Raw genomic sequence first — 63124 nt, forward strand, 5'->3', positions numbered from 1 at the left:
AAAAGCAAATAAAAAAATCGTTTTTTTATCCTAAGAATTCTTTATTTTACGTTTTTTAGTTTATAATTTTTTGATAAAAATTGTTGTTAAAATAATTGTTTAGAAAAATTAAATGGTATAAAATTATGTGCTAATGTATACTTCTTGCATATTCTAATGTTTGAAGTAATATGATTCGGTACTTACGTAATAACGCCACCGCAACTACAGATTTTGCGGTTTTTAAGTGCCACCAATCTACACCAAAATTTTTACAACAAATCATAAAATAAAACACTTTATTTGAAATCAAAGTAGTTTATCGGATTTCGGTGGACAATGGGCAAAATATTTCGCTCCTGAAGAAATAAAATTGCATCTTGTTCTATTTTTGGCAAATCCCAAAGACGCATTTTCATAACACTAAAAAATGGTAACAGGAATCGAAGAACAATTCATTTTGGAATTCTTCTGATTTATAAAGCAGGTAAGTGTTAATTTTTATAAAATAAAATTTTTTACTTTTAAGTAATTTTTTTCTGATTTGATTTAAATGATAGTTTTCTATAGAATGGTTTTCTGCGTTCGATTATAAATCAAAAAAGAAAAAACACGAAAGTTGTTTATTTTAATGTAAGGAATTTTTAGAATTGGGGTTCTCATCTTTGCTTTGTATCGTCTTTGTATCGTAATTTTTGATGGAATGTAAAGTTTAAATAGGCCTTTAATGTTATATCATTAAATTTAGTAAAACTATTTTTCGGGCATTAGGTTTTAACTCTTATAGGAATATAAATATTTTTCCGATGTGTTTAGGATGTTCCTTCTCTAAAAAAAAAAGAGATACCATTTTGTTTTCGTTTGCATAAGAAAGGATATTAAAAATTTTTCTTTTTTAAATTTAATTAGCCTCGATAAAAAAGGAACATTGCAATGCTACACGCTACATTAAAGACGTCTCTAGAGTAAATGAATGACTGTTCATATAGAAATCGCAGGTATTAGTCTCATGCAACAACGCCCCCTATAGTTCGTTGCGATCGCGAATAGTAAAAAATTCGATTCTGTGGTATAATCTTTGTCAAATTACGTGGTTATATATTAGATCTGCTATGATTTCTAAAAATTTTTTTAGCCTTCATATTAAAATTTTTACATTTTAATTTATTATTATAGGTTTATATCAGTGTCCCAATGTTTTCGGACAAGATGTTTTTCGATAATGGATGCAAGTGACCTAGTGTGGGTATTTCGAACCATATTGGTTGTTGAGACGTAACATTTGTTTACGTTATCAACTGTTCTTTCCATTCCATTTCGAGTAAGCTAAACCAACCAAGAATCAATTCTCTTAATTGACATATTCTTTATTCTCATACAAAGAATCTTTCACAAGGATTTTAATTTTTTCACTATATATTTCTCACTTAACACAAAGACAAGGAAGAAGCCACGTAGAACATAAATAAACTAATCATGCATCGAAGTTGCCAGGTACTCGAACAAAAATATATCATAGTTACAGTAAAATACATAAACAAATAAGAAATTTCAGTTAAGTAAAACATGCAGGTGAGAAATAATTATATTTCAACAAATTCGATGTGCGATACGGCGCTGTATTTAATTAATTTCGTTAATTAATGTTATTAACATTTTTAGTATGTTATTAACATTTTTAGCGTTCATTAATTAACATTCTAACTTGTGTTCAGCTCAACTTTAACATGCTATTTCGCTTATATGAAATCAACCAACGCCATGAGTCTTATGTGTAGGTATCTGTGATCTTCTTGATGCGCGAGTAACCAATTGATTTAATATCATTTAATATTTTTTTTTTAAAAACTATTTTCGAAGTAGTTTATTGTTCATATAGTCTATACTTGCTGTTATTTATATTGCTATCTATAATTAGAGTTGAATAATATCTTTAATTCATGAACAGTTTATATTTGCAAGACTTAACCATTCCAATCAAGATATTAAGATGTTTTTATGCGCATATTATTATAAATTAAGAAATATATATATATATATACATANGTTAGTGGCAAAGCCAAAACTAACAGTGCCCCGAGGCCCCTAATGAAAATACAAGCATAAAGAATAATAATAATTACCACATTAAATAAATATTTACCATTATAACATTCATATAAATTTGCAAAATAATCACCTTTACTGAAACAAATATACAAAACACTTAGATGACATCAAAAAAACCGCCCCCAAAGCACATATAAGTATTCAAAACAGTTACAGTTAGTAAAAATTAAATTAATTCTTAATGTAGAAATGTAGTTATGGTTATTTTTATTTTTCTACCTCCTGTTTAATTAATTTCACTTAAGAATTTGAATTAATAAGTGAATCTAAGTAATAAGCGAATAAGTTAAAATAAATCGAGGGAATCTTGTATCATTTGAATCAAATTTATAATGATAAGATATCAAACTTTAAATTATATATGAATGAAAAATTATGATTTATGAATGAAAATTATTTATGAATGAAAAATATATGAAAAGGAAAAGAAATATGACAAATTAATTTCCATGATTTTTTCGTTTTATTCAACTATTTTATTTATTATTTTAGTTCAAAAATTCGCTTTGATGTTTGTAGATGGTAATAAACTTAAGATTTAGTTCCTTTAGTTATAGTTACAGTAATAGTTCCTTTGTGAAACAACCGTTTTATCGATTATCTTAGTTCAAGAATTCGCTTTGTTGTTTATAGATGGTAATTAACTTTCGATTTAGTTCCTTTAGTTATACTTACAGTAATAGTTCCTTTGAGAAACAACCGTTTTATCGATTATCTTAGTTCAAGAATTCGCTTTGTTGTTTATAGATGGTAATTCACTTTTGATTTTGCTCCTTTAGTTTTAGTTACAGTAATAGTTCCTTTGTGAAACAACCGTTTTATCGATTATCTTAGTCATGAATTCACTTTGTTGCTTATAGATGGTAATTCACTTTTGATTTTGCTCCTTTAGTTATAGTTACAGTAATAGTTCCCTTGTGAAACAACCGTTTTATCGATTATCTTAGTTCAAGAATTCACTTCGTTGTTTATAGATGGTAATTCACTTTTGATTTAGTAAAAAACTCAATTAGTTTTCAAACAATCATGTTTCGCGTAAACGGTGCTTTTTTGCTAAATTTCACTATATTTTACGACCCAACTCCGAGAAAAAATGAATAATTACATAAATAATAAATAATTGCAATAGGGTTATCTTAAAATATCTTTTCTTACCTGCGGAAATGCAACTAATCACTTCAGTTGTTAATAATGATTCCGCACTTATAGCGGCTTCAATTATTGCTTCAAATGAAACTGTTTCTTCATTATAGTTCGACTTTAATGTTCTCAGTTGTTCAAATAATATAATTTAGAGTTGCCACTGTTCTCTCTATCTATTATTTGCGCAATGCTATTTATGTGTTTTAACTAGACCACGAGAATCGCAAAATATGATGTGTGGGACAGGTTCGATAAATAATGTATTTCTCTTTTATTTTAACTGTTGAATAGTTTTAAACTTAAGCATGAAATATAAATTATATTTAAATATAAAATTCTACATTAAAATTAAAGAGTCGATAGTAATGACGTGACTATAATAAGCTATTTTAATCAAGTTACATTGTCATCATTTTACTGATATTCGGAAAAATTAAAAAAGTATTCGAAGTATCATAAGCCAATGCGTCGTAACCCATAATCGTGTTGATCGTGAAATACTTCTTATTCATCATCATCGTCCTTTGTACAATAACCCGGGTTCTTCCTGTTTGATGTTTGAAAATCTTATGTGTTGAGCTAGTTGTAACTGAACGGCAAATTTACCCTAAAAAGAGTTTTGACTATATAAATTTTATTATAATTTTATATTTTTAATTCTTTTAAAATTTTATAAATTTCTGAATGTTTTTTGTTTTCTTTTGTCGAAATCGCCTTCTTTAATTTCGATTAAAACTGTTCATAAAGTCTCCACTTCACACATAGTAGTATTAGCTTCTTCTTCTTTTATTTTGGTAGAATTCAAGTTTCAAATTGCATAGTTCGGGACAAGACGTATAACAGTTTTTTGCAGTCGTAATTTTGTATCTCTTTTTATGTATGTTGATCTAAGGTCTTTTAAACTACTTTTTATTGATATGTCAAGGTTGATTGCAACAACATAACAACATAAAAATGATTGGTAACAACATAAAAATGAAAATTAAACGAAGCAAACAAACAAACGAAATTTTTCAAAATATTTTATCGTGTAAAAGGATCCTTTACAAAATATTTAATCTCGGATACTTATCCATAGCAAAGACTCGTTGCATTGCGAATGCTCCAAAACTCGTTGAAATGTTTGGTTTTGTGTGCTCTTTTTAGAAACTCTTTTTCTCATATTCATGAAGTTATGATGTGATTTTTTTCAGAATTTCTCTGAAGGGGACATTGGACCTTTAGAATGATGAAAATCATTTAAAAATCAATTATTTCGTCTTTGAAACATTAAAAACATTCATACCTTACTAAGTAATATGCAACCAACCGGGTTTAAATTGGAGTTTTCCTTACCAAATTATAATATAATGAATATGTAAAGCTCCATACATCAATATGTAGTTTTCGTTCCTTTTAGTCGTAATGAAAGTTTTCAATGTTTTTACATCTTCAAAACATTCCTTACGCACCATTTTTTGTTTTGCTGTTATAATTTTTTTTCCAAACACTCTTCGATGTGTCTTGTTTGAGTTTAAAAGTATTTAACTCAATACCTTAATTTAATTTCTTAAAAATTGAACAAACATGATTGAAGCGTGTTTTACGAAAAAATTTTTGGTGACGAAATAAAAATGTAATGTATATAGGTACGTTATATTTTTATGTAATTACCTAACCTAATTTTATTTAAATATTAATAAGCAACGCATTTTGGAAAAAATTAAATTAAAAGAAATTAAAGTTCGTTCGCAAGTGACATTTTAATTATCAACAATTAAAAACCATACTTTTAGCTTAAATTTTAAAACTTTTTCTGAAACATTGTACAGTGCGCTAGAAAAAGGACTACCCTGAATAATTTTTGATTTAATGATCGGATCTTCACGTTTTAGGACTCGGTTTAAGACTTTGCCATGTGAAATTATATATTTAAAAATAGCGTAAAAATTTTATGCATTTCAGTTCAAAATGTTTTCGATTTTTTATTTAATAAAGTAATTAAAAATAATAAATATAAACTAAAGTTTATTTTTTTTGCATTGGGTTATTTTTGGCTAAACGAGTTTTATAATTGTGTGCTAAAATTTTTCAATTCGCTTAAAAAGTTCTCAGGATATGGTGAAATACCAATTTTGGATCGTACTCCTGACCAAATTATTTGAACCATATTTCCCAGATTGGGGTTACCTTTTATATTTTGGAGACCAGGAAAAGGTATGTTTATTCAGAGAAAGTACGTTTTTGTGCTTGATTTCGTAACGTAAAATATCGTCTGCACTAAATAATTAGTATATTTGAGCTCAACCCCTGGAACCATTAAGTCCACATGAGTCCTAGAACGTGAAGATCCGATCATTAGATCAAAAGTTATTCGGGGTGTCCCGTTTTTTTTGGAGCACTGTGCACAGACTTCTATTAGTACTAACAATATTCTGCTAGAATTTGAAAATGATATTATAAAAATTGCACTTTTCTGTTATAAACGTTCATTGTCCCCTGAAACAGATCTTTCCCAAAGTCTGGAATAATTCCAACATGTGAAGCATTGGACTCAGGGCATGTGCCCTTTCGTTCAAGCGATAATCAGATCCTACAAGAATATTCTAAAAATACGTTTGGTTTTAGACAAAAACACTTCAACTATCATTTTATTAACTTGTATTTATTTAAAAATTTGTGCAAAATAATATTGTATAAATAAAAAAATCACATTATTATGTGCTAGATCTACAACCCAAACGTACAAAATGTTTCATTTTTAAAAGAAAAATAAATAGTGATATATATACAAAGAAAAATAAGATAAAAGAAAAATAATGCCATCAGATCATCATAAAAGTTTAGATTTTGCCATAGTTCATCAATTGAGGGATATTACAAAAGTACTTGAGACTTTCTGGATTCTTAATGTTTGAAACTTCTGGAATTTGATTTGTTGCCACTATCTTCCTCACCACATTCTCCATCCTTTTGTTGTTCAGGTTGTACTAATAATGATCAAATGTATAAAATATATTTTCAATCCATCATTTAACTATTGGGTTTGAAATATTTATTAAATAAATGTTAATTATCAACTTTTGCATTAAGAAAATTATGGGGGCTTTAAATATTAAGGAGTTTAATTTTCTATCATTTGTTTTAAAGATCGATTTTCATGAATTCCCTTGAAAGCTTAAAAGAAACAACAAGGTGAATTTTTGATAAGAGCATCTTAAAATAAAAAGCGCTTGCTGTAAATNCCCCTGACCTGAATCCTATAGAACATGCTTGGGATGCTCTTGGGAGAGCTATTGCGATGCGCCAACCTCCCCCCAGAACCATTCTGGGGTTAAAAATTGCTCTGGTGGAAGAATGGGAGGGTCTTCCACAAGTCCTCCTTAACTCCCTTATTAACAGCATGCATACTCGTTGTACATGCGGTCTGTCTGTCAGGGGTGACCATACACCGTACTAGAAGCGACACACACTGTACAAGCCTCACTTTTATTGTTATCTTTTATCCTTAAGTTCAGACTACATTGGATTTATTGGCAATAGGTCTCGCCAGTGAATAGCACTTTCATTTTTGTTTTGCATACTTTATTATCATGGAATAAGCTATATCCATAAACCAAATTTCATTTATTTATATTCAGTATTTTTTGAGATATTCGGGAAAATGTCTTCCATCCTTTAATTTTGTCCACCAGTGTATTAAGGAGTTTTATTTTTTTTTATCATTTGTTTTAAAGATCGACTTTCATGAATTCCTTTGAAAGCTTAAAAGAAACAACTAGGTGAATTTTTGATAAGAGTATTTTAAAATAAAAAGTGCTTGTTGTAAATGTTGAAATTTTTTAAAGCAAAATATGATGAATCAATAAGCAGCTATAAACTACTCTATAAGAACTTAGGCATTATTCATTATAAGGTTGCAATTATAGTATCCACTAGAAATTCCATTTATACTAAGTTAATATCTTTATCATCTTATTATTCAATATTTAAATAATAATTTTATGTAATTTGACTTCATTATACTGTAAAATTCTTTTGTTTATTTGAATGTTCATCATACTGTTAGATCACATTATTTTTATCTCATTTTTTTGAGAAAACAACCAGATGAAAATGATTATACTAAATAGAGCCTGTCAAGTATTTTTTGAAAAAAAAAAATCCCTTTTGGTTTTTAAATGTATTTTAAATTTTGCTTCAAAGATTTAACTCTTTAATGCAGATCCCCGGTGCCCCTTTTATATATATTTTTTTGATGCCCTAATTGCAAGTAAAAACACATTTTGGTGTATTTTTAATTATGAATTACAGCTGCTAAAATTTTTTTAGACTATCGGATTAATATTTCTACTAAAATGTAAAATTCAAAAAAAGTATTTCGAAAAATAATTTTTGTTTCATTCCTATTCAAAAATCTATCAATAATTGATTTTGTAGATTAAAGAAATTTCAATGATGAATAACTGTTTCTCTTAGATCTCAATAGCTGCAAATTTGAAAGAAAAATTATTGTTTAGAAGTAAATCGTGTTAGGAAGATTTTACCTTTAACGCGGAAAAAGACACTGGTGTCTCATGCTGTGTTTTGTTTCCATAAATTATCAAAGTGCTAAATATAATATTTTTTACTTATTTCGACCTAAATTAATACAAAATAATGAAACAGTATGAAAAAAATGTTTAATAAAAATTCTAGGTTAAAGGGTTTAATAGAACTTGTTTCAGGCATTAAACCATATAGAAACTGACTGAATAGTAGGAGAATATATTTTTTCTAATTTAAAAAAAACTCAGATTTGTTACCTAGTTTTGCAGGAAACTTTATTCATTTGCATAAAAGGAGATTTAGTCAATTAATTTCTTAAATTTTATCTTAAAAATTAAACTACACTCTCCAAAGTAATTTTTTTGACGATTCAGCAGTCCTTGAGCTGTACCTCATTATTTCTGACAATCAATTCGTCGCGAAAACATGTGATTTTTGACAAACCACGATTTCTTAAATATTTGACGAAATCGCAAACCGATTAGTGTGTCATCTCAGTCCAGTCTGATGTCTGTCCAGCAGTGTTTATTTGATCCTCAAACCTTTTATTCCATATGATAGGATGGTGCAGGGGTGGTTGCACTCACTTGATGAGCAGGCTTTCTTGGTTCAATTCCTGGCTATGGCTAAGTATTCATATTTTTTTGTTTATTTTATATTGCGTTTAATAATTAATTCTTACAGTTTTACAGCATTAAGCCAACTGATTCTGTCAAATTTGTCTGCCTAACAAGTGAAGATAGGTAAATCTTCAATCAATGTTGATTTCTTCAATGTTCTCCGTCAAATGTTTTTAATTTGACGAAATATTCAGTTATAAAATTTCTCAAAAAACAGTTTCACTAAAACCGATAAAAATTTCGTGACCCATCTTTTACAGAATAAAGTAAGACAGTGATTATTTAACTCATTTCTGAAATTGAGTACTTTAACTGATAAAAAATTCTAGTATACCTAAACTTTCTGCATTTCTTAAATTTTCTAAGAAGAAATGCTACTGGAAAATTATCGCTGTGAACATAAACTTACCGGAATATCCTGGATTTCCAAAATAACATCCGGAACACAATCCATCCATAACTCTTTCGTTATTCGTTGAGTTATTTTTTCTTTCATATCTGAATCGAACTTATAACCCTGTTTCATTTTGATGAAGAGAACAGCCCGCATTTCTCCGTCATATCTAGTTTGGCCCACGCAAATATAATCTTGAATCTCCTCCATATCATGAACTATAAAAATATGCATTAAAACAAAATTATTTCTGCAAAATTATGTGGTTTCATGCATGCGAATAAGTTAAAATAAATCGAGGGAATCTTGTATCATTTGAATCAAATTTATAATGGTAAGATATCCAACTTTAAATTATATTATTATTTCGATATTATTTTTCCTGTACTATTTAAATAGATATACCTTGCAATAGTTCTTATATTGCAATGCAATGATTCTCATAAAAATCTGCCTCATGAAGTTTTTATTTTATTTTTAAGATCGATATAATCTATTGTATAAAAATCAACGAACTGATCGAAATATCTCTCCAAGTCGTGGTGGCTCAGGGGCTAGAGTGCTCGACTACCAATGAGGTGATCCGGGTTCGAATCTCAGCGATTGCTGGACGCAACGAATTCCGCACCTGGAACGCACCAACCACTGTGATGACTTAAAATATCCGCAGTGGTATACGAATCATATGTTAACGGGGGATAATTTCGTGGTTTTCTTCTCCATGTAATGCAAATGCTGGTTAGTTCCTTCAAAAAGTCCTCCACGAAAGGTAAATTTCTGCCAATATTTGATCCAGGAGTTTTCTTGTCCTCTGGATTGGGTTCAAAATTACAAGGCTACGGATTTGAACATTGGTAGTCTTAAAATGGGGTCGGCTTTTCAACCACGGTCTTAAAAGAAAACAGTACTCCCTAAAAAAAATCTAAGAACAGCGTAAAGAAATAGTTCGTGATTAAGCTATTTCATGGCTCCCTAGTGATCCATGATGGCAGAAATTCTGATTTTCAAAATTATGACTCTTATTACCACACGTCTAGTTAAAAATACAAAACTGAGAAGTAAATTTATCAAGATCATTACTAAAGTGCTTCCTTAAAAATTACCGAGCTTTTTGGTGTTACCATAGAGCCAAAGACACAATAAGTGTTATTGCATTCTGATAATTTTCACCATACTTTTTTCCTCAGTGTATGATTCAACTTAGAAACACATAAACTCTGCAGTGAATTTGAGCTATAATTTGGTTCAACATGCTTCGCAATTTTGAGCAATGGCATAGTGTGTTGTTTGATGCTTCCAGCATCTGCACGATCTTTAAAATAGGTTTTGAATTTTAACATTATTGGACTAGTAAATATGTTCTGAAATTGTTTTTTGTTGAAAATATAATTAAGTTAAAATTAAAACTAAATTTTCATTTACTAGTTTATACTTACTAGCGAAATAAATATCTCCAGATCCAAAGCGATCACCATATTGAGTAATTGTATCATCACTGGAATAAAAAAAAAAAACCANGTTTCGGTGACAAAACAGAGTTAAATGACACATTTACCAATTTATATAAGTGTTAAATAAGTCGGGGTAATTTCTCACCTTCTGCCAATCACAACGATTCCCTTAGTAACAGGATTAACTAAACATACGTCATTTTGACACCAGACTCCTGAAATAATATATTTTATTATATACTGAGTATGCGGAAATTTTTTACATATTACTAGAGGGGAGAGTGGGGTAAGACCGGGTGGTGGGATATAGTCTAGTACTTCGATTGTGTGGAAAATATTTTTGTTTCCCAGCGGACAAGCTTTACTAGTCAGGAAGACTATATTGGCGCATTGTTGTTGATTGACGGCGTATTGTTTTACTATGTCAACTCTCTAATGGTCTCTAGTATTTAGTCATCATTTACTGGTTATTGCAATTATGGAAATTATTTTTAGTCCAGCCTATTATATGTTTGCTAAAGGTTTATACCCTAACAAACAATAAAGATTTAGCCCGCTGTTTAGTCTCATTTCGATAACTTCTGTTTGAGGGGTAAGACCGGGTACTACCTGCTCCAGTGCCATGATCTTCTCACTAAAGCTTAAGTGTATAGGAGTAAGAGGATAACTACATCTAAACGTGAACAAAGGTTTTATGGGCCACAGGACAAAGTTCATTGTGGGACCTTTTCTAAAGCACAAAAAGCCTTATTTTCATATTTTGTAGAATTTTTGAAGACCCTTTTATACAAAATTGCAATTATTAGATAGATATGAAGAAATTCTCAAAATTAAATAACTATAACAAATGGTAAAAATTGCTTTAAAATTTATACGCGTTTCGGTGACAAAACGGTACACCTTGAAGAAAGCGCATCATTGTGTCACCGACACGCATATAGATTTTAATAAACGTTTTACCATTTGTAATTTTAAACACTATTTTTAATGAAATTTAGTATTTTCATGAAGCAGCACTCTCGTAATAATATAACGATGTTTTCTTATTTAAATATTAAATGTCTTGAATTTAGCTGAATAAATTTATCGAAATCAATCTAAAATAGTTTAATGAACTTAATGAACTTTGTACTTACCAGGATATTTTGAAAAGTAGTTAGAGTTCAATACTTTCTTATCATCATCTTTCCAGAGATAAGCTGGGAATGATGGATTAGGTGACCTTACAACCATTTCTCCTCTCTGACCAATCACAGGTTCTCCTGTCAATTGAAAAACAAAATAAAGTAATTGAAAGAATTAACTATTTTATTTCTTAGTAACTAGTCGCTTGATAAATGTTTGCTTATCAATATCTTTTATGGTTGATGATTAAGTTTTATCTTGAAATGAATTCATTTTTATTTAAAATTATTAATTTTTTCAAATCCCATTGTTTCCAAGATTTAACGCTTAAATTATTTTAAAGATAGAGATGTTTTTTCCTTTTTAATTACCTTCCATTTATTTATTTGTACCCGAATAAATACGAGAAAAATTCCCATTTTTTTACATTCCTTTTCATATGTTTTCTCTTTTTATGTTCTTATTTTTTTTTTAAATATAAGCAAAAAAGTTGTCAAGATTAAAATAAAAACAAATAGCCAAACAAACAAAAATATGAATAAATAAATAGAAAGATATTTTTTCGTGAAAGATATGTTCACTATTTAACGATTACGAAATCTTCAAAGAGAAAAGTAGTTAACAGAAAAACAGCGTCACTATAGAAGTTTAAAAAAATATTAAGTTGAATTCTACTCTTTAACTCCTTTGCACCAACTGTCTCTTTAAAGTAATAAAATTTTTCATCGAATTTGTCCTTCTTAAAAGTAGAAGTAGGCGAGAAAGATTTTAGGTATAAACAGTAATTAAAATATATGCATTTAGGTTCTGGTGACTAAAAAATATTAAAAAATTTTTAAACTTCACCGAACGAAATTATGACAAATAATAATTATTACAACTAATCAAAATTATAAAAATTATTACCGTACGAATAAATTTAACACTTTTCTATAATATTAAAAGAATGAAAATAGACAATGACCATTTATGGATGTCGAGGTTCCTGAATGATGGAGATGCCTATTGAAACAACAATAATCAAATTTACTTAATTATTCATTACTGTAAAATTTATTTTCACAATTACTTCTTCAAAAAACGGAATATTGCTTAAAATGACGTCATTGTCGTTGAATGATTTAAGAATATTCTCAGGTTCAAATTCAAATTTCATGATTAGCAAAAATCAGCTTAAATCCAACATAAAGGGAGAGCTGCAATTTTAACTTTTTCAATTGCCCTACTGTTTCTTTTTGAAAAAGAACCGGACTAAGAGAGAAAAGTTAGCAATTTTTAAAAAAATAAACTTTGTGTTTTGATTAACTGGTCTTACCTTCTTCATTGAGGCATTGTATATCTTTTCCTAATGCTGGAACTTGAACTTCTCCTGGATACGTCGGCAAGTTAAGAGAAAATCCTGAAAATGTACCACTCGTTTCCGTAGCTCCTGCACAAAGCAAAAACAACTGTTATTATCACGAGTTAACTCGGGTATGCACATATTTCAAGTATTTATTATCCCGAGAAAACTCGGGTGTAGCAGAATTTATCAGTGTGTTTTGTTTTATCACGTTTTTACACGGTCGTAAGCAAAAAAAAAAAAAAAAATCTGCTGTGATTGGAAATTTGCTAGGATTTGCTAGTTTTGCTGTTGGATTGTGAGACTGCACGCGTGTATTCTGTGATTGTATATACGATGATTGTTGAACTTACATGGAAAAAAAGTCAAGAAAAATGGCGTTCGAGGAAGAAAGTGAAAGCAATGCAGATGAGTTTTCAGAGTATGAAGATGTGAATATATGCAAAAACTAATATTTAACTTTTTACATTTGCCTCTTATAACTCGGAATAGTAAACTGATGGTAAATTAAATGTTTTATACATATAACAAAATTAAAATTTCAGCTTAAAACTTGTGTATTATGCTTTGTTTTAGTTCCTTGTATTTATTAATCAATAAAGAAATTGTTGAGTTCTTGCATTTTTTTCTTCAAAAAAAAAATTAGTAAGGGAAGCGGTTAAAGTATTACAATTTGCTGCTTTTACTCCACGAGGAACATTTTGCGTTCATTAGAGTTACATTCAAAGTGGTACTGAACAGTTATTTTCGAAATATATATCTATTAAAAACAAATATTTATATTCACAGATTGGGGTGGACTAGGGACAAGTTTGAGCCCCTGTCTCCTAAGTGAATGAAGAACTATAGCAGTTGCACGCAATATAATGCAAGACTTTTATAGAAAGTTTAAACTACAAACATTGTGCTGCTTTTTATAATTATTTTAACTAATTTAACAAATAAAGTGGTTATCGATTAATTGCAATTTTATTCAACATATAGTAAAATGTTCATTCAAAGGATTTAATTTTAAATAAACGTTTTCGAAATATCTTACGGAGATTTTAGAGAACTACTATTTTGAGAGTTGCAATTAGAGAACTCATTCTACTTTTTTTTTGAATAATTTTTCTTAATACTTTTCAAATAAACTGTTCTTTGAATTATTTCAAATATTTAAAGTTAGGGGTGTGGAAACTGATTAACTTTAATTGATGTTAAGGATAAAGACTTGCAGAAGAAAGTAATAAATGAGTGGACATTTTATCTGCAAGTGAACAGATATCTAATTATACTGAACCAATAACATTGCAGAAAAAGGCGTTTTGGGTAGTAAAACAGTAGGTTTTTTCGCGGTGCCTTCTGTGTGACACAAAATTTGCTATTTCTTCCAGCATGCTGTCTGAAAAAAAAATCTCATTTTAAATCAGAAATCAACCAGAAATTTGTCCTTAATTTCAAAAATGGAGAAGAGTCTTTCAACGGTGCTTTCATTCAAAGACCCCTCATTCCTCTTAATTTAAATACTGGGTGTTGAGAATGCCTCGATCCCCCCTAGCGGACAAATACAGAAACATTCAATTACGAACTTTTTCTCCACGAGCGTGGTCTAGCTATGAATTTATTGTGAACAACGTACAACTCTTTTCAACTGAAAATAGCTTTCCCTTTTTTTATCATGATTAATTATTAAATTTAATTCTTAAACGTCTTGTGCGAAGTATTTTCAGCCTAAGTGTATTAGTTATCTACAGCCCAAGACCTTGGAAGAGAATACTAGGGGAAGGCAGAACAAGAAACCTAAACAAGGTAAGGTTCCTTGTTGATATATATTGAATCATTAGAAGTCTTTGTTTAGTATTCGTTATACTGGGAGTGTTCCCGGCACAATTTCCCATTTTGTTCCGGGTGCTCCTCATGTGGCTGTGGTGGCAACTTATAAACTGCAGAGCCCTTGAATTCTTAGATAATATTTAAGTTATCTTAAAAAATATGAAAATGTTAATCAATAAAAAGTGGCGTTTAACAAAAGAAACTCCGTATTTCTTCATTGCTAACATTAGAATAGAGTTGCGGTTTTCCTATAATGATGTCGTGTCGTTACTATAGCTCCGTATCTAGGGCTTTAATAGACTGTTGACTTTCGTAAGACTTTCTCCATGCCTATTTGCATCACTTTAGTATCATCGACACATATTTATTTGTATTTTGTATTTAGCTGGACAAGATATGACTGTTAATTATTTTGACGAATAGTCCGCAGTATTTCCTCTTAATTGTCTTTTGGAAAAGTATTGGAGACCACGTAATTAGTTGCCAAAATGATAAGTAATAAATAAAAACCATTTAATAAATGAAAAACATTTTACAAGAAGTACTCACCATACATACTGCCAATAAAAGTATTTTTTCCCACAATGCGTCGGATGTATTCAAAGTTTTCAGGTTTTACTGGACTTCCTCCCATTGCTATCATTTTCAAATGCTCAAATTTTGCATCGGAATCTGAAAAATATCAATGGGAATGTATTTAAGTTTAAATGTTCTAGATATTAGTTTTTTTATGTATGTTAGGATCAAATATCTTTTTCCTTAATTTCGTTCAAAATTTATAAACGAGCATTTAAAATTCAAAAAAAAAATTATGCATTTAAGAGAACGAAGATTTGAATTGACATCTAACATCTTCCAATGTGATGTCAAAAATTGAATACAAAAAAAGCTTACATAAAACATTGAAAAAGCCCTTACCCTAGTATATCAAAAATTTACACGAAATACAGCGTATTCTTAAAGTTAAAAGTGTTTCACAAAGTAACAATTGATTTGGAAATTAATATCAAAACATTAAAATGCTCGTAAGAGTTTGAAATCTGAATGAAAATTTTTCCAAAAGTATATGTTCGTAAACTACTTAAATTAATATTATTCTAATGCTGTTACATTAAACTAACATTAATNCTCGGAAGTAATATTTTCCCCGTGTAAGTGGTAAGAAGAGGAAAACATTGATAAAGATGAGAAAACATGATTGACATGAGAACATGCCGTGCGAGACACATGGGTTTATAAGACTTATTTATATAACTATAATGTTAAAAATTACTAAAGAAATCACTAAAATCGTGCATGCTTGCAGACGCATTTATTTCTTAACTGATAATATGATAGAGAAAAAATGACTTACAGAGTATGAGCTGAAAAGCGTGTCCCCGCATTTCAAATTCCAGTGGAATCCAATATCAACAATCCAAGATAAAAGTGTCTGCAAATGAAAGAAAAAATATTGTCAATTTAAGCAAGCCTGCTTGGTGAAATCAAGCGAATTTAAGGCAGGGGGTGCATTTCTAGTTTCTCAGTGATGCCATCTATGGCCAAAAATACAATTACAGTCACGCACACGTCACAGTCCATTTTTAGGGTGGACCCATTCATACATCCATTCATTTTCAGATCATAATTTTGACCTGAAATAGATAATCAATCTCCAATTCAGTACACACAGAGATGTTTTATAATAATAAAGCTTATAATAAATAAGTATTTTTTTATAAAATATTTATTTAAATCAGTTTTAAAATTTATATTCAAGGGAGAGTGTTGTACCTTAGACCGATTTTGAATTTTTTTTATGCAAAGTGTAATAATTCAACTGATTTAAAAATTTCGTATATTACTAAAATTTTTTTCGGGCAACTAATGTAATGTTTTTGAGGAAAAAATATTTTGTTACTCAAAGAAAAGTTGGTTTAATGTCTTAGTCTTGTATTTTAGATCACCACATAGCGCACCTTGGATCATTGAACTTTATTCCTTCCACTGATTTCGAGTTTTTTCTTTTAAAAATTGGCGCTTGATTAAATTTGGGCATTCATGCAATTAAAAGATATTTTTCATTTAGCTAAACTGAATCAAGTTAACCATAAATGTTTTACTAATTTAGTGGAATGCTTGAAAATGGATAATTTTTTAAAAAACATAGAATTTTTTAAGATATTGTGAGTGGTATAGTGAATAGGAAAACGTATTTGTGCTAATTAGATTGTAGCGCATAACTTGAACCGTTCAAAGATACAATGAGAGAGTTTTCTAAGCAAACACAATTTTTTGATTTTGTTAGGCTTAACAAAAATAACCTGTTCTTTTATATATATATATATATTTTTCTTTTTTTTAATTTAAAAAAAAAAAAACAAAGCAAAAATCGGTATTCTATATTAAAGAAAACGACATTTTGTTACTAATCCACTTTAGTTCTGTTTTTAAATGTGACTTTTACAGGGTCTTGCTCTGTCTAGTTTTTGTCTAGTAGATGCTTGGAAAATTTGTAATGGCCCACATCAAAACAGATAGTACCTTTTGTTACAGGTATCCACTATATTATAAGAAATGCAAAATTTATCTGCTCCAAGGTGCACGTGGTCCACTCTCGTACATTTTATTTCATTTTATGACCATCGTTAAACAGACGATCCAATTTTGAGTTTACAACTACAAATGTTCTGGTAATTTTGAATCCAAAAGACAAGGAAACTCCTGGATGAAATATTAGGAGAAATTTGCCTTCGTGGAAAACTTTTTGATGGAACTAACCTGAATTTGCGCTACACCGAAAAATACCGAAAACTTCCCACGGTTACTTTGATGATGAGAGGATTCCAACCTATGGTCCGTCTACCACTGGGGATATTTCATGTAACTGTGGTCAGTGCGAGACGGGTGCAGAATTCGTATAAACCAGTCATAGCTGGGATTTGAACCTGTGTCATCTCACTGGGAAGCGAGCTCTCCCCTTAACGTTCGACTGTAGTAAAAAATAATAGAAAAAGACCATCTACATATCATTTCATAGTTGTGTTTCCCTTTGAACTCATTATCAAAGACTGCTGAAAAACAGCTCCTCTGATTGATAAGTAAAGGAATGATTAATTTTGAATAATTTAAGCGTTTTGTATGTAAGAAGTTAATTTTCATTCATATTCGAAGCTCAAATATTATTATTTATTTTATAATATTTTTTCCCCCAATGCCCTTCTGGGAGAATGACCTAAGTCATTTAGGCATCTGAAGGGCAGATTTGTTGACCACTCTTTCAGGGGCACCATATTAAGTGGGTCAACGTTACTCCCACAGTAAGGACAGATAGTACAGAGAAGGAAAGAACATCCATGCCTTGTCCGGGATTCGAGCCCAGAACTTTTCTGATGCAAGATCAGTGCCCTGACCCCTACACAGGTCAGTCGGCATTTTAGAATAGTAACAGTAATAGGAAGTACCACCTTGTGTTTAGTATGAACTGACTAATTTTATTGAAAAATTGATTTATTTAAAAAAAATGCTAAAATACTGGAGAAATGAAAAGTATTTCTTACACAGGCAGAGTGGACTGGTCCTTTTGGTAGTCCAGTCGTTCCTGAGGAGAACGAGATAGACACTGGGTGAGTGGGTGGTAGTTGTTCGAACACTATGTCAGGAACAGATCCATCTGGCAACCTACCTTCATTCAAAAAGTCTTCTAGGAAGCAACTAAATAATGAGAGGAAGTAAAATGTTGCATAAATTTGAAAGAAATGAACTAAATTTATTTAACGTAGGTATTTTTACCGGTTTGGAAAATAGAGTATTATTCAATCATAAAAGGTTGGTGTGTGGCGAAAAAGCTGAGCAGAAGAGTTCACTTTTTCATAGGTAGGGAAAGTTAAAGCGTTCCAAACTAGTATACTATTTTAATTCTTTAGTTCAATACGATAGAATGCACTTTAAATAAGCTAAACTTTTGTTATTTTATTTTCTACAACACGTCACATAAAGAATCTTACGCTCTCCTCTCTTACGCGTCACCCTTCCCTGAATTTCCTTGAATCGCTTGAATAAATTTTACCAATTCGCTTTACTCTCACTTTGCACACTCCAACTCGGGATGCGAAAACTATTCCATCAACTGATTAGAGATTTAGAAAGTTCGTTTTACAGGAAGATACTTCTTGGTCTTCCTTAATTTTCAAATATTAAGTCTGCTTTTCGAGGGATCTGTCGTTGCATGAAGTGATGAGTTTTTGCGAATAATATACTATTTTCATATCTGATGTGAGCTTGCAACAGTTACTCATGACTGATAGGACAAGTTTAGTTTATCTTTGGCCAATGCTAAATATATTTATTGTGAAAATGGCGCAAAACGTTAATACTGTGAAAAGTCACCAATTTGAATAAACGGAAAACGCCTGTGGTCTAATTTTTAATATTTAAAAACTTACACAAATGTTGCATTATTTGGGCTTAGCTAAACTTTAGAGAATAAGGCATTGATTTTAATAACTTTCATCGAGGTGCAAAAATTTCACCATATTGATGATTTCTTAAAAACAGTTTATTAATTTAAAATAATAGCCGGCCTGGTGGCCGAGCGGTTAGCGTGCCTGACTGCGGCGCCATAGGCTGCGGGTTCGAATCCCGCTCTGGGCATGGATGTTTCTCTCTCTCTTTGTGCTGTCCTCTGTTGTGTGTATGATGTGTGAATGTGGCCCACCCTATAAAAACGGGTTTGTGGCAGTGTGGCGTGGGCAATGTTGCTCGCCTCCGTGACTTTGGTTCACAGGTGCCCACTGGGTAACGTGAAATGAGCAACAATTCTGGCATAGTATAGGCAAAGATTCAAATTCAGTGCCAGCCATTGGAATTTTTTTAAAAATAGTTTAGTTATTAGCTCGTTCTAAACCCAGGTAATTCTTTGCAGCAAGATGGTATATACAGTTTAAAATTATAGGTTTGCTTCAAGTGTAAGACACTTGAACTTACTGTGACTTTTTCATTTTCCTTGGCGCGAAATCTTGTCAAATGTTTGTCTCAATTAGCCTTCGATTTTTTCACACAGAAATGTAAATATAAGAGATATTTACTCACCTATTCCGAATGTTAGATAAATCTTTAGACAAAGTTTCTTTTTTGGTTGGAACAATAATAACTTTCTCCAAGGAAGGCGTACCTAAAAACATATTTTTTTTTAAATAATTTGAATTATGCTAACAGTGGAAGAGCTTAGAGTATGTGTTAAATGATATTTTGAAATTTTCTTTTTTTAAAGGTTGAAAAAATGTTGTAGTCGAGTGTAAGAATATAATAATAATTTATTTAAACAGGTATTTAATACAAATAGAGGTTTTTAATACACAAAAAAAGTACATGCAAGCTCCTTTCTCTTGTACAAAGTTATAATTCCACAAAAATGACTGAAATGTCCCTTAATATGTTCTCCCATGAAGCTCTTTAATAAAAAATAGTTGGGGAATAAGTTATATTAGTATATTAGTTGTTATTATATTAGTTATTATTATTATAGTCATAATTATATTAATATCTTAGTCATCATTATATTAACAAATTAGTTATAATTATAATAGTTAATATTATTATAATAACGATTATATTAGTACGCATATTAGTCATTATTATATAGCTTATTAAATAGTTATTATTATATTAGTCTTTATTATAATAGCATATTAGTTATTATTATCTTAATATATAACTTATATTAGTAAGTTATATTACTCAGAGTACATGTTAAGTGATATTTTGAGAAGCTCAAGTTTTAAAGTTCAAAAACAAGCTGTAATCGATTGTAAGAATGTAACAATAATTTATTTAAACAAGTAGAGGGTTTCAGCACAAAAAGAATACTTGCAAGACACTTTCTCTTGTACAAATCGATAATTCTACAAAATCACTGAAATTTCATTTAACATGTTTTCTTAAAAATTTCTATAGTTACAAATAGTTGGGTAATAAAATTTAGAACTGATGACTGATGAATAAAACAAAACAGCGTGAGTAAAGCACAACTAAAGCTACTTATTTCACCTATTTATGTATCTTTATTTGTGATTTATTCACGTTGTTTTACTGTATTTATACATAGCATAAAGTATACCCTATCTTCATTCGGATTTAGAACTGGTGTTTAAATTTTTGAATAACGCAGGAAATGCGTACACAGTAAAAAATTCCGGATCAAATTGCGGTGTATTATCGGCGCTTTAGGTGCATTAGCCATAAAATCCAATTTTACCGTAATTTTTTAGAGTAATATTAATTTAATTCGAGTGATTCATTGATTTTATGGTAATTATTACTGTAAAAAGTACGATAGAGTCGAATTTTTTGTTCAGTGAAATGTTCCAGTAAAAATTAATTTTTTTTCCTTAATTTGATTTGGAATATTTTTACAGTGCATCCATGAAACTCAGAAAGCAATAAGAAGTTTTAATGAACTAAAAAGAGTTAATGGAAGTTTCACGTTCCTAAAGAATCATTTTTTAAATATTTTCTTTGTAAAACAATTTATAAACTGTATCACATCTGTTAGGTGAAAGTCGGTAAAAAGTATAATGATTTTTTAGCTGTAGATGAAAAAAATTGTAAAAGAGTTCTATTAGTGACAAAAAGAAAAGTGACGTTTTAGTAAAGGAAATAATTCTCTAATAGTCGAAATTATTACTAGTATTTTTTATTGCAATTACGGGATCTGTTTTTACTTCTAAAATTGGAGCTCTTCCTGAAAGAATTCCTTGAATAATACATTTATGAAATGCTATAAATAGATGCGTATAAATAGATAAATAGATGCTATTTGGCGTGCTAAACATAACTACTTCTTTTATTTCTTTTAGCACAAAACTATGATTTTGGCGTGTTTTCCTGCATATATATCTTTCCGTTTGCTGCTACAACTGAAGCAAAAGTTAGAGAGAACCTAAACCTAAATTTTACCTACTAAACCTAATTGAACCTAAACCTGTAAAACCTAAATTTTCCATTAATATGATATTATTGGAAATTATTTTTTTATTTCAAATTCGTAAACGGAGTTGTGTAGAAAACAATATTACCTAAGATTCATTCTAAAGTGAAATTCGGTCCAGTATAATATTGTGTAGTAAAAATAGTCCTAATTAAACTTTGTTTCATCCACGCTTACAAAAAAAATTGGTCTAAACTAACATTTGTAGCTTAATGGGAACAACAAGGAGCTCGGTAATTTTTATCGAAGAGCTTTGGTAATGATTGCGGTTAAACTAACTATGAACTATAGTGTTATAATATGTGCTAATATTTAGCAATTTAGATTTAATTAATGTGATAATATTTGATAATTTAATCATGATTTCTTATGACATGGCAGGAAAACCATTTATTCGGAAAAATTTGCTTTTCAGTTTTCTATTTTTTCCAAATGCTTGATAATAAAAACTACAATTTTGAAAATCTGAGTTTCCGGTAAACTGCTACGATATGAACGGAAAAATCGCAAAATGAGTGATTTATAAATACGATATATTTAGGCTTTATTTACCTTTTTAGCAGAATTGCCATTACCGCATAGCATGGTAATTTTATTTAAGAATTTTTTCTCCATGCGATTTCTACAAATAAATTGAACTATATAATTATTAAAAAAACTAAACAAAATATGTGAGTTGAATTTCAATGGGAACTACAGAAAAGAAAAGTTTTGACTTACTGTCAACAATTGTTGGAAGGTTTTTTAGCATGTTGAACACATCACCACTTTCACTGTGCTGATCAACTGCGATCAAAAACTTTGGCTCCATTCTCTCAACAATCTTAGCCGAGGCCTAAAAATTAAAAAAGAAATAAAGAGTTATTTTATATTTTAGATGTTTTTTTTAATCACAAGAACTATGTTTGAAAGCTGAAGAAGATATTATAGCTATGCTTCATTTTGAAAATAAATAATTCAATAAAACTGATGAACCTCATAATTACAGCAAAGAAAGAAATTGAAATCTAATGGTTGGTAATTAAAGCTGTTTTTTAGTCTACATGCAATTTTATATTTATTTATTTTATCACTTTAACTTATTCATATTGAGACAAAAATTAGGTCAAAACTACCAGAATATGGTAAAATTTACCGTGTTTTTGGTTCTATAGGAACATAAAAAGCATAATAATTTTTACGAACGCACTTTGGTAATAATTTTAGTAAACTTAACCATAAAATATGGTTTTATAGAATGTTATAAAATTCTGTGTCTGATTTGGTAACTTAAAATATCTTCTCTAATTAGTTAGCAGATTTGAGGACAGACCCTCGAACCATTATGATAGAGTTCTAGAGCGTGAAGATCCGATTATTAGATCAAAAGTTATTCAGGGTGATCCGGTTTTTTTTTTTTTTATTTTGCGCACTGTACGTCACCACACAAAATATCACCGAGAATTACAAAATTTAAATTTTATCGTTCCTGAGTTCCTCTTTAGCAATTTTTAAAATAGATTTTAAGAAAAAGAAAATATTAAGAAGGAGAGTATAGTGGTATATAAATTGAAAATATTATAAAGTAATAAATCAATGTCTATTGCCTATTTGCTATTTAGAATTTAGTATCGGGAGGTGATAATATGCACTATTAAAAATGGATACTCAAATTTCACTAATCCCTTTTTGATGAATCCGCTTCCTGCTTCATGCTCCGAGCTAACATTTCGTCAAAGTGACGAAATAACAACCGCCTCTTCTTCGAGGAAACGAATTCCGGCAATAATAAAGAAATATTTTGTCATTCTGTTTTTTCCCGGAAAAAAAACCTTGCAGTGCCTACTGTATCTAAGCTTTCTAATAATCACTACTTTATCGTATCCCTTTTTAGTTGGATGAATGTGGCTTTAACAACACAAAAATGACACATAAAACAGAGAGATAAATTGAACCCATGCCTGAAGCAGGATTCAAACCCATGATCTTCCTCATACGAGTACAATTCCTTGATAACTATACAGGCCGGTTGACTTATTTCGTTACTTCATTTTCGATGGTCTAGTCTTCAGCCTAGTTTCATCATTCTAGTTAGAAATCTCCCATAATGCACTACGATGAGATTTCAAGTTGAGGAAACATTTTCGTCATATATTCGATAGTTCCCGCTTTTTCACAAATCACGTGATTTTATGACGAAATGATTCTCAAAATAAAAGAAATATAGTTCAAGGATTGCTGAATTGTCAAAAGTGAGTTTGACTAATGTTTCTCTTCACAAGCAAATTTTTTTTGCGTAAGTAAATTTTCTTTTAAATTAATTGTTTTGAGCGAAATGAATTTATAAAATTAGTTTGAAACTGAAATATTAATTTGTATATTTGAAACATCTTACCCGTGCACCGTAATATGGTTGTGGACCTCCCCATATTGCACCAATGCTTACAGCTGCTAACATGGCATACACGGCTTCCTTTAAATTGGACATGTAACCTATTTGAAAATCAAAAATAAATCACCATATATGATTTTATTGCATTTGAAATAGCATAAGTAAAATCAAATTCATTATATAATATTTAATTTTTTCATATTACTCTTGATGAAATATGTGAAGTTGAGAAAAAGAATTGTTAAAAATATTACATATACGATAATGCATATAGATTTATATCAGTACTTATTCTTAATATTGTTTTTTCTCATATACTTTGGTGAATTTGATGAAACAAGTTCTTATTTTATTAAAACGAAAATGAACTATAATGGTTTTAAATGATACAAACGAAAAAATTAAATAGAAATTACGTAAAAAAATTTTGGCGTCTCAAATAAGTATAGCATTTTTCAATTTTTTTAATAAATGAATAAAATTGGTATTTTTTTTAAATACTTGTAATACCTTGAGAAACACTTACACTAAGAAATTCTGAATCAAATTGAGTTATAAAGTACTTTGACCACACTTTGAGTGCATCATCTGTAGAATCTTTTTTAACGTAAAATCCATTTATACCGTAAAATATTACGCCGTAATTTCACAGTAATATTTATTTAATTCGAATGATTCAGTGATTTAATTGTAATTATTACTTTAACAGTTACGGTTTACATGATTTTTTGTTTCGTAATATGTTCCGATAATAGTGGATCTCACTCTAAAATGTACCCGCGTCTTGAGTGCCGGTAAGTTTTACTGTTGATTGATCCAGGATTCTTAACTGTGTAGTTGATTGGTAACGATAGATTTTTAGTTCCTATTAGCGTCTAAATTCAATAAATTTTGTTGATTAATTAGTTCATCAGAATTTAATGATTACAATAAAATTTTAATTCAAAGTTACTTATGGCTGGTTGACTGAATGTAGACGATAACAAGCTTCCTAAAACCGAAAGAAATGTAAAAAAACTTCCGGTGTATCCCTCCGCATATGTTATGCTTACGATGCGATGTGTTAACAGGCTTAATATTGGAGAAAGTTGAAAGTTTTATGATGTGATTTTTGCTAAAATTTACGCGTAATTTTACCATTCATAAGAGTTTTCTGTAATTTATATATTCTAACAGGTCATGAGTCTTAAACAAATTTAACAAAATTAATATTACAGCATAAATAAAGTGTAAGGATAGTCATGTTTTGCGTGTTGTCCCTTATTTGGCTATGTTTGTGTAAAATAGCACCGTTTGTTGTTTTTTGGGTAACATCATAACAAGTTTACGGAGACTTTCGAATTGATTTGGTGTTTGCTTCGTTGAAAGGTAGATTGGACGAATGTTTTGTAGACACTACAAGTATAATAATATTGGGGCGTTTTCTCAAGCTTAGACATAAAAATCAGTCGGAAGTAATAACCCGGAAATGACGTGCTTACAGCTGTGCATAACTTTACACGGTTCATTGCTGAATGAATAGGAACTATAAGCTAATTAACAATCAATGTTACCCGAATTTGCTACTAAAATAAGGAAAATAAATATTATAATTAAAGTGCATATAATTGCTAAATTTATAACTTCTACTTTGATTGTAAATATTTTGGAAGTATAATAAAGTTAGTAATAAAATAATGTAAAAAAAAATAATGCGACCGTAAAAAATTAAAGTGGTTATTTTATATTAGCTGGGCTTGATATATTAAAATAAAAGACAAAAATGCTTATAATGCAGCTTAAGATTATGCATTGTTTAAATTTTTTTTTTTCAAAACTTACATGCCACTCTATCACCTTTTTGAAGACCATTTTTTCGAAATGCAGCAGCATATAATTTTACTTCTTCAAACATTTCAGCAAATGTAACTGTTTCGAAATTTCCATGCTCATCTGAAACAAAAGAAAGCAAAATTAAACCATAATTGAATTATTATTATCATAATTCGAAGGATTTTTTTATTATATAGCACAAGAAAGTTGTGGCTAAAATAATGAATTGGAACAAAACCAAAATGAATGAAGCTAAAAAAAATAGGCAAGGAGAAAAAAAAGTCTAACATCTTTATGTAGGCAAGAACTTTATTTACATCGCATTAGATCTGTACGATGGGCATTGGCGACGATCTGAAAAACATCCCTGAACATGATCCGAAGACATGCCATCACAATTTTGACCCTCTGCAGAGAGGATCTTTTTTGTGAGGCCACTTCTTCGATTTAGACATAGATCTGAAGTGGAAGGAGAATTTCACCAGATCTCTGTACCCACGGTACTTCTCAGCAACCCACCACAGGACTTTCGATTCCTCAGATTAAATATATCGCATGTATTCGGTGGATTTTATTGGAATCGAAGATCCAACTCAGGCCGTTCCGAATCTAAGCTACCACGGCCCCCCTAACTTCTTTAAGTAATTAAATATCACGCAACCTTGTTGGAAATCGCATAAGAAGTATAACTTCAAAAATTAATTTTGAACAAAACTAACTAAATTTATGATTTTGAAGTAAAATCATTATATTTTATGAAATGTCATAAGATACCTATACAATTCTTTTATTTCTTGAGTTTTATGAAAAAGTATGCCACGTGCAACATCATTTTGTAATTTTAAATGATAAAAAAATAATGCTCTAACGAATTCTGGATCTAATAAAGGTAAAAATATTACAGGCTACAGGTATGGAATCACCTAAACCTCACAAACTAGTTGAAGTAGTGATTTTGTTGTTGACTTCATTAGAAACGTATGAAACCATGGGAATATTATAATTATGATTAAAGTTGATGCGTGACGCAACATCCGCCTATCGGGGAGAGGACTGCTGCTGGTTTGAAATTTGCAGAAGCAGACATTACAAGCAAAAATTCCTGATCAAATTAAGGTTAAAAGTAGGTAGGTATTTTATTTACGTCGTACTAGAGCTGTACAAATGGCTATAGGCGACGGTTTGGGAAACATGTTTGAGGATGATCCGAAGATATGCCATCGCAATTTTGATCCTCTGCAATAGGGATGGCTCCTTTGTCGAGCACTTTATGCTAGAACAGTTTAACTAGGACCGATACCGCGCACCCTCGGTTCCTACGCAGGTTGATCAAAGTGGTAACCCACCCGCTTACTGAAAGCAGTTGTGATGCTTGACTTCGGTGTTCTACTCCGGGAACCATGTCTTTATGATCAGTCCACTGTGGGACAAGGTTAAAAGTACTGGAACCCTGGCTGCTTGTACTTTTTACCTTAAAATCCATTTCTACCGGAACATTTTACGAAACAAAAAATAATGATAAACCATGATTTATACACTAATAAATTATTGAGCCACTTTAATTAAATAAATATTTTTGTTAAGGTTCACGACAGCAAGGAAAATTTAGTGGTCCAATAGGCCCACCTAGGTATTCATTTAGCGTACCAAAAACTTAATATGGTACATAAATTTGAGAAAAAATTGAACTTCATAAGTATATAATTCATGTTATGGAACACATAAAAAATGCCATTTATAACATCCTAAAATTAATTATCCCATAATGATTAAGGATTGGTATTTATTAAAATTAAATGAAGTAAAGGTAAAATAATTTTATTAAATGGATTTAGCAAAGAGATTAAAATGCTGAGACCAGATAAATAAACAAATGAGGAAAACAGAGAAAGTAAGAACTAGCAAATTATAATATTAAAAATTAATTACCTAAAAATTATAAAATTTTGAATGAAGTCAATTTTAAAAGAGCTAAAAACATAATTTAATTGATGAACTATACTATCATTACATGTGCAAATCACAACAAAACATGTAAATTTGAAATTTCAACATTTAATTTCAAAATTTTTTGTATCAGTCATTTCTAGTAATAACTACGCATCTTAAGTCCATACCATGTGTAAAACAATAAAATTAGCTCAATAATTGTTTTTAAATGCATGGAATTAAACGCAAAGAAACTATTTTTTGTTACTCTAAATTCCAGGCATATTTCAAGGCGGCAAATTTCTCGCCTATACGTAGAATTTTAGCGACATTTGTTGAAAATTGTCTCCATGTCGCCATACTGGAGTGAGCCTTAATTATTGTAAAAATTACAGCATACTATAGGATATAAAATACGGTTTAATGTTTGACAGTACAAATGGATTTTACGGATGATGGCAGTCGAAGTGCCAGTATTTAATGCCGGAATTTTTTACAGTGCGTCTTCTTCGTCATCGGATAGTCAGACATTTAATTAATTTAGTAACTTAATGAAAGTTAATGAATTTCGAAAGTTAAAATACTGAATAAAATAAAGTGTTGTTGAAATACCTGCGAACATAATAGCAATGCGATTATCTCTGATTCTGAGTAGGTTTTCAGCATAGTTAAATTCAGCACCAGAGAACCATTCGTTGTCCAAAAATCCTGGTCCAGTTTTTACAAAAGCCTGGAATACAAAGATGCACTTTGAACAGATTTAAAAATAAATAATAAAATGAATAGTCAACATGTTTTGGAAAAAAAACCCACTGTTTCACGTGCTGTTTGTGTGCATTTAGTACGAAATGATATATTTCGGATTTGTTATAATACACCATCTATTGTTGTTTTCAGTACGCACAGTGCTAAAAAAATTAAATTACTCATCATCATGCCTTTTTATTTTATCATGCGAATTGGAATTTTTCTTAAATACTTGTTTGACATGGCGAAGCATTTTACGATATGAATTACCATGCAATTTTAGATTACAAAATCGCATTTTTCATTTAAGAAATGTCAGTTGTTTTATTTTAATTTAAAATAGCAGTAATAGATAACTATAGTTTAGAAAATATTAAATGAATAAATAAATAAAAACTAAGCTTTTGAAATTTTTTTGCTTGGACATATTTACACTGTGTAAAACTGCAATGAGTACGCTATGAATAGTGCTGTAATAAGTTTTTAAAAGCAGTATAATTTTTGTAATAAATTCAAAATATATTGCGATACAAAATGAAATTATTTTATACTGATTAAAATTTCAAATCGGTTCTTTTTTGAATCATTTTAAAAATATTTTTTTCAATTGCTTTTTCCTGATTTTAGCAGCTATACATTTCAGTACAATATAACACTTTATGTCACCTCCGGAATCTCTAGGCTTAGGATATTACATTTAAATTTCGCTGCTAATATCAGAACAATATTTTTAATAATTCTTTGTTGTTATTAGTTTTTTCAAATAATAATAAACTCAATTGTTTTGAATTATGAGTTATGCTAAATTACGCATTTTTTGTATGCTAGAATGCAAAATTCGTAGGAAAAAGTCAGCTTAATAGTTTTAGTGGAATAAAACTTAATGGATGAAATAAAAATTAGATTTTATAATTCCAACAAACTGCTACTAAATACGAGTAGGTATTTTTTTAAAAAATTCTCTGTATTTCTTTAAAAGTACTCTGTAGAAATTGTTTTAAAATTATATATACCTAAAAATATTTCAAAACTATTTTTTTACCTGATCAAAAGGTTTTGAAGAAACTATTCCAAAATACAGCCAGACTTCTTCCCAAAATTCAGATATATGATTTATTGACCATTCATGCAGATCCCAATAGCAATCTAAAAAACAGCACACTCTTAGTTAGGAGCAAAACATTTTGATTATCGAAAATGTTAGAAAAAATAACGCATTAAATCATTTTAATATCAAATGACAAATTACTCAGTTCAACTTCATATTTAGCTTCGATGATTTTTGCGAAATGTTCAATTTCTGTGTCTGGTACTTTCTTATTCCAGATGGGTGCACGTTTCTCTTCTCTTGCCTTTAACACTTTCCATTTTGCTTTTTCTATAACATAAATAAAAGATATTTCATAAATTGACTAAATTTAAGAAGTGTCTTAATTACAAATTCAACAATATCTTTATTCTATGCCAATATGAAATATACAGAGTGTTTTTCAGCTACAGCCTCTTGCATCAAAAATGAACCTTTATCTATAACATAAAATATAAAGTAGAAATTGACAAAATTTAAGAAATGTTTTATTTAAAAATTCAACAATATCTTTATTCTATGCTAATATGACTTATACAGAGTGTTTCTTAACTACAGCCTCTTGCATCAAAAATGAACCTTTTTCTATAACATAAATAAAAGATACATTAAAAATTGACTAAATTTAAGAAATGTTTTAATTTCAAATTCAACAATATCTCTATTCTATGCTAATATGACTTATACAGAGTGTTTTTTAACTACAGTCTCTTGCATCAAAAATGAACTGATTTTCTCTGGTCAACATTTAAGAATATTTCATCAAATCTTGTGTAATGTAAAATGTTTGTTCTTTCATCATTTAAGGAAACTAAAAAGTTGGCATGTTTTTCTAAAGCACTTTCGACTCACCCGTAACTTTAATTCAAAATTTATTTCATGCATCAGAATTAATTAATGTATCAGAATAAAGTATCTAAATTAGAACTATTTAAAAACTGTAAAGTGAAATAAAATGCTTATTTTAAATAAAAAAGAGGAAAATAAATGCATTATTTTTTATGCAAAGTATTTCTTGATTCTAAAATTTTTTAAGTTCTAAAATGAGATATTACAGCTTAATGCCTTTCCATGAACTAATTTATATTTGAATGAAATGTATCGATTATTCATATTCAGTAATTATTCAGTAAATTTTGTTTAATTTCTACTTATTTCTTTAATATTTTATTGACACCAACAGCTAGTTTTATACTTTATGTAAATAAATAAAAAATAAATAGTTTTTAAAAGGACTAGATCTTATGTTTGAGGAATTAAATTTTGACTTAGTTTATAGAATAATTTTTTTGTGAATTTTATTTGCTGTATTACTGGCTATTAAATTTATTGTTTGTATGTTGAGAATATCACTTACTGTAAAATGAGAATGAATGAACTATTTATAAATATTATAAACAAATAAATTGTTTTTGAAAGGACTGAATACCATACTGTTTGAGTTAAGTTTTAACTTAGTTTAAAAAATAATGTTTTGTGAATTTTATTTGTTGTATTACTTGCTACTTAATTTATTATGTGTTTGCAGAAAATTGTACGTGCTGTAAAATGAAAACAAAATATTGTAAATTTGTTAACAATTCAATGACATTAAAAATTTAAAAAATTGCAATATTTTTAAAGTAAATTTCAATAAAAATTTGTGTATAAATGTTACTTATATATTTCACTGTCTAAGCATTAAAACACAATTTAAGAAAATATTTAATGTTAAATATGTTAATATTTTGTTTATCAGACTTACCCAAACAAGCAATAAAACGTTTTATGCATATATATAAAGATAATTTAAAAAACCCCCCAGTTTTTTATAATAAAGGAATATTATTAATACACCTAAGTTAGAAGAAATCTTCATAAATTGAAAATTCAAATTACAAATGAATGAAATAAAAAAGTCTTACCTTGAATTGGAAATAAAAACAAATTAGGTGTAATAAAATTTGGCATCTTTAACAGAATACGAATTTCATAAACTTCAAGAGTATATAGTTAAAAAAATTTCTTAAATATGTAATTTCAAGTCAAAAGCAAAATAAACTCATAGTATTTATGCGCATTTATAAATATTAAAAATGGATAAAATTTACATTACTCCTTCAAAGACGGTGTGAGAACTGAAATATATTCAATAAAACCTTACGTTTTATATTAAAAAACAGAATTTCTGAGAAAAAATTATTTTTTCCTTATTTTTTATTAATTCGAAACAGAAAAATTTAAGATTATGCTGGCGAAATATAAAAGCTTTTTTCGGCCATAAAAGTGACATTGAAATCAAGTGTGATTTTCCTTACAGTGAATTCAAATGTTTGGGTGAAATGAAAACAGTGTTTGAACCAAGCATTTCTCAAGTTCAAATCATACCGTTTAGTGAAATTATTTCCTTTTAAGAATACATTGGCATTGACATTAAACTCTTGCTATTCAGAAATAAACTAAGACAATGTTTTTCTTTTGAAAGTTAAATAAGGAACCTTATCACTAGCTCATTTATTTCGCATGATGCCTACATTTTTAATCCTTTTAATCTGCTAAATAAACAGATAATTTGTATAATTGAGCATTGACGATGATAATTTCATTTTATAGCAGATTTCTAGGTAAGGAAACTTTTTCTTAAAAAAACATTTAGTATAATTTTAGTGATGGTCAATGATGAAAGTTTTAATATTTTCTGTGTGTTTCATTCATATATGTCGACATATACGTCGTTTTCATTCATTGTCGACATTTCATTCATATGCTGTACATTTCATTGTTTGATTCATTGTCCTCAAATGATGTAAGTTTTGTAATATGTCAGATTAAATGGAAAAGTTTTTACCGTTTTCTATGCAACCTGATAAATTTCAGGCTTAATTCAATAAGCTCGTGTATACCTTCAGGCTAATTAAAATATGTACAAATGATTACTTAATTAGCCTGGATTTTGCTGATGAATGCTGCAATGAGCTTAGAATTAATGTCGGCGCTTTTGAAAAGTAATTATAGTGAATCAGACCAATTCAGCAAGGAATGATGCATTTTTTAAGTATCATAAAAGCATCTTGACTAATTGCACTTGGCCTGAAATAAATCAGACAGATTAAGAAAGAAATGATATACTTTCTTATTAGCCTTAAATTATCTGGTCTCAATGCAATAAATTTAAAAGGTATTAGGATGCTTGGAAAATATTAGAGATTTTTAAAATTAGCCAAAGTCACTAAACGACAATGATTAACAAAGAGCTGGGTTTTTTAATTGGTCTAAGACTCATAGATAGATTGAAATTACATTTGTAGGTAACCTGAACTTTATTCGCCATATTAGGTGCTTGAAAATACTTTTTTCAGATTTAAATAATCTAAAAGATCAGATCACACCTTATCATATCAAGTTTTATTCAGTATTCTTAATCTCATTTAGAAATTTCAAGGAACCGAAACAAACAATGTTATTAAAAATGTTTTATAGAAAAAATGTAATAAAAGTACCATTGAAGTTAGAAACGTTTTCAAAAGTTAAAAACGTTTTCACGCATTTTTTTTCCTCAGAAATCTTGCCAATGTTCTTATGGGTAAAATTTCTAATATAATAATTATTTTAACTGTTTAAATAGTTTTTTGAACTTAGATTAAATTGTTTTTAATAATTAAAGTAGTTTTACTATTGTTTGGATCATTTAATGTTATTTCTACTTTTCACATTTAACAGCATTCGTTATACATTAAAATTAATTCTATCATAGAATACATTTTAGGGTGGAAACATAATTGTAGTATTTTTAGAAATTTAATTTAATCTGAACACAGCTTTAACACAGTTAACACAGTTAAGCATTTAATTTTAAAGGAAATAAATTATCAAATTTCTGAAGGATTTGCTGATAATTTTTGAAAGTTTGACAAGTAAGCAAAATTCTTAGTGAAACTTTTGAAAGTGCCTAATAATTTAGCTTTACCATTTGGAAATATGCTTTAAACAACTTTCAATAGTTTATATGTATATTTTACATTAACAATATTTTATTTTATTTTTCAATTGAAATGTGAAATTTTTCTTTCTTATTAATAATCTAACTTTCGATGATGACTGACATTTTTGATTATGACAAACATTTAAAATTGTTAAGCACATTAAAAAGTGTTTGAAAGTCAAACACTTTTTAATGTGCTTAACAATTTTAAATTTATGAACAATGACATAATTAAGTTCCAAATTTCATAGTTAATAATTAAAACTTTCATTAAAATCAGCCATATAATTTTAAAATTTGTGAAACATTTAAAAAAAACTTTTAAATCCTTTCACAAATTGTCTTTTTTAGTTCCAGATACATTAATTTTATTTTTTTAATAAACTGGTTAAATTCAGTCACATAATGATTAACATTTCACCGTCATCTTTTCTTTTTATTCTCTGATTAATTAGCATTATACTTGTATAATTCGAAAATGAAACTTGAAAAATAACGTTTTTATTGGATAATTTATTATGTCAACAAGTGATAAAGACATCACAATGTTTATTTCTATTTCTTGAGCAATTGCCATTTATATGTGATTTGTGAACAACTAAAAAAAAACATTTCCGTTGATAAATTCAGGTATGGAATGATCAACCTTTAGTAATAATGTTTAGTTTTATTTCATTATTAATAAGCATTATTTAATTCGAAAGCAAAACCTAAAAAATAAATTTTTTCATTGAATGATTATTAAGTTATGAAACGATCCAAATCTAACAATCTTTATTTTTACTTCTTTATCAATTACCGTTATAATATTTAAAAAAACTTCAAAAAACATTTGCTTTTATAAATTACGTCAGGAAATGGTCAGCATTGAACAGTAGTGCTTTATTTTATTCCTGGATAAATTAGCATTATATATCGGAAAACAAATCCAAAAAAAAAAAAAATTTCCATAAATAATTATAAAGTCATGAAATGATCAAAATCTTATAACGTTTATTTTTATTCCTTATTCAATTACCATTATGTAATTTGAAAACAACTTTAAAAAAATAATATTTTCTTTCAGTTAATATTTAGTTATAAAATGATCAACATTTCCCGTCGATGTTTATTTATTTTTTTTCTTTCAGTCATCTAGGATTATAACAATTAAAAAGCAGCTCCTAACAGATAATATTTTCAATCAGTTCTTTGAAGTTGTAAAATATCCAACATTAGAAGCAATTTTTTTTTGCGGAAATGTAATGAGGCTTTCCAAATTACGATTTCGCCCATTGAAGAATAATCATCGGTCAACCGTGAAGGTTTTCCTGTGAATGATTATGATCTTTCATTTATACAACGTTTGGGGTTCATACGGTACACTATGGGAAATGTTCTTGGCTTTACGTTGTTTACAAACAAAAAGTGTTGATCACTTACGTTTTATATTAAAAAACAGAATTTCTGAGAAAAAATTATTTTTTCCTTATTTTTTATTAATTCGAAACAGAAAAATTTAAGATTATGCTGGCGAAATATAAAAGCTTTTTTCGGCCATAAAAGTGACATTGAAATCAAGTGTGATTTTCCTTACAGTGAATTCAAATGTTTGGGTGNCATGAAATGATCAAAATCTTATAACGTTTATTTTTATTCCTTATTCAATTACCATTATGTAATTTGAAAACAACTTTAAAAAAATAATATTTTCTTTCAGTTAATATTTAGTTATAAAATGATCAACATTTCCCGTCGATGTTTATTTATTTTTTTTCTTTCAGTCATCTAGGATTATAACAATTAAAAAGCAGCTCCTAACAGATAATATTTTCAATCAGTTCTTTGAAGTTGTAAAATATCCAACATTAGAAGCAATTTTTTTTTGCGGAAATGTAATGAGGCTTTCCAAATTACGATTTCGCCCATTGAAGAATAATCATCGGTCAACCGTGAAGGTTTTCCTGTGAATGATTATGATCTTTCATTTATACAACGTTTGGAGTTCATACGGTACACTATGGGAAATGTTCTTGGCTTTACGTTGTTTACAAACAAAAAGTGTTGATCACGTGTTTACTTATATTTTGAGAATAAATGCTATTGTTTTAACTTGTAAATAACAATCTGACTACATTTTTTTAGTTGTTGTAAGACATAATAACTTTTTTTAAATTCTTCATAATAAAAAGGATTTAGGAACAATTTGATTAACTTTAAAAATATTTTCATTTAAATAATTATATATATATATATATACAAATACAAATACAAAATAAATATATTTTTACATATACAAAATAAATATATTTTTACATATACAAAATAAATATATTTTTAATATATAAAATATATAATATAAAATATATTTTTAAGAATTGAATGAAGATTTTTAAGAATCTTATTTTTTATAGAAGGTTTGGCATGAAAACTTAAAAACAATAGTTTTAATCTTTATATTTTTAATCATATTCAAAAATGCACTTTAAATTTCTTAAGACTATCCAAAATCTTTCCTAATATCATAGAAAATAATAATTTTAATAAAACTGTAAAAAGCTTTACGTTTATAAGTTTTGGTATTAAATTAAATTTGGTATTAAACATTGAAATTTACAGCTTTAAATTTCACTTTATTTTTTAAAAAAAGCTCTATAAAAGCTCCGTTTCAGTGGAGGATATAAGCATTCGATTCAGGATTTACAAACTAAAAACTTTTTAAACTATAGTTGCCCTTTTCCATTTTTTAAATCAAATAAAATTTCAATTTTGAACGTCAATTTTACTTATTTTCATATTTCAATTTAAAATCTTATTTGCAATGATTTCTTTTTCTATTTGGTGGTTTTATAATTATAAATAGGTATATATTTAATTAAAGCAGAAAGCACACTACTGAAAATATACTATCATAAAATGTTTAAAAATCTTGTTGAAATCATTCACTGTCTTTTCTTAGTTTGGAGAAAATTATTAAAAAGACATGGTCAACGAAACTAATATAATAAGAAAATACGAGAGTATAACGAATAGATGAAGGAGAAATACTTTTAAAAGCAATCTAATACGAAACTAAATTAGCGATAACATTGGAACTACATGGTAAAAAAGAAAACTAGTTAATCAGTTACATACGAATTTAGAATTAAAAGTCATGTTTATAATATTTAATTTAATGTTAAACCGCAACTAGTTTATTAAAAAAATACTTTTAAATTCTAAATATGACAAGGATACAGTTAAGAGATTTATATGAAAATATTAAAAAAAAAGGGTAACGACGTATTATAATATTTGTTTTTGTTTACTAAGTTTTTAAAAGAGATATGTAATTTCAGAAATTTCATACCCTTAAGATCAGAAATTCCCTCTCGTTTTCTTTCTTCAATTATGGATACAGGCATGTTCTTATCTCAAAAGCGTTCTCTACTATCAATGTTTTTTTACGAATTTGTGGATTTAAAAAAAATGCCACTGCGTTTAAAAGCGCTATAAGATTATTATGCTAAAGCCAATCAACCTTAAAGTCTGTGATGCGAGACATATGAAAATGACTGCTGATTCGGTTACAGTTTCAAGGCCGAGAAACAGTCTTGCAAATAAATCCTCACCATCATAAGGGTCTTCATTATAAACAATAAACCTTGGCCTATCCACCGTTGAAATCTTCAAAGCAGCATGGCAACATGGCTTCACATGTGTATTTACACTTAGGAAAATATTTTTGTTTCACCGCTCTGCTGATTACTGCATCGTATTTTATTCGCCAAATGATTTCTGGAATAGGAACTTGGAATGGTATTTTAATAATCCTTATCGAGTAAAAATGAGCAGAAAGTATTGTTTTATGTTTGCTCAATTATAAAAGCTTTCACGGCAAATAAAAACTGTTTACATATATTTCGAATTTAAGTTTCAAAACCACCTAGGCTCATTTTTTACTATATATATTTCAAATACGCTTTTCCATTAACTCGTTCATGTGCTTGTGACGACAGAATCTTGCAATCGGAAATTTCGACAACTTTAAGATCGGCTAGAATGCTCATATTTCATCAAGTACTTTATGCCTGATGACAATTCAAGTCTTAGTCTTCTCATAAACTGTTTCAAGCAAATTTATCATCATATTCATCAAAAAGTAGAGTTTATAATTAATTAAACTTACGATTATTTTCCCAAAAGGTAGAGTACCTGGTGCTTGATGACAATAGTTAAATCACTATTTAAGAACTGCAAGCAGAATATTATAGTCAATCACAAAACAAAATTCTGATGGATTTCTAAACATAGCATTAGCTAAAATTTCATCTGCACTGTTAGAAATGTCTCAGCAGAAATGGTTAGATAATTTATTTAATTGTTATTTTACGATATTCTACCAAATCAGTCAATTAACCATAAAAATAGGATATTCAAACGGCTAAGCAACTGGAATTCTATCCGCGCCAACTAGGCTCACCTTATAAAGTCATTTTGTTCCACGCAGCTGGGTAAATAATGTAGCTTAGAGAGCTAATCAGTCCATCTCATGAACGGCTGTACAGGGTTTCGAATCCCAGCTTTAATACTTCAATATTTCTTTCAATCCTTCAACACACGAAGAGTTTCTAGCGTCTTGCACTTTTCAATCGGTGACACTGGGCTATAAGAAGGAATTCGAACTCTCGCATATATGGTGCAGCATCCACAGAGCTGCAATGTCCGTTTAAGTTTTATTTTTATGGTTTAGAAATGGTTCCAAAACCTTATTGTTTTGTATTCACGGATTTTAATCGTACCAGTCGTAAACGGTTTCAATACCCTAAAAGTAAAAAAAATGTTCAGAACTATAAACTTTATGGTTAATCGGATGGGCAGACTGCTACCGGTTATTTTATTGTAATTTCAGATCTGAAAGACACTTTGGTGACACTTTTGTATCTGACAACAATACAAGTCTAAGCTATCTGCTGGTTGCTATAAGTAGGATTTAGTTATTTAAGTTAAAAATGGAATTTATCGCAACGTAGAATTTATTGTCAATAAAAAATTTCGATCACTTTTGATCCAAATAGCTGAGAAACTAAAACATTAACTGCATCCCTGCATTAACAATAGAAGTTGCAATTGCCTCCTGACTGTTACAATTAGAGTTAGTCACCAAAGGAAGTTTATTGTTAATCGAAATTTAAGGAGATAGTGAAATGATGTCAATGTCACCTCCGTCTCTTCTCTTGTTCTTTCCTGTTAGAGAATTGAAATTGACATTGTTAAATTCTGCTTCATTCTAAAATTACGACAAAATAAATGGCAGCAGTCTATCCATCCAATTTACAGTAAAGTTCACAGTTCTGAACATATCTTTACCTTAATGGGTTTGAAATTCATTACAACAGGTAAGGTAAGGAAACCGTAAATTTTGTAATCATTTACAGTTAGCATGTTTTGAAACCCGCAAAAATGAAGTTTAACTGGGCATGAGAATAAGGTTATGTTAGGGTTTTCGTTAGGTAATGGGTATTGGAATTAGGTTGTGGTTGAGTTGTGTTTTGCCACATGAAGCAAGGAATGCGGATTAATTATTTTAAAAAGTTTTGCCATTTCTTGTGAGAGTTCGGAAATAAAGTGCTAAGCAGCTCTGTTGTGCTGCTATCTATCTTCAGTATCTAGAGTTCCGTACTACAATTGCTCAGGGTCACCAATTGAGGAGTGCAGAATGCCTCCTTACATGTTGAAGGAATGGAAGAAATACTATTTTGTAAACCCTGGGATTTGAAATCCCGTTCAGTCGTACATGAGATTTTTTTTTTATAATGGTCGTTGAACAGTCGACCCAATTTTGGGTTTACGACTACTAATATTCAACTCCGTAGCCTTGTAATTTTGAACCAATCCAGAAGACAAGGAAACTACTGGATCGGTAGCCCCAGAGGTATGATTTGTTATGGGAACATGGAGGACTTTGTGACTCGACAGATTTAGCTTGCATCAGTCACCATTTATTACACGGGGAGTCTTCGGCCGGCGAGGATTGAATCCACGATCTCTTGAACATGGGCTCAGTGTCCTACCAATCAGGCTATACCTGACCCCTTTGTACATGAGATTTTCAGATGAGCTTTCTTGGTTAAAGTGTGTAACCAGTTGCGAGGAACTAGACTGCTTAATAAGATGTTCACCACATACTTATTCCGCCGTTGTGTTAGCCATACAATGTTGTGTTAGGCATCCGATGATAGTAAATAAAAAAAGTATAAGAATTCGTAATCCTTATTACATAGCTTAGCATCCGGCTTTCAAAAAACGACTCTTATAGGCCGTAGGGTGGATACGCGCTGATAAAATTTTGATTGGTTGACCATATTATGTGAATATTATGCTTTCCTATTATGACCTCTTCAGGTGAAACAGTTCATAAAGGGGAATCACACCTAGCGGCATACGACGACCTATCCGGTCATGGGTTCCTATGCAATTTTAATCCTAAAGATTTACCCTAACACCCCTAGAAATTTGTCGATATATTTAGGCGACCCCCTGTTATTTATAACGTTTTTAAATTTGAACATTTAAACAAAAAATAGATTTAAAATTTCTTTGGAGAAAAAAAAACCTGTAGCATAAAGAGAGATTTGAAATCAGCGACTTGAAAATATCCTTGCTCGGTTAAAAAATCTCATACAACAGAAAAAAGAAATTGTTCCCCTGTTTAATCCATTTCTGTAATGTGGTTTTTCGACTTTTTCGGCTAAAAATATTATAGATGAACCGTTTTGAGCAGTACCAAGTTGTCCGAAAGTTTACATTTTATTCATTGCTTATTTTCGCAACTAAGTTGCAGTTATTACTGTAAAAAAGAAATCCTATTAAATTTGACAAATTGAAATTGTTTAACTTAATAATGATTCTTTATTGTGGCTTGTTGGAAAGTTTACATTTATTTAACCATGAATTTAATTTAATAATGTTTATCTTAATTGTTTAAATTAATAATGATTCTTTCTGAAATTGTTTAACTTAATAATGATTCGTTATTGTGGCTTGTTGGAAAGGTTACATTTATTTAACCATGAATTTAATTTAATAATGTTTATCTTAATTGTTTAAATTAATAATGATTCTTTCTGTAATTGTTTAACTTAATAATGATTCTTTATTGTGGTTTGTTGGAAGGGTTACATTTATTTAACCATGAATTTACTTAGAGAACTTTAAAATACCATTGATAAATAAAAAGTTAGTATCAACGGAGAAAAAAAATGTCCTCTTTTAGAAAAGTGAGAAAAAAAATCAAACAGTTAGATTATCACGCCTGAACAAATTCGATAATCCACGAAATAAAGATTAGCCATCTGTAACGGGGATCTTATGTGGAAAAAATATTTCATTTAAAAGGAAATGATTAATGTTGTGTGAATATTGCGGCGTGATTTAATTCCTCTTCTCGGGAAATCTTGATGATTAAATGATTCGTCAAAGAAGCCCTGAAACTAGATTTATTAGGTTTAATGCGTCATATTAAATAGTATACAGTCAAATCCCGCTATAGTGAACCTTCAAGGGACTGAAATTTCGGTTAACTGTAACCGGGAGTTCACTATATCCGTTAAGCAGGCAATTTAACCAATCGTTCCCTAACTCCTCCCTTTTATTGCACATTATTCAAATAAATGACTGAAAAATATTATGCAGTAGCAAAAAATGTGTTATTTTTCATTACTCTTCGTCTTGCGTGCAAAAAAAATTAGTAATATTTAGATGATGAGCAATCCTCAACATCAGATATGAAACCACTTCCTGACTCTTAAATAATTTTTCCTGAATTTATGTTATTCCACTTTTCAAACCTGTCCAACCAGCCATTCGAGCACATGAAAGTAGTTTCATAAAATCGCTTAGCAAATTCATCGACATTTGTCCAAATATTGGAATATTGCAGCTTCTTCGAATGGTGAACCACTTCAGTAATGCTTCTTTAACATCCTTGTGATCTGCTTTTCTCAACTTTTTTCTGCCATCTAAATTTTTTTCATGAGCAGAAATTATTAATTGCCTATTTTTCCATATGTTACAAACTGCAGATTTGGATAGTTTATATTCCCTGCAAATATCAACTTGATTGCATCCATTTTCAATTTTTCTGATTATGCCCATTTTATCATCAATGGAGAACGTTTTACGTTTACTGGTCGCCATAGTCAAATTTGAGACACTTGTTTGCAGACTTTTTTTAAACTGAACTGAGAGCAAAAAGGAGTTGAAATGAGTTCCCTATCAACACATATTAGTGTCCAACCCTTTGACCACTAATGAGTAATTACTCATTCCCTCTGACAGAAAATACATATTGATTCCACTGACACCTTACAGGTGCATCATCTGCCAGGGTTTGTTTAGGGATTGGAAAGTGAAATAAAAGAAGCAAACAAGAAAAAATGCTTATCGCTACATTCCACTCTATCGATGGTTTTAAACATTGGTATATGTATTTATTTTGAAGTAGACATTTCAAAATTATTCCAAAAAAATGAAGAAAAAAATCAGTCGAAGACAAAAAAAAGTTCTGTTGCGGGTTCGCATAAGTAATATTTCATAAGAAAGCAAGAAATAGTTTAGTTGTAATAATTTGGCAACATAATGAAAAATATTATAGAACAAACAATCGATAAGTTAAAAAAGTAAAACGATGGCTAAAAATAGTTATTCTTTCTATGTTTCTTCCTATGTAAAATGTCCTCGTCATGTAAATAAATGTGCTCTTGTCTAAAACAACCTGTATCTTCTTCTTGTGAGTCGTAGTTCAATATTAGTATAAAATTCAAAGTTCGACTTCGCAACAAGTTCATTATATCCAACTTCCTCACTTTTTTGGTTTACTATATCCACAAAAAATAACATTATACGTGTATAGCAAGGCACGGGACCGAACATTTCGTTCACTATACCCGGGAGTTCACTATAAGCCGTGTTCACTATAGCGGGGTTTGACTGTATTAAGTTTTTAAATTAAAAAAATAAAATTGCAATTTGACAGAAATATTTTTTTTTAACAATGAGACACCTGCAAGTGACGTAGTTTGGGTATCCCGTTCCTGATTGGTTGCTGAAACGTGGTATTTGTTTACGTTAGCAACTGTTCCTTCCATTCTGTTTCGAGTAAGTCAAGACTGTCAAGCATCAATTCTCTTAAATGATACATTCTATATTATTACACTAAGATTCTTTCACAAAAATTTCAATTCATTTACTATATATTTCTTACTTATCACAACGACAGGCAGAAAGCTATGTATAACATAAACAATCTAATGATGCATCGAAGTTGCCAGGTACACAAAAACAAAAATATACCACGGTTACAATAAAATACATAAACAAATAATAAATCTAAGTTGAAGACGTCGAAGGGAAAGAACGATATTTCAATAAATTCGATATGTGATACGGCATTGTATATAATTAACTTCGCGTACATTAGCATTAATTTTAATTAACTTATGTGAAGAAATTTTACTAAACTTTAACACGCCATTTTGCATATAAACGTTCATCTGGCTCCTACGTCATAAGTCACATGCGTGGGTATCCATAGTCTTCTTTTCTTTGAAGTGCAAAACTCCAACCCATTTGCATACCGTGAATAGAATGTAAATTGCATTGTAATTTATATTGTAAATATGCTTATTTTTGTCCACTGTTTGTAAATGTTTTATTTGAGCTATTTGGTACTGAGATTTATTTTTCAAGTCTGTGTTTCAAGCATAAAATTAAGTTTTCTGTATTAAAACTTTTTGTTAATAATTTGTTAATAATTTTGGGCTAATAATATTACTTCATTGTAAATAATATTGATATTCCTCTATTATTTTTAAAACTATATTCCAAATAGTAATATTTTTGTATTCTAAATAATATAATTATTGCAAAATAAATATTTTTATTATTTCATTTGAAATGTTATAAACATTTAAATTTTCCTTTTTTATCCTCTGTTTATGTCCTGATTTAACTTAAGTCTATAAAATATTTTCATAGATTTTCTCTTTTCTAGGGCAAGGACGAGTATTTAAGCCTGGTTCATTTTCTCATGCATATTGAAAATAGAATTTAAATCACAAAAATAAGCATTACATTAGAAATACTAAAATTATTGTATTGTAAATATTATGATCACTGAATTTTATATGTTATAATTAATCCTTCATTACCTTTTTCTCTTATGTCTTAACCCTCGAATGTCTTAAACAATAAAAGCAGGTATATCTCTATCTATTAGTTATTCCTCTTTTGTTGGGTTGTCTTAAGCAATAATTTAGGGTAGTGTTGAATGTAGGGCTCGAAAAACCACCCGTCCTCGGGGGTCAAAAATTTCCTGCGGACAACGAATTTCTCGAATCCAACGTCCGCGCGGACTGCCATTTTCCCGTTAATGTTCGTGATACATTTTCGATTTTTCCTATCTTACAAGAGTCTAGCGCCGCACTTCTAAAATGACCCTCTGATCTAGAAATACGGCAACATACTGCGCATGGTGGATTTGATGTTTTCTCCGTCTGGGAGTACTGCAGCGGTTGAAAGGGGCTTTTCAGCAATGAACTTACAAATAAATAAATAAAATTACGCACTGGTCTTAAACAAGAAGCGTTAAACTCAACTATGAACATCTACCTAAATGGAAAACCCCTTTCAGATTTCTGTGCAGAAACCTCTGTAAATCATTGGCTTGATTGTGGAACTGGTACATTCCAGATAACTGGTTGACATTCCAGATAACTTGACCTTTGTCATTTAAACTATTTCATAAAAGAAATACTAGGTTTTTTTCTTTTATTACGGTATAATGTAATCCTAGTAACTACTAATTCATTGTGCAATTTTTATAAATGTTGGTAATAAATAAGAGAAAATTATATTTTTATTTATTTAGAAGCTACGGGTTAGTTTTAAAGGAGGACGGGTACATTGTTGGACAAGCCGTCCTCGGGGACGAGTAAAGTTTTTAGTTAATGTTAGCTGAGTTTTTTTAAGCCGTGGTTGAATGGTTAGTTATATGCTAAGTATTTATTTTCAATAATTTTGTATTTTTAGAGAAATAAAAACATATTTACGAAGTAACTATTTAGTTTTTTTAATTCTTTCTAAAACCACTGTAGAAATTTTAAACCTATGAGGGTCATTCAAATGAAACCTGGTCAGTGCGTCTAACTTTGCATTACACGTAATGGGGAGCGACGTAACTGCGCGTATGGTGGCACCATCTATTGGTAGAGAGACTGACGCATGCGCAACGTTTGACGTTGCATAGCAACAGTGTGACTGCAAACAGAAGACTCATTACTCATTGTACAGCACGTAAAAAAGCATTGGGACAAGTTTTCAATCTTATCTTGAGACAGAAATGAAAATAATTTTAATATTTCTGTTGCCTACTATGCTATAAAATGTGACGAAAGTAGTAGTTTGTGCGATTTAATGGCTGCCGGACAGATTTTAAATTATTACTGAAACTCAATACATATTACGGATATCACACGAGAGAAAAATAAGTGCAACCGTAAACGGAACCTCCACTCTATCCTCAAACTCTACCAAAAATTTCGCAGTTCCAAGTTGCCGATAGGGTTGCTTAATTGCCCAAACGGTTGCTTGTAATAGGGTTACCATTTTTTGTTACTTATCTTAACTTTTTGGCTAATATTACTCTTTTTTCTTGTGATTCCATTATCTCATATTTTCACAACGATGTTTCTAAAGGAAGGAAAAGTAAATCATAGACGCTCTAGAATTGATATCCGTTTAATTTTATGTATTAACTTAATTAATTAAATGTATTAACTTAATTAATTTAATACATTAACTCAAAATTTCATCCGATCTTCAACGTCACCGACAGTTTCATTTACATTTGTAAACGTCATCACATATAATTAAAACGTCGTAAAAAGAAAACGATCTGATTGGTCCAAGTTCTCTTATTTATAAGCAATTTTTCTATCAGCGGAGAGAAACTGTTGCTGATATTTTGGACAGCTATGATTTCTATATCACACTTGGATTTTCGAGCAATTTTTGGAGAAAGCGGAAGATACGATTGCGTTTACTTGCCGGTTTCGTTGCCGATAATTTTCATCCTGTGATGTACCCATAAATAACTTTAATTGAGGATATTTCTTAAAATTTTTTAAAATTGAAATCAAAGAACTACCGTGCTGGCAAAGTAACAGACAACAGTTGGACGGTGAAAAAAATTTGTTTTATATATTGTTTAAAACTAATCAAGGTGTTAGAGGTGGGGTTGAAGAATTTGATTATTAAATGCTGATGTGCTGTGCATTCATCTTTGGTTACCCTTAAAGATTATAAGTTGTAGAAGATAATTTTGAAGGGTGGCCAATCTGGTTGCAATAGGCGGATAGTTTTCTAATATTTATCCTGCTTTAATTTTTATTTGTAAAATATTTTATTGGGTTTCTTTTCTTATTTTTAGGGGAAATATCAGTATTTAGGTATGGTGTTTAGTCGCAAGTGCATTAAACAAGTGATCAAAACCACAAAAATAAATATCCTATTTAAAAAAAAAATTAAAGTTAAGCTAAACTAAACGTAAAACATACCTTAAATGCGAATGAGGACTATCAAGAAGCATATATTATTATGATGTTGATCCCCATTTTGTATTCTTATAGAGATATCTTTATTTATCCCAACGATATGATGATGTGTTGGCACCAAAAGATATGTAAAATCCGTTACGCCCTCAATTTCCTTTCCATTTATGCATACATTCACTCTTTTTATTACTGTTTATTTTAATCAATTTAGTTTTGAATTCATTTATTTTTAATCTAATTTGTTTAGATTTACCTCTAAACAAATAATATATTTGTTATCGATATAATTTGTCTTCAACTTCACGTTTTAAAAATTTGATGATAATAACGTAATGTCATTAACGTAATCTACTACTTCAAAAAGACTATTCTTGATTCTTACAAGCCACTTGGAAAATAAGGTTCCAATGTATAGTTCGTTCACCAGGAGTTGGCACTTGGCATTGCCTTCATCACGTGGTATCCGACGATACTATTTCACTATTTTTCGGAGAAGGATGTGAACAATCCTGAACAAGGTTGCTATTTGGCTATCGCATGACGAAGATATTTATTTAGCAATCGTTATGCGCATTTTTTTAACATTAAATATTTCATAAATTTGATGATATTTCTCTCTTTTGAGTGAATAGTTTGTCCTTTATAAGGCATTTTGCAGCAATATATTTAATTAGCTAGAGTAACGAAAGGTATAATAGGTGATGATAAAGCGAAGTAAGTGATAAAAAATAATTCATTGTAAGCGTTTGGCGCTCATTAAGAGTTGTCTCAATTTCAAGCGTGAAGACGTTTCTCCTCTTACTCCCGCGCTGAAATGAACTCTTCGTCCGATGACGTGGAGCCAAGTGCCAACTCCTGGTGAACGAACCATAGTTGAAATTTGGGCCTTCAATGTTAATTTCCTTTTTTACGTAATTTGCCATTGCGAAGAAGTCGTATTTTTTAAACTCTCTTTTCCCAAGTACTATTTGAGTGATTCATTTCAAATTCTGGACTTAATCATTTAAAAATATGGTGTAAAAATATGCATACCTTCCGGTATTTCCCGTAATTAAAATTAGATTAATTTAGCTCCTCATTACATCTAATTTTGATTCTCACAACACAAAAAATATCTGACCTTAATGTGACGTTTCTCTTTTTAATTGCATTCCCAAACTCATGTATGGTTGAATCTAGCTTCAGTCATTTAAATTGGATTCTTAATTCAATTTTAATAAAAATTTTTTTCACTGTTAATTCAATTTTAACAAAGCAGAGAAATAAACAGAATGAGCTCCGAGAAGTATACAACAGAAACTAACAAATTTCGAGCCAAACAGGTAAAAGTAATCCAGAAATAGATTTTTTTATAAATATTTTTAAAATCTTTGTCAAAAATGAATTCCGAGAAATATACTTATTAAGAGTCACAAATTGATATTTAAGGGAAACAAAAACAATGCCCTATCAAATCGCTAGTGAGGAAGGTGGGAGGAAAAAGAATCCAAATAATTTTGAATCAATCCACTCCGTTTGAGACAGGGGGACTCAGGGGATAAAGCACTCACCTCCGAATGATGAGAGTCAGGTTCGAATTCCAGCGATGACCAGTCGAGACAAATTTTGCACCCAACGTCATCACCGTGATAACGTAAAATATCCTCATTGGTAGACGGATTATGAGAGTCTCCTAACCATCGGTTTAATAATGAGGTATTTTCATGGTTTTCCTCTTCATGCAACTCAAATGCGGTTAGCTCCATCCAAAAAAATCCTCTATAAAGGCTAGTTAGACCTAATCCTTATTGTAGCTTTTATCCAAGAGTTTTCATGTCTTCTGGATTGGGCTCAAAATTACAAGGCTGTGAAGTTGAAAACTGATAGTTGACGAAGTTGTGCAGCTTCAATTTCATACCTCCTGGTCTGCAATAAAATAATTAATGTATCACGCAAGGTTGAATTGAGCAAGATTATGAATTCAGTCTATAATGATTTTACAGCTGTCGGAAATTTTGTTCGACTCCTTACTCGGTTACCTAATAGTTAGGACTTAGAGGTTAAAAGAAGAAATGAAGTATTTGATCGGAAAAAAATATTTAAAGAAATATTTGTAACTAGGAGAACAAAAATATTACTGAAAAAAAAAATTATTTAAATAATAATTTAATTAAGAAAATTTTTTTGAGCTTGTCTGTAAAAACGCAAAACATTGTAATTAAATAAATAAAAATAACGAATGAATTTTAGGAATTAATTAGCGAATAGTAAATTTTTTATTACAACATTGTACTATTAATAACTTATATCAAAATTATCAACTACATTGAAATAATTTTGAGTTTCAGTATGATGATATATATATTAGGGCGTTTATAAATAGATCATAGAAATATTCCTTGTGATAATTTGTTAAGGTATTAATTTGCTTGGAATTAAATGTTGCATCTATGAGATCTATAATTCTATCTAAAAAAATATACTTTATATGAATAACTTGGGGTCATATAAACACATTTTAGTCGCAAAATTGCTAGTGATTTTTAAAAAGGCTAAATCCAATGTACACAGTGCTTAAAAAACGGAGCACTTTTGATAAATTTTTATCTAATAGTTGGATTTTTACGGATTAAGACTCATTTAATTGGTTCGAGGGCCTAACCTTAAATGTACTGATTAGTTAGTGTAAATTTATTGGCCATAGATGGCGCCACTGAAAAACAAAAACAATCGCACCCCCTCTGTTTAATTTGCCGACGACAACAACAGCAATTAGTGTAAATGCTATTTCAACTTGCGAAATCAAACACAAAAACATACTTTCTCGAAATAAACATATATTTTTTACGACAAATTTAGGTTTCTGATCTTCAAAACATGGGGACAAGCCGCAATCTGAGAAATACTGTCCCAATATTAAATAAATAATCCCAAGCAAACTGAAACGGCAGGATATTACTTGATTAAAAAATTTGCTTCAAAAATATACAGATTGGAAATAACAGTCGACATGTTTCAAGCGCTTTCAAACTGGCGCTCATTTTCAAGACTTCCAAGATGATTTTCTGGACAATCATCTGGCAAGTCTTGAAATTGGGAGCATATTTTTGAGAGCTTGCAACGTGACAAACTATAATTCCAATCTGTATATTTTTGTAGAGGATGAAGTTTTTCAATTATTTATTATTTCAATAATATGGTCCCAGTAGTTAGGTCAGAAGAGCGGAAGAAAGTTTGGACTCCTCAATGCCAATTTTACTTTTTGCGTATTTTGTCACATCTCGATAGCTTTTTCGATAGCTTTTTTCAAAAGTTTAAAATGTTCTCGAAAAATGACAAAATGCGGGATACCGAAAAGTAGAATTAACATTATGGGGTCCAGTTTTCGACCGTTTTTCTAACCAACTCTTGGAACCATATTTCCTAAATTCAGGCTACCCCTGATATTTTGAGAATCAAGAATCCAAATTCGTCGAAAAAAAGATATGATTATCCTGAGGCGCTTTTGTGCTTGATTTAACTTAAAATATCATTTGAACTAATGAATCAGCATATTCAAGGATAGACCCTCGAGTCCTTAACATTGAATGCGAATTTTTGAAAATCCGATCATCAGATCAAAAGTTATTCAGATGTTTTTTTTTTTTCTCCCCGCGCAGTATATTGAATGCGAACGAAATATATATAATTATAAAAATTTATTAATGCTACAAAGATTACCTGCATTTCTCAGAAAATAATAAGCAATTTTCAGTTATTAAGTCAAATATTTACTTATTATTATTATAATTGCTTTTTGATTTATGAATTGAAGAAACATAGAATAAAAGTTAGTTCGAAAGATAATACAATTAAATTTAACGTAACATCAAGCTTGTCGCACACTTCCTAGTTAATGAATACATATTAAAGAAACTTCTTGCAATAATAATCTTATATATATGCGAGTGAGTGCGTGTGAGGTATTGGGAATTCAGTTCTTTTCCTCATACGTGTTTTGTAGTTTCTTGAAATTTATATGCGGATTTCAAAAATATATTAGTTCCATTTCCAATGCTTAGATGGCAGCAGCAGTTAAATTTAGCATTTGGGTAAAATGGTATAAGAAGGATTTTTTTTATCTAACAGGGAATATACACAAATAACGCATAATAAAAAGATTAATTTATTTTTATAAAAATAATGTCTTTATTTTGTTTATCATTATCAGATATAGAGGTGAATATTTAGTCACTATCATATTTAAGTTGGGCAGACTGACATAAATTTTCTTATTTTTTGAGAAATATGTTTTATGTTCTGAAGCAAAGAAATGTTCAGATTTAAAGAAAAAAAGCTTCAATAAATGATACAGGATATCATTATTTTATACTATTCGTTTGCTTCCAATATTAAACATTTATTAACTTCTTTCTAGATACATTGATCTTTAAACTAAGCTTACTTACACAAGATGGCAGCACTATAACAATTTGTTCTCTTTTATTTTTTATTTTTAATGTTTTCCTTCTGAATTCTTTGTTTTTTTGTAAAGAAATAAATATATAGAATCATATCCAATATTGTACTTTACGTTTGCGAACTTTAAAATTGAAAGGCTTGTAGAAAGTCGCAGAAGAAATTTAAAAAAATAAAAACCATGCAAAACTCTTCCTGAGATAGAAAAATAAATCATTATATTTTACACACAAGCGCATATTTATATGTGTTATATTTGTTAGAAATATTTGCTTGCTGTAAAAAAAAAAAAAAAAAACTTTTATTTCATTAATTAATACTTTATTTTAGTTTTTACTATTTTTATTTCTTAGTGTGTTTAAAGCGGTACGTTCAACTATCATTGGAAAGTAAAGGATTAAATGTTTCGTAATTGTTCACAGCATGCGGTCGACAGATTGGTCAGATCAAAGAATATATAAGTGTTATTTAAAGAATGTATTAGTGTATATTTAAAAGTGTTAAAATTAATCTCACTTTTGTTTTCTCTTACAAGCAAATTATATTTAAAATCCCTGTTCTAACTAAAAAACAATTTTCTAAATGCAATGGGCCATCAATTCTTAATTTCATATTAGTTAAATTCAGAAAAAAAAGCATAAAAATTTTAAGATCTGATAACGTCAATTTATTAACATTTTGTCCGAAGAATTAACTTGCTTTTTACAAATATGTACAGTGCGCAAAAAAAAAGAAGGAACAGGAAAGAAAACGGACTACCCTGAATAACTTTTGATCCAATGATCGGATTTTCACGTTCTAGGACTCAATGTTAATGGCTCGAGGGAGTGACCTCAAATAAGCTAATCAATAAGTGCAAACGATATTTTAAGTTACGAAATCAGACACAAAAACGTACTTTCTTTGAATAAAGATACTTTTTTTTCGACGTATTTGGATTTCTGACAACCAAAAATATAGGGGGTAGTCGTAATTTTGGAAATATGGTCTCAATAGTTTGGTTAGGAGAGCGCTCCAAAGTTTCGACCCCTTTGTGCTAATTTTAATTTTTGCTTATTTCATGATATTACGAGAACTTTTTAAGCAAAAGGAAAATATTTTGCACACAATTATAAAATTCAAAGGTAATTCCAGGCAAAAAATAACTTTCAGTAAATTTTCATTACATTTTATGATTTATTTAATAATGGTAAAAAAAAAATTGAGTTGTAAGGTATGGAGTTTTTTGAATAGTTTTAAAGAACATAATTTTACTTAGCAAAATACAAAACTTGAACGAAATCGGTTGAGCAGTTCCTGAGAAATCGAATTTTAAATATCTGATTTTTTTAAAAAATTTAATTTCTCAGGAATTATTCAACCGATTTTGCCCAAAGTTTGAACTTTGTTTGAACTTTGCCCAAAGTTTGTAAAATTATGTAGTTTTAAATTATACAAAAATTTGTATACCTTACAATTCAAAATTTTTTGACTTTTATTAAATAAAATAGTAAAAAATAATAAATATTTACTAAGAGATTTTTTTTGTACGGAAAAAAAACTTTGTAAATTTTGAAAAAAATTTTGAGAAATTCGAAGAAAAGTTTGTAACAGTTGTACGTAGAGTAGGTGAACAGAAAATACGTGAGGCGTAGAGTAGGTGAAGCGCTTCATCCTGATTGCATTGAAGCAACTACAAAAAATCCAACAAATGTCATGATTTGGGCATGTATGTTTGCAGATGGTGTGGACCGAATTCAAGTGGTTGATGGCATCCTGAATGCCAAAAAATACATCGAAAGTGCCCTGAAACCAAAATTGATACCTTCAAACAGGGATCTCTTCTCCAACAACTCCCCATTTATTTTTCAGCAGGATTCCGCTCCATGCCACGCAGCAAAAGTATGCAAATCATGCTTTGAGTATGTAATCATGCAAATCATGCTTTGAGAAAAGTATGCAAAATAAAGGCATCGATATATTACCATGGACCGGAAGCAGCCTTGATCTCAATTCAAAAATTTGTGGCGACGTTTGAAAATTCTTGTACGAAAAAAACGTCCATCCAATAAAAGACAACTTATTGAAGCTATTGTGACATTAAGTCACAGCCTAATTTCTAAATATCCCGTTTTATTAATCAATATACTTATTTTTCGACTTAATTTATACTTTTTGATACAATTTTTATTGTCTTCATCTTTTTCTTCTCGCCCCTTAACGCGTTAGCGCAATGAGGACACTTTCCCCAGGAAGCTCCTTGCACATTCCTCAGACACTCCTTTTCGTGGAAAAAATGCTGTCGGCGACCTTTGATGTCAACACATGTTTGTAGTTACGGTACGGTCGCCGTTAGTATTTAATTATGCTTAAATTTAAGGAGTTAGTTAACTCAGTTCAGTTCGCTCCTTAAGCTCGATTTTTTTGGCTTTTTAGGAAGTTTAACTTCCACTTCTAGCTATTTCTTTAAATACCGCCCATTTCTGGGAGCGAGCAGCATTCGAGGTTTTTGTCAACACCATCTTACGATCCCTTAACAGGGGTTTTTTTTTCATTTTCACCCCCTCCTCTCCTTGAGAGACGGAGATCTTTTCATAGTTTTTCTTACACCCGCTCGTGGATGTTTTATGCGGACATTTGATGGCGATCCTCATCGAGCATAATGTTTTCATTGAAGTAAACATCAACCTTTTCTTATAACAGCTATAATTGATTCTTGATTCATGTGATTACGAAAGATGAACTCCAAACACTCGTTCACTCGATGAAAAGACGCTGTGAAGCTGTCTTAAAAAATAAGGGTTATCCTACTAAGTATTGATTGTGCAAGTATCACTTTAAAAAAATGCAAATCTAAGATAGATCTTACTATTAGTTGCATAATTTTTTTGTAATGCAGATATTGTAATACTGTATTTATTATTAAATTCTACATTAAATTACCTTAAATTTGATATATAAATGTTTATACTTAAGTGAAAATTAATATATTCTACAAGCACACAAAGTTGAAAAACATGAAACTTTCAAAAAGTGTCCACACTTTTGGCCACCACTGTATATATATATATTGCATTATTTTACAGCTTTTAACATTGTGTAGTTCCAAGGTGTAAAGGTAACTACAAAAATGGGCCTAAAGTATCAGTTGGTTTAGGGTTCGGGAAAAGAAAGAAATGAAAAAAAAAAAAACTTTAAAAAAAAAAAAAAAAGGAAGGAAAAAAAAAACGGATTACTTTTATTAAACGAGACAGTTATCAAATATCTGTTAATAGTCGAGTAAGTGTTATTAATATTTTATGTTTTAATATTCGCTTTTGTATATTTAATAATAAGCTTTTCAATTAGATAATGAAATAAGTCGTATTTGAGAATTACATTGTATTAGATATTGTTTATTGTTAGCGAACATTCGAATAACTAGCAAAACATTCGTACTTTTGCAAAACTCTTGGACGTGGAATAAAACAAATTTAAACATCATTTTTCGTGTTTAAATGCATATGAAAACAAACATCAGATCTCATTAAAAGAGTTAGCATTTTTATTACTTGAAAGAACTAAAAAAGCTTTAGTTATATTTTTAAGAGAAAGAAAAATTAATAACAATGCTGATTGACATTTGAAGCTCATTTTTTTCCAACGATAGCTTACGATCATATGAGTAAAATTTCATAAATATTCATACTTGAAAGCAAAAAAACTCCGATACATTAAATTATATTAATAAAAAAGAAATTTAATTCATTGTTAGCAATTTTAATTTTTGTACGTTATTATTTTAAGGAATATTAATGAAACCGTTGTTCATACTTCATATGGCGTGAATCTTTCGAATACAGATAAATTGTTTTTGTGGTATCTTATGCTGATGTCTTAAATAATTTTTTTACTATTGTATAATTTGTTATTAAATATTGTAATTTAATTTTAATGCGTCACATTACCCAAAGATTGCCAAAAGTGTTGAAAAATAATTTATTGCTTGAATAAAAGTTTCAAATAACACTCCGAAAGATATTTATCTTTCTGTCTACAATTTTTATAAATTTTTGTGAGGTTTTTGATAAAAAAGCAGTAATTTGTAAAGCAAAAACGAAAACTCATATGTAAGCTTTTTCACGTGTATGCTTTTTTGTTGTTTACATGTTATTTGAATCCGAGTTCTGTTTAAGTAATATTTTTTTTTCGAATCAGCCTAATATACTTCATAAAATAGTGCGCTTCATAAGCATTTAGGGTAAATAAATTTTGAGTTTGCTCCAGATTAAATGTGTTATTCTCATTTTATTCCCATTTTTATGTTTATTTTATAAGTCTGGAAGAGTATATGTAAAAAAAGCTTTAAAGCAATAATATATGAGTTTATACATCTGTATACAGATTCATTGAAATAAAATATATCAATTAATGAGATGTATCTTATTGAGTAACAGGAAAAATGATTTTAATACATGCTTTTATATTTTTTTCCATCTTAATTTTTTCTAAAAAATTACGATTTAACAAAAACTTGTAGACAATTTCAAATGCAGTTCATAAAAAATATTCAATATTTTTTTGCCTTTTTCAGTGAGTAAATTTTTTAAATTATTGAACAATTTCTGCTCAAAATATTATACTAATAATACTATATTATACTGAAAATTTTCCAGAGGAATCTGTATTTTGGAATATTTTTTTAGCAAATATTATCAGAAGGATTGTCATCAATAAATTTATTATATGTTAGAAAAACTCAAGATTTGAAAATACTTTACTTTTTTATAATAAAAAAAGGGTTTATTTATTTTTGAAAATAGTTTTGAAAATACAATATTTTAAAGTTTTACAATCATAATAATCGAAATACTTTGCTGAATTACTTATAATTTATTTATTATTATTACTTAATAATTACTACTTTGCTAAATTATTTTGTGCTATTTGAATATTATATGCGTCGTTTATTTGTAAATAATTGCAGTATTTATGTTTATATTATTTCCGCTTGGAATTTAAATGTATATTATAGGATTCTGAAAGAATTGCTTAGAACGTATTTTAAAATAAAAGTTTTGTGTGTCAATAAAATTATAATTTTTTTCTCTCTTTTCTGCCATGATATAACATATTTTTATTTATCTCGTATTGTTTACTTATTAAAATATATCATTTCTTTGATTTGATTACAGATTAGAAACAATAAATTATACAATTAAATAAGGTTTATTCTTTTGATATTAAAAATAGTTATGATGAATCTGGATTTAAAATTAAAAGAAAAAAAATTCCTATAAATCATTTTCTATCATAAAATACACATAATAATACTCATGAAAAGCATCAAACAGTTCTGCTTGTTCATTTTATTGAGTTATAATGTGATAAATAACATTGATTTAGTCTAAGAAAAAGCTTAAAAATCATCACTTAAAATATTTAAGTGCTATTAAATTAGCTAAAGTAAAAATATTTTGCGTCGCTCAAAAGTTTGATTTATTTGTTATAGTTTTATCTTAATGCAAATCTGAATCTCGCGTTGTCTTATGGTTCGCTAGCCTTTCAGAGGATGACGTCACAAATCTACGGAGAGGCCTTAACTCTCGGTGGCTATGCTTTTGCTAGCAACAATTTATAAAAATTTGATAACAAGTTTCAAAAGACAGCCGAAAGAAAAACGTAAATGAAAATTTAAAACATAATTCGCGAATCACGCTCGCAACGGGGCGTTGTTGTATGAGACGAATATCTGCGATTTCTATATGAACAGCATTCAGTTACTCTGGAGACGTCTTAAATGTAGCGTGCAGCATTGTAACGTTCCTTCTTTATTGTAGCTTATTAAATTTAAAAAATAAAAATGTTTAATACTCTTTCTTATGCAAACGAAAACAAAATGTTATATCTTTCTTTTTAGAAAAGGGACATCCGAAAAACATCGGAAAAATATTTGTAAATAAACAGGAAAAAAATGTGTATCATCTTATTCGAGGTAAAACCTAATGCCTGAGAAATAGTTTTACTAAATTTAATGATGTAACATGAAAAGCCTATTTAAACTTTACATTCCATAGTTTTAAGAATCATATTACTTCAGACTTTAAAATACGCAAAAAGTATACATAAGCCTCATAATTTTATAGAATTTAATTTTGTAATAAAAGTTTTTTGACAACAATTTTTACCAAAAAATTTTAAGTTCTAATAAAAATCATTATTTAGAAACTAAAAAACGTAAAATAAAAAATGCTTACGGAAGAAAAAATTCTAAAAATTCCTCACATTAAAATAAAAAACTTTCATGTTTTTTTTATTTCTATTTTTTTTATTCATAATCGGACGTAGAAAATCATTCTATAGAAAACTATCATCAAATAAGAAAAAGAATTCGTTACAAGTAAAATTTTTCATTTTATAAATTATAACTCTTACCTGCTTTATAAATCCGGAGAATTCCAAAATGATATGTTCTTCATTTGAAAACTTTATTCTCAAATAATATATACATCGATTATCTCTTCACTATTTTACGATGACATACCGCATAATAAAATTTTATAATTGCACGATCTCGATATGAATTTCGATATGTAACTTAAAAAAAGAATAGCTGAATTCTTGTTGAATTTTTGGTACTTCGTACTAACGCCACCGCAGCAGTAGCTGCTCTAATGCGCCAATAAAGAGCAATCCTTTTGTTCGCACACAGTTATCTTTTGGATTCCTTGTTGCCTCTTGTAGTTTGCTGATTTTTGACGCCATCGTTTAGTGCTACGAAAATGCGTCTTTGGGATTTACCAAAAACAGAACAAGATGCAATTTTATTTTTTCAGGAGGGAAATATTTTAACAAAAAAACGAAAATGTACCAATTTCCGTGACATGAAACTTTATCTTGGTAAACGAACGTTTTGGAAATGCTATTTCATTTGGAATCTTATTTATTAGAATTCATATGGCAACAGCATCAGGTGAAAGAAAATAGAGATTATTTTGAATCTATGTTAAACTCTTTATCGGCCCATTTTCCACCGAAATCCGATTTACTAGTTTGATTTTAAATAAAGTGTTTTGAATTTTGAAAGTGTTTTGAATTTAAATAAAGTGCTTTATTTTATAATTTGTCTCGTAACAAAGTCTAAATGACCCAAGAAATCGAAGTAAGATTATTAAAGAGATCAAAGTAAATATAACAACAAGTATTAGACTTTACTGTGTCAAAGCACGCATTGAAATTGAAGGTAACGAGGAGGCGGATCAGCAAGCCAAAAAGGCCACGAGCTTCAGCCGGGTGGGAACGATGCTCCCAATGGAAAGAACTTTGATTATTAGATACATAAAACGTTTTTTTTTAATGGCGGGCACTTGGAACTATTGTCCATTGTCCACAGAAAGTGTCAGAACTGCTAACTCTCTTTTCGTTACCCAGTGGGCACCTGTGGCGAAGCCACAGCGGTAGAGCAGCGTCACCCACGTCACACTACCACAACCCGTTTACAGGGCGGGTCACATTCACACACAAAGGACATAGAGCACAGATAGAGAGAAAGAAAGATCCATGCCTTGCCCGGGATTCGAACCCAGAACCTTTCGGATGCAAGTACAGTTCCCTGCCCTCTACACAGGCCGGTCGGCAGATACATAAAACAAGTCACAATGAATAAATGGAAAATAGATTGGAGTGAATCAGCAAAGGGCAGGCAAACATATGATTTCTTTAAAGATCCCACACTAACTCGCCTGCAGTCAAACTTTTATTTAAATCAATTCTTAACGGGCCACGGAGTTTTCGGAATATGTCAACAGAAATTCTTCAATAAACGAGCAACTTGTAAATTTTGTGGGAGAGTGCAAGACATTGACCATTTCATAAAATTTTGTCCCAAATTCCGAACGATCCGTGGCCGAAAATGGGACCAATATACTCAACATCAGCTTCATGCTGATATTGACTGCAGGGCGAAAATTATTGAAATTCTTAAATATACCCTGGATGATCTTCTTGCCCCTGAGAGTACACCTGACTAATTTTTATCTGGTTTTATTTTTTAAACTTTTGGCTTTTAGGTTTTCTGGTTTTAATGTTTGCTTTCAGTATTTTACCTCGGCACTTACCGTTTCCTTGACTTTGTTCTCCCCTTGAACTGGCATCTTCATTATTCGAAATGAAATCTTGATCTTGGCCAACTTCAGCACCCTCTGTCTTACCTGGTGTCATCTTTGAGTGTTTATCCTTACTAGAGAAACTTTGGTTTACCTTAGAACATTTTTAATCTTAGAGGCACCTAGACTTGAAAAGGGGTCCCTTGAACTTTTAGTCGACTATTTTAATTATTATATTAATCTTATTTTAGTCTTATTTGTATTTAATGTGGTTTTTCATATTTTTACCATTTGATGCTTTACCCGACCTTACTTTTATATGTTTTTACCTGTATTTTCAACACTTTTATTGTTGGTTTATTTTATTCACTTTGATGTTTTAAGCACTTTTAATTTTTATTCTGTTTTTATTTTTTATTTTATTTTTTGGATTTTGGGATTTTTCCTATGTGTATCAATCTTTTTAGTTTTGATTTTACTGACAACGGGTGAAACCCTTATCCGCAAACTCCTTAGGGGATAGGTCGGTTACTATTGGTCTTATGATTTGTCGAAAAAATTTAGGTGTAGATTGGCGGCACTTAAAAATCGCCAAATCTGTAGCTGCGGTGGTGTTAATACGTAAGTACCGAAGTTTTATTCCATACTTTTCTGAATCATATTACTTCGAATATGCAAGAAGTATTCCGAATTATATAGATACAGAAATATATACTATTCTATAAAGAAGAAGAATATTCTATAACTATTACAGTTCTGTACGTTCTGAATTCACATTTATTCATTGGAAAGAAGAAAGCAATGTTGACTTCACTTTAATTTGCAATGAATTGAAGACAGAAAAAAAGTATTTTACCGTAATACACACATCTGTCACAATATGCGATCCCGAAATCGGAAGTTATCATTTGCAAGTTTGCTGATAATAGAGGTTCAAAATTATTGAGGATTTTTTCTTCAAATGTTTGGCGTGTTCTGTTTCTGAAAGATTTACTGGAGAGTTATATATACACATATATATAAATGATATTAATGACCAATAAAAAGTTAATGACATCGAAGTTTTTGCCATACAACTGTTTCTTGGCCATCGCAAAGCATAAAGTATATCTTCCAGGAGAAAACTGTAAAGAATTTTCGTAAATGTTGTTGTTTTCATGTCCATGGATTTTCAAAGAACATCGAAAATCTGCATGATTGCGATCGCCAGCTTCGGTGCCGCTTGACTATAGTAAACAGATCTTAGGTTGTCCTCAAGTGGCACCATTCCCAATTTATTTCAGAACATGTGGTGGGTGTGAGTGCCGGGCACTTGAAAATGTGTCTCCGAGTTAATATGGCATCTGAGCAGTTTCTGCAGGTAACATATGTCTTGGTCTTGTCTAGGAGAATCTTCATCTTTCCGAAATGATGTCTTGCCATAACCAATGTCAAATTTCTGGGACATTGGGGGACAAGTTTTGTAATTGTGCTTGATATTCATAAAATTTATCGCACACATGCACATACACAAGCATAATCATTCAGAAGTCGAAGCAAAATATATTTCAGGTGTTTTACATCAAGTTAAGAAAATGGCAAAAGCCCTCTACTCTTTTAAAAATTTTATTTTCAGAAATGAATTTTTTGAAATAGATATTCGCGATCGCAACGAACTATAGGGGGCGTTGTTGTATGAGACGCTTACCTGCGATTTCTATATGAACCGTCATTCAGTTACTCTGGAGACGTCGTTAATGTAGCGTGTAGCATTGCAACGTTCCTTCTTTAATGTGGCTTATTAAATTTAAAAAAGAAAAATGCTTGATCTTCTTTCTTGTACAACCGANAGCTTTAAACGGCCTTGGTGCTTCTTCATCAAAATTGTGTGATTGAAATTTTGCAAACTAGTTTTGGTACTGGCGGAGAATCTTCATCTTTCCGAAATGATGTCTTGCCAAAACCAATGTCAAATTTCTGGGACATTGGGGGACAAGTTTTGTAATTGTGCTTGATATTCATAAAATTCATCACACACATGCACATACACAAGCATTATCATTCAGAAGTCGAAGCAAAATATATTTCAGGTGTCTTACATCAAGTTAAGAAAATGGCAAAAGCCCTCTACTCTGTTAAAAATTTTATTTTCAGAAATGAATTTTTTGAAATAGATATTCCCTTAGAAGTGCATGAAAATCTATTAGTAGTTTAGTTCCATATCAAGATCTAATAAATAACATTTAATCAATTAGCGAACAAAAACTTGTTTCAAAGCTTTAATTAATTAGTAAAATCAAGGATTTAATTAATTAGTAAAAATTAGACGCTGAAAAATTGAAAGTTGCGATTTAAAAAATTTTTTAAACAATTTTTAAACTTATCACATAGTGAACATGGCCAATTGTGTTGATCGGAAAGTAATTTCGTTTTCCGCTTATGAAGGTGAAAGAAGATTTTCTTAAAGTAAATAAGTATTTTATCGAACTATGTATTTCCTATTGTAGTCCATTAGCTTCTGGCAGTAGCACGATTCTTACTGGCTCGTAAAAGTTTTACTCTTTACTGGCAAAAAACTGATCCAAGTGATTTTGGACCTCCTCATTTGAAGCAAAGGTATTACCGTACAAAAGGTTTCGCAAAGACCTGAACAAATATTACGAAAATCCATTTCTCATCCCCATTGAAGATGCGTTTCAAAAATGCATAATTTTCTTGACGCCTGAGAAGAAAACTACAGATGTTTAAAGCGCCCGCCTAGTTAATTTTTGTAAGAATATGAGGATCCCGAATGTCCAGCTTTGAGAATAAACCTAGGCTTTTCAAATGATCTTGAATGGCCAAATTCGCTGTTGTAATCGCACTAATTTAGTAATTGCACGATATTTAGTAATCTCACGAGTCGCCACTTTGCATTAATTTTCTTTGTTGTGTCTTCAATAGCCTAAACTGACGTAGTTCAACTTCATGCATCGTAATCGTAAATCTGCAGAATTGAAATTTTGCAAACCAGTTTTGGTACTGGCGTACTTCTCCATACACACTGGAAATTTTTTTTCTTGCTTAAATAGCATTTATACCTTTTTGGTGGTAAAAAAGTAAGATATGCCGAAAGTTCTGCTTTTCACTTTCTTTATTTGAAAGGGACCAAAAACTACCGCATCGAATCGATCGAACTTTTCACAAGTAAGCCTTCCTAAAACAGCTTTCAAAATTTGTTATGATTATTGGACTTAAATGTGAAGTTGATTGTAAAAAAATTATATGAAGTCCTCTGTCAGAAAAAAAACCCGAAATTATTTTCTGAACATCCTGATAGATAAAGATAGGAAACTGGATAAACATTAGAACATTAACATTAGAACTAACAGATAAACATTAGAACTGCACCACGAAGCAACGATGTATCCTGAAGACTGTTATTCTTCCATTACCTTTAATCCCATGATTCTATAGTATTTTCTATTTTAAAAGTTAATAAATATTAAATTTACTCTTATTACTATATTTGTTTTTTTTCATCATAGAGTTCATGATTTGTATCAATGATTTCAATTACAAAATTTTTTTCTTCCAATGTCAGCCTGGGGAATGACTTACGTCATTCAGGCATCTGAATGACAGATTTGTCGGCCACTCTTTCAGGGGTACCATATTAGGTGGGCCAACGTTGCTCCCACAGTAAAGACAGATAGTACAGAGAAGGAAAGAACATCCATGCCTTGCCCGAGATTCGAACACAGAACTTCTCTGATGCAAGGCCAGGTCCCTGACCCCTACACAGGCTGGTCAGCCAATTACAAAAGTTTGAGCTGAAAGTATTATATCTAAAGAATAAGACTTGTGTCTCCGTTCGGATTTTAGAGCTGAAAATTATTTGAGAAAAATCAGTTTCTTTCTAATTTTGACACTTGGGGGGATATAAACATAATTTAAGCTAAATATTTCAAAATATTAGTCTTTTGTCTTCTGGATTGGTTCAAAATTATAAGGCTACGGAGTTGAACATAATAGTCGTAAACCTAAAATTAGGTCAGCTGTTCAACGACGGATATAAAAAAAATATTAGTTTTACAGAAAATTTTATCTTGTTTGAGAGTGCCTTCAAAGGAATCTAAACTTTTGCTTTTATGACTGCTTCAATCATGAATATAAAAAGTAGAACCATGTTTTATTTTAGTTTGAACAATAGTATTCTCAATACTATTAAATGTAAACATTAGATTTCCGCCCTGAATTAGACTAAGTATGTAACATTTTAACAACTTGTGCAAAAGACGTATTTGAATCATTTTTGTTTTAGAAATTTGAATTTTTTTTGGCACTTACGGTGTTGTAAAAGAACTTTAAGAACTTAATTTTTTTTCTTATTCATGACGGGATGATTTGAACTACGCTCTGATTTTCAATTCGTGGTAAAAGGAAAGAAAAAAACCTGTTTAAAGACACTCGCGATCCATTAATCTTGTTGGTATGTCAAGATAATTTATATTGCATGCCGATTTTTCTCGGAAGGAAACATTTGCTTTTGCCTAGCAGGAGTTGGGAAAAAACATTATTATTTACGTAATAAATAGTTCCGAAAATATTTCACTTCCATGCAGAAGTGGGAAATACCTGGTCAACAGCCGGGGAAAAATATTTTGCGAGTCATTTGCTTTCACTGTTTTTTCCAAAAAAAAAAAAAAAAAAAA

At 29.8% G+C, this 63124-nt stretch overlaps 2 protein-coding genes across 2 annotated transcripts in view; both read right to left on the reverse strand.

Annotated features, from left to right (window-relative positions):
* Positions 1–3401, reverse strand: part of LOC107446600 (ornithine decarboxylase) — a 30014-nt gene extending 26613 nt beyond the window's left edge. Inside the window, exon 1 of the mRNA XM_043047893.2 lies at positions 3244–3401. The gene's annotated coding sequence lies outside the window, so the exon portion shown is untranslated. The remainder of the gene's footprint in view (positions 1–3243) is intronic.
* Positions 3402–5856: 2455 nt separating this feature from the next.
* Positions 5857–37094, reverse strand: LOC107446589 (acetoacetyl-CoA synthetase-like). Its single transcript, XM_071181818.1, has 15 exons — positions 36708–37094; positions 29581–29709; positions 29374–29477; positions 28197–28314; positions 25665–25775; positions 23847–23944; positions 22193–22307; positions 19576–19657; positions 18045–18198; positions 15860–15937; positions 11360–11492; positions 10369–10438; positions 10209–10267; positions 8788–8990; positions 5857–6200 (listed from the first exon to the last, which is right to left on the reverse strand). Exons 1-15 carry the CDS (start codon positions 36760–36762, stop codon positions 6054–6056), a joined length of 1656 nt encoding a protein of 551 aa, XP_071037919.1. The 5' UTR covers positions 36763–37094; the 3' UTR covers positions 5857–6053.
* Between the last annotated feature and the right edge of the window lie 26030 nt (positions 37095–63124).

The sequence above is a fragment of the Parasteatoda tepidariorum genome, chromosome 6 (genome assembly GCF_043381705.1).
Source record: "Parasteatoda tepidariorum isolate YZ-2023 chromosome 6, CAS_Ptep_4.0, whole genome shotgun sequence".
In the NCBI taxonomy this organism is placed as follows: domain Eukaryota; kingdom Metazoa; phylum Arthropoda; class Arachnida; order Araneae; family Theridiidae; genus Parasteatoda; species Parasteatoda tepidariorum.

What these genes read in the sequence shown, in the direction of transcription:
- LOC107446589 (XM_071181818.1), bottom strand. Translation starts at nt 36,762, where the DNA reads ATGCCTGTATCCATAATTGAAGAAAGAAAACGAGAGGGAATTTCTGAT. An exon ending in CTACTTTTCAAAATATCCTG is followed by an intron (nt 10,439 to 11,359) that starts GTAAGTACAAAG and finishes ATATTATTTCAG; the next exon opens with GAGTCTGGTGTCAAAATGAC. An exon ending in TGGAAATCCAGGATATTCCG is followed by an intron (nt 6,201 to 8,787) that starts GTAAGTTTATGT and finishes GATCATTATTAG; the next exon opens with TACAACCTGAACAACAAAAG.